Source organism: Camellia sinensis, chromosome 7 (genome assembly GCF_055761805.1).
Source record: "Camellia sinensis isolate YWXY chromosome 7, ASM5576180v1, whole genome shotgun sequence".
NCBI classification, from domain to species: domain Eukaryota; kingdom Viridiplantae; phylum Streptophyta; class Magnoliopsida; order Ericales; family Theaceae; genus Camellia; species Camellia sinensis.
Window position 1 is genome coordinate 193,429,722 of NC_138967.1, and position 72,089 is coordinate 193,501,810.

General features: G+C 37.8%; 2 protein-coding genes and 2 long non-coding RNA genes across 4 annotated transcripts in view; 2 read left to right on the plus strand and 2 right to left on the minus strand.

The window, feature by feature from the left end:
* Nucleotides 1–3,776: 3,776 nt before the first annotated feature.
* Nucleotides 3,777–5,337, minus strand: LOC114306439 (uncharacterized). The gene is made up of 2 exons (XR_014336648.1): nt 5,153–5,337; nt 3,777–4,137 (listed from the first exon to the last, which is right to left on the minus strand). It is a non-coding gene; the product is annotated as an uncharacterized LOC114306439 (long non-coding RNA).
* A 2,080-nt stretch (nt 5,338–7,417) lies between these two features.
* On the minus strand, nt 7,418–38,536 carry LOC145795548 (uncharacterized). Its single transcript, XR_014336649.1, has 2 exons — nt 38,203–38,536; nt 7,418–7,856 (listed from the first exon to the last, which is right to left on the minus strand). It is a non-coding gene; the product is annotated as an uncharacterized LOC145795548 (long non-coding RNA).
* Nucleotides 38,537–44,563: 6,027 nt separating this feature from the next.
* On the plus strand, nt 44,564–45,883 carry LOC145796421 (uncharacterized). The gene is made up of 3 exons (XM_082881528.1): nt 44,564–45,287; nt 45,450–45,634; nt 45,752–45,883. Exons 1-3 carry the CDS (start codon nt 44,564–44,566, stop codon nt 45,881–45,883), a joined length of 1,041 nt encoding a protein of 346 aa, XP_082737654.1.
* Nucleotides 45,884–71,864: 25,981 nt separating this feature from the next.
* The window catches only part of LOC145796422 (uncharacterized), a 543-nt gene continuing 318 nt past the window's right edge, over nt 71,865–72,089 (plus strand). Inside the window, exon 1 of the mRNA XM_082881529.1 lies at nt 71,865–72,089. This exon is cut by the window's right edge and continues 318 nt beyond it. Within this exon, the coding sequence (XP_082737655.1) occupies nt 71,865–72,089 (225 nt within the window).

Here is a 72,089-nt window from a genome sequence, read left to right on the forward strand (position 1 = left end):
AATCCTCATGCATTGTCTACAACAATCAACACTACCCTCCACTGGTAGCCCAAAGCAATTATTTCTAAGCAGGAAATAAATGCACAAATGGATAATATATCAACATTTAAACTTGATGAGCAATAAAAGATTCGACTACACTCTTTAGTCCCATACACTCCCAATTTCAACATTCTCAATTCAATCCCTCGTTTTCTTCAATTAATTATATGCGTTAATTAATTAAACCAATTAGGGAAAATTACCATAATTCACAAGACAACCCTAAGGTTCCATTTCCATCAATGTCCCAACATTAATCTCATTTGTCTATGCCTAACATGCATATAGGTTTATATATTTAAAACCCCAACTTTTGTAAAATTACACAAAGGCCCAAACTTTCTCAAAATAACCCAACAACCTCCAACATATCAATATGCTAAAATTCAAAGACAAAGCTCATAAGATGGAGTAGGTTATCCCTACCTCGAATGATGGGGCTCAACGAAGGAGATGAAGAAACGGAAATGCTCCAAATCCTGAAATTTTCAGATTAAAAGATAGCTCTCGACGATCAACACAACTTTTGTAAAGGCCCAAGGTGAGAAAACAACTCCTACTAGATCAATCCTAAGAGAGAAGTTAGGGTTTTAGTGAGAGGAACTCTCAAAATAGCTTTTTGGAAAAGTAAGAGAGAGAAAGGATGTTGAAAAGTGAACAAAAGGGTCGGATCTTGACTTTATATAAAAGTCGCCCCGCTCGAGCGTCGAACACCCCGCTCGAGCGTCACTCACAGATCCCCGCTCGAGCGTCCAATCCCCCGCTCGAGCGGCAGACGCACGCTCCCAGAACTTTTACAGACATGGTTCCCGCTCGAGCGTCAAACTCCCCGCTCGAGCGTCAGACACAAACTCCCGCTCGAGCGGCCAATCCCCCGCTCGAGCGTCTACCACTGCAGACGAAATACTGGATGGGTGATTTCCCTGCTCGAGCGCCAACACCCCCGCTCGAGCGGACAAGCAACGACAGAGTCCCGCTCGAGCGTCAAAAGCGCCGCTCGAGCGGAGGGACCAGAAACTGGGCAAGGAATTTACGTTTTAAAACACAACCAACTTATTCCCTACTTGCCCAACACAACCCAAAACTCGAACAATAAAGGGAAAGGGGTAGAAAGAGTATAAGACAACAACGAATCTACGGAACCGTGTTCGGACTACAGTTAAACAACAACAGGGAATACCAGGATCGCTATAAAAACATAAACAAATTTTTCCACATTGAACAGATATATACCATAATGCAATGCACACATGTAATCAATTTCAAGATTTCTTCTTTATTGCCAATTAAACATATTTAATCATAGCTTAACGTTAATCAGGGATCGGGGTTGTTACAAGTACTCAGCACTTCCATAATCCACTGAATCCAAATCGAGCTAAACCCTATTTTAATAAGAAGAGCCTCTAAAAAGTCCCATTGGATGCAATCATAAGCCTTATTGAAATCAAGCTTGATTGCAATCTCATGATCGGTGCCCCTCTTCTTCAGCTTTAGATGGTGGAAGGCTTCATGGGCTACTAAAATGTTGTCTTGGATCAAATGCCCTGGCACAAACGCAGATTGTTGCGGGGATATCACTTGTTTCAAGATTGATTGCAAACGATTGGCAAAAATTTTGGAAATGATTTTGAGGGTGAAGTTACACAAGCTAATGGCCCGAAAATGGGTAAGCTTTTCTGGATTAGGCACTTTGGGAATGAAAACCAAGTTAGTGTAGTTTAATTCCCTCAATATATGACCATTGGCAAAAAAACTATGAATCGCTGAGCAAACATCATCGCCCACCACCTCCCAATAAGTTTGGAAAAAAATACCAGAGTGACCATTAGGTCCAGGTGCTTTCAAAGGTCCCAATTGAAAGGCAGCAGTTTTGATTTCTGCATGGGAAACCAGTCGAGTCAGTGAATCAATCATCTCCACAGAAATAACCCTCTGAATGGACGATAGAACTGAGGTGAAAGATCGAGAAGGCAGACTGATGACTGTTCATGTTTCTGTTTGCTGTTGAATAAAGATTTCAAGTTATATCTTGATTTAACTGTTTTAAGTAAAAATTCTCCGTACCAAGATCTAAAAATATTGCCATAATCAAAATAGTCTAGAGGAGGCAAATGGGCGTGTTTGGGTAGGTTTAAATAGGTAACAGATCAAAAGAGTGTTAGCCCAAAATCATCAATTTAAATAGAGGGTTGGATATGGGTGGGTCGGATACGGTCTCTCTTTGGTTCAACTCAGGACGCAAGCAATGGAATTGAGGGGTTATTACCTTTTTTAGTTGTGTGTCCAATGAGTTAACTTAGGCCTTGTTGGGAAGATGGCTAAAGTTCAAAAGTCAGCTTTTTAATCTATTTTTGATCATATCATCTCTCAATTTTTTTATATATTTCTAAAAAAATAAATAAATAAAGTTAAAAAATTAATTTTTAACCAACTTTCCAAAACAACCCATACTCAACCCATTTAAGCCCAAATAAACAAGTATATTTGTAATAACCCAAATACATTCCATTTACATAAATAAAATTATCCAAACCCATTTATTATGGGCAGATTTGGGCTGATTAACAAGTTTAGGATTGAATTGCCAGCTCTAAAATAGTAAAAAAGAGTTAATATGGACCCAAACACTAGAAATTGTGAAATATATTCTCAAAAATATTTTTGTCCAACCAAACAAAGCCTTCGTTTGGCATGCTAGACTTTTTGACATTTTGCCTATTTTAACCATAAAAAGACAAAATAAGTTTTTTTAACCCAATAAGACAAAACATCACATTCAAACCATAACTATTTTATTTTTTCTCTCACAAAAATCAAAAAAGCCAAAAAAAACTTATCCCAAATGAATCTTTTTAACCCAAACTAAAATAATCAAAAAATCAACCCACATTCTAAACGAACCATTAGTATATGAAATTTTCCATGGGCTTCTCCACCAATGTTCTTAAATTGTTCATAAACTCTATTTTATTATATCAATATGCTAGTGTATGCCCGTGCCTAAAGGCACGGTGCAAATAATGATGAGATCAAATTGTAATTAAATATAAAATTATTGGGTTAAAAGGTAATTTATCCCATTTGTTGCTAAAAATTTGAAGTCAAAATATGAAAAAGGTCTGGTTAGTTTTGAAAAGATTTTTTATTAAAAAAACTTGAAAAATATTTTTAGTTGTATATTTTGAAAATAAACAATTCCCAATCAACTATTTAAAATACGGCAAGTAACGCAATCATAAACATTTCATTTTTATTAAAAAAATTTATGACTCTAAAGTATGAACTTTATATCAGTGCAAACATTAAAAATAAAAGCATCCTTGCTAAGCAAGTTAATAAAAAATTGTAAACACAAAACAAAACATACAAACCAAGGTCACATGAGATTTTAAAAAATGTATTCCTAGCACAATTTACACCACTTGGAAATAAGAAGAAACCAGGTACAACTTACTAATTGTGCAGAGAGACCATATATATTTTGTTCAAACCTTATGTAACACAACAGATATATAAAATCATTGAAACGCCTATGTAAGGACTAAATACTACTGTAAATGTTTTGTAAGATGCAACCCTTTTCTAATCACTGATAAATGTAAACGCATACAGGAAAAGATTTCAACTGTTGAAGCAGTTATGGATTTAACAATCATAATAGACCTCATCAGTCAGACAATAAGGTATAATAGACCCTAAAAATATATTTATATATCTGTATATAAATCAAATAATAATAAAATTCCTTCCACAAAATAAGGAGTTTATTCCCAAAACCAACCAACAATACAAAGTAAATGAAATAAAGAACATCTGTAGGTGTCCTGGTGGTGTGAAATCAATAATCTTCTGAACTTTTTAGTGTTTAGACAAACATCTAAAATTTTTTCATATACAAAATTGTAGAAAGCATACTGTTTTGAGCATTCCCTTTTAAGTGAATAAATCTTCCCTCTGTAGAGATGAGCCTTGAGAGCAGTCTCAAAATGCAAAGCTCAAAAAGTATTGTTTTTCCACTTCCAGTTGGTGCTAAAATGACCATATTTACATCGGATTGGAAACAAGCATTCCCTCTGTAACGAGTTAAAGTACCTATACAACAAATACAAATGCAGAATCAATACCAATTACACCATGTATAGCAACAGAACAATATTTTAGGTGTTGTAGGTCAATTCCCTAAAGAAAATTTAGCATCATACATTGTTTGGAAGGCACGGTGTAAAGAAAATTTAGTGTATGTCCGTGCCTAAAGGCATGTTGTAAAGAAAACAAATGGGAAAAAGGATACTACTCTTTAGATAAAGATTAAAAAAAAAAAAAAGTTTTAGAGGCATCCTTTGCCACTGGTGGCAACATCAATAGTAGGGAAAGAAGGGGATGCGGAGGAAGCACATGTGAGGCGGACAGAGTCGGTGATGGCTTAGGATGAACAACAGCGTTGTAGGTGTAGGGAAAGAAGAGTGAGAGTCGATAGAAGATAGAAGAGGTATGGTGAGAAAGAAGAGAGAAATGGAAACAGTGAGAGAGTGAAAAAAATCTCAACCCTTAACTTTTTAGTTGGGATTATCTAAACCATTCTAACCAAATATAAGAGAGAAATATTTTCAAAATTTGCTATAACAATAAACTGAACTAACTACACAAAAATCAACTAAATGAACATCTATAAATCTAGAAACAATGAATCAAATGTGAAAGTTAAAAAATGAACTCATCAATAATGAAAATTTAGTGTTTGATTTTTCCTTGGACTTGCAGTACCTTATTCACAAATCACAATAATATGTTTGAATATAGATATTAGACTTTTCTCAAGTGTACAAAGGTTCTAGAGTTCCAAATAGGAGACATGTTACACATGATAATACATCTGTCAGCAAATGATCCTTCTAACTGAATCTTTTTATCAAGCGTTTTATATGCAACCAGTTGTGGCTAATACAAAAGGCATGGAAGGCCAACTAAATAAATAAAAAAAACAAACACATTGAAGAAGAAATTATTTGAAAACCGACAATGAACAACAATGTGAGCTGTGCTGCCAAATAAACCTTGGAGTTTGAATCATATTTAAAATTTTTGAATGAAAAATGAAGAAACTTACACACTTTAAAATACCATTGCACTGATGGAACACATACTTGAGTCCCAGTGGCATAAGTCTGTCTGATAAACCATCATCAGGAGAAGTGTTTTGTGCCCAGGCTCAATTTCTCATTGTATTCCAGTTAGTCAACTTCCTATCAGCACTGTAATTTTGATTTTGAACAGAATTCTTCATTTAGTTATCTAAAAAATAAAAAGAGCTACAATTGGTCTACCTTCTCATCATTATGTGTAAATCAAAGAGCTAGGAAACAAAATTAATGTAATAGAGGTAGAAAGGGGGGGAAGGAAAAATAAAGATTAATCAGTATCTGGAGTTGTAGACATGTTTGAATTTCTACATATTTTTAATAGAATAGAGAACAAAAGGGCAACTTTAAAATATAAATTTCATGGAGGGGATGCTCTTAAAGCTCAAACATGAAATGAGATCAGTCCCATAAGCAGAGGAACTTACCCTCATAATCCACTTCCCGCTGGACTCATCACCCAGGAGAAGAGAGTCCCAAAAGAACAAAAACACACCAAACCATAACATTAAAAGCTGAAACAAAAGATGAGAGAGAAAGAATAAGAGGAGTGAAACAACAAAATCTGAGAGAAAAGAGAGAGTTTTAAATTTGAAATCAAGAAACCTATGCACTTTAAAATACCATTGCACTGATGAAATCAAGAAATTTGTTAATCACTTGAAGATACAAAGCAAGAAAGAGAGATGTGATATAGGATTTATGGATACAATCATGGAACTAATTATCTTAAATCAACCTAATGAAAAATGCAATAAAATAGAAGCACAAATGACAATTCAATTAAAGAAGAATGCATGGATAGTTTTCTTTTATTTAAGCTTTAAATTTTGGTTCCCCCATGACTAAAAGGATATTCTAAAAAATTACCGTAAGGATGCTCCATATATTATATTAGAATTCCTATTAAAATTAAGTTGCCAAACTATAAAACAATATGTGCGACATATGGGTTGTGTTGAGCCATGATACCACTATCTATCATCCCATAAAAACAAATTGAATTAATGATTAGGATCCATTCCACTAATGTAAAGATGATGATAAGATAAACAAATTTACTTATCACACTATTACTTGTTTGTAAATGGGCATTGGACGTTAAAAAAAAAAAAAATTGACTATATCATTGAATTTTTATTTTGTGGATAATGTAGCCATTTTATTGTTCTTGGTTACATTGTTTTATCAAGAGACAGTTGCGTCTCATTTGTGAATTCGAGCTCAAATTTGGAGGAATTGTTAAATACTCTATTATCCTCAAATGCTGTACAATTCTATGAACCGAACATCTATGAGGAAAACAAAAAAGAATAATGCAATTGTGAGTTAACATAGCTAAAAAAAACAAAAGGGAAACTTTAAAATAGGACAACTTTAAAATATAAATTTCACAGAGGGGATGCTCTCAAAGCTCAAACATGAAATGAGATCAGTCCCATAAGCAGAGGAACCCACCCTCGTAATCCACTTCCTGCTGGACTCATCATCCAGGAGAAGAGAGTCCCAAAAGAACAATAACACACCAAACCATAACATTAAAAGCTGAAACAAAAGCTGAGAGAGAAAGAAGGAGAGGAGTGAAACAACAAAATCTAAGAGAAATAACTTACTGGAGTGAGCTCTAATGGGGGAAAGAACGAAACAACAAAAGCTAAGGGAGAAAAGAGAGAGAGTTTTAAATTTGAAATAAAAAAACCTATGCACTTTAAAATACCATTACAATGATGAAATCATGAAACCTGTTAATCACTTGAAGATACAAAGCAAGCAAGAGAGATGTGATATAGGATTTATGGATACAATCACGGAACTAATTCTCTTAAATCAAAGTGCAATAAAATAGAAGCACAAATGACAATTCAATTAAAGAAGAATGCATGGATAGTTTTCTTTTATTTAAGCTTTAAATTTTGGTTCCCCCATGACTAAGAGAATATTCTAAAAAATTACCGTAAGGATGCTCCATATATTATATTAGAAGTCCTATTAAAATTAAGTTGCCAAACTATAAAACAATATGTGCTGAGCCATGATACCACTATCTATCATCCCATAAAAACAAATTGAATTAATGATTGGGATCCATTCCACTAATGTAAAGATGATGATAAGATAAACAAATTTACTTATCACACTATTACTCATTTGTAAATGGGTATTGGACGTTAAAAAAAAAAAAATTTAATATAACGGTGATATCATATTAAAAAAAATTTGATCATATCATTGAATTTTTATTTTGTGGATGATGTATAGCTATTTTATTGTTCTTGGTTACATTGTTTTATCAAGAGTTGTGTCTCATTTGTGAATTCGAACTCAAATTTGGAGGAATTGTTAAATACTCTATTATCCTCAAATGCTGTACAATTCTATTAACTGAACGTCTTTGAGGAGAACAAAAAAGAATAATGAAATTGTGAGTTAACATAGCTGAAAAAAACAATGGAATCAGTGACTTCTTTCCTTTCTCTTTGGTAAAACACAGATATTAACAATTTTTATACTGGAATGCAATATTTCAAATAAGATAAATTAGAAATCAAGAAATTTATTGAAATCAAAACATCAAATCCAAAAATTGAGAGTGAAGACTCACTGTCTTGCGGATAAGAACCGAACCGAAACTTCGTTGATACAATGATGCTTCCTCGACAATGTTAAAATTTCCTGTTCAAAAAAATATATATATTGTTGAAATTTCAGAGGGAGGTTAACACCATAATAATTAAATCTCATTCTCCAAGCCAAGTCAGGCAATGGCGAGGAAGATCGAAGGTGCTATGATTGTGTGAAACCACATTTATAAATTGAAGGTACTTTATGGGTACTTTTTTAGGGAAAAAATTTGTACACACAATAACGTGAATATAAACAACAACAATAACAACAACATCCAATTGAACATAATCGAATTTCACGATGAACTCCAAAAAACCCCTAAAATTAACCAAACAGCATCAGAAATCGCAATAATTCATATGTAGATACAATTAAAAAATAGACACAGCCGACAGAGAGAGGCAGGACACGATGAACTCAAAAAAAAAAAAACCTTAAATTAACCAAACAGTATCAGAAATCGCAACAATTAAAAAAACACACAGCCCGACAGAGAGAGAAGGGAAGGGATTAAAATGTAGTTATAATTTCTACGTATAATGTCAATTAATTAATTAATTTAATGCATCCTCAACATTTAATTAATCATGGGGAACATGAATATATTAGAAATAGTGTATGCTACCACCACACATAAGCCAATTTTGTTTGAATAATTGTCGGTATCATTACAATTTAGGAAAAATTAACCAAAAAAAAAAACTTAAAATTTAATACTTGTAACAAAATAAACTATTGAGTTTTTAATTTTATAAATTTAAATATTAAATTTTTGATTTATTTTCAATCTAAACTATTTGCATGTTTTCAATCTAAACAATCTGAGATATTTTATGTACTTTACTAAATAATAAATAATAAATAATAAATAAATACCATTAACAATCCAAGCAATCTGTCGGTAGAAAGAAGTAGCCATCAGTCCTTTGCAGGGTCTGTCTTTCACATATTTTTTTTGCATTCCCATTGAAAAAAATAATAATATATCAACACATTTTGCATTCCTATTGAAAAATAATAATAATATATCAACACAATTTGAATAGCACATAAAATAAATAAAGATGTGATAGTGGCCAAGAATTTGAATGCGCAACACAATTAAGAAAACCGACCACTATCTTTTTTCTTACTCTGTTTCTTTTCAATATCTTCACCATGTCTTCAACAGTGATGAAGAAATAGTCCATGAATTATGAGTGAAAACTTAAATTGAGTAATAGAAATAAAATAAAATGAACACTCTATATTAAATTACACCAAACAATGCACACCAGCCAGTATTCTGCAATTAAAAAAAATAAATTAAAAATAAATAACAACCAACGCACACCAGCTATTGCTCTGCAATCTAAGAAAATGAAAATTGAAATGCACACCAACCAGTGCTCTGCAATCTAAAAAAATTAATTTAAATACCAAGTAATGTACACATGCTGGTGCTACTGCTGCAAATCACATTATAATAGTTCTTTGCAAATTATAAACCTGAAACTACGTGAGAAAAATATCGAAAAAATAATAATAATTTAACTTGCCTACAAACAATATGACATGAGAAATATGTACTTCTAACACAATCTGACATCAACCAAAAATCTACAAATGTTATGCAAACTTTCAGATATAACTAATTAAGTTGAGAAACAACTAATATACATAGGCAGTTCAATATAAAGCTAGACATTGGGTCATTGAGCAATCAATAATATTTTTTGATTAATACTAAATCACTTGTACATTTTTTGAGCAATACTAAATCACTTGTACATCCATGAAATTACTAAATCACTTGTACATCCATGAAAAATACTCAATCACCTGTATGAAAAATAGCAACCTTACAAAAAGTAGCAACCATACATACATAGCAGTCAAATGTTTTTTTTCCAAATCACTTGTACATCTTTTGAGAATTTAAAACGAATAACAAAAAGTCAACTCGTCTCTCCACTTTTCAAAGTAAAACCATTGATAGAAAAATCGATAATAAAATCTAAAAATTAATAAGAAAATTGCAAATCAATAGTTATAGCGATCCCGGTTGTCCCTTTACTGTTCTGTTGCATTCCGGACTCGGTTCTGTGAAGTTGGTAGTTGTATCTATCTTGTTGTCATCCTTTAATTCCACTTGATTGAGTTTTAGGATGTGTTGGGCAGGGTTGTTACAGGTTGGTTAGGCCTTGGTTTCAAATTCTTGTTGCCCAGTTTTTAGGTGGTCCGCTCGAGCGGGCTGTAACAAGTCCGCGGGGGACCTCACGCTACAGTTCGGACTCGATTTGTGTCGCGGTTCTAAATCTGAACCAAAGAGTCCAAATCTGGCAAATCGTTTTGAGAAACAGATTTTTGAAAAAGTAGTGCCAAACATGGACTGCTTTGCCAGATACAGAGTCGCCACCTAAATATTTTAAAATGGGAGAATTTAGGAAACCCTGACTCGGTGCCGAAGGCCACATGTCCGTCATCACCGGAGTTGTCTCGGCTCGGGAGCTTGGGTACGATCGGGGAAGGTCAGCTATGAGCACTCCCTTTCGCCCGGTCCGAAGACCGGCCTCTACTAACCGTGATATCTGTTTTTGAAAAACGTTATGTGTTCTTATACCAATTATTAGCCTAGAATTACTATGTTATGCGCGCAGCAAACAAGTATAGACTAGATTGCCTAATTTGGAAATAAGCATTGCATATCCGTTTGTTTTAAAAAGTGCTTTGGAATTTGCTACTCGCAAGCAGGCTAAAACACGGATCTCAACGAGTTTTTCCAACTCAAACAATCCAACCTTCACTCGCAGGCATCCAAGCAGTTTATAACACATAAGCATCTAGCCACATGTTAAGCATGCTATCATGGCAACATTCACACTCATGCGATATGCTAAAGCGGAAATACTTACATCGTACTCCGTGCCAAAACAATAAACTGGTTAGCAAACATGCATGTCCTAGTTCATGTTAAATTGCCTAATGCAACGCATACAGGATGCAATCGAAGTAGGCTCGGCTAACCTAAGCATGGTATATGAGATGCGATCAATTGATGCACGTATTCAATTTAAAATTGAAGTACAAATGTAGTTAGCGTGATGTACCGAGCCTAATGCATGCAGTACAAATGCATGAATGCACGCATGCATAGCATAAGGTATGCTAAATTAAACATGTCCTATTACTAACCAACAAAGCAGGTAAGTAAAAGGGAAGAAAGAAGTGGGGATTGGAAGACATACACACCACTCACGCACACTTATTACAGATTTGCCCTCACTCGGAGGGACCGAATAAATATTGCAAATAATTAACTACGCAAGCTAATTAAATATTACAAATTGCCTAATCAACTAAGCAACTAACTAAAGCTAGAAAAACAGTAAACCGCCTTGGGAGGAGGGCTCGATGCAATGCATGCCCGGTCCCGCTCGGAAATGCGCCGCCATGCATAGGCTGCCTCTGTTTTCCTTCCTTTACTCCTCTGGAGGCTGCCAAAACCTCAGGACTACTTCCTTGGATGCTGGGAGACATCACCGGCTGAATGGAATTTCCACCGGTAGTATGGTTTAGCCACCGGCACAAAGTGAAGCCATCGGCAGATAAAATATTGCCGGTCGGCACTTGGCACTGCCGGTCGGCAAAGAAAGCCTGCAGAACCTGCAACTCACAGCAACAGAGGGCAAGGCAAAGCATGGCAGCACAATTCAAAGCATGTATGCACCACTCATGCCCCTTATCATGTTTGTGACTCAAAAGGACATGTGCCTCGATTTTCGGACCACCAATCACGCATTTCCATGCATGATGGCCCAAGGAATCAAGTGTGCAATTTTCATGTCAAATGAAATGCAAACCAATCAAACAAACAAGGCCCAATTCCTATCACCAAGTCAAGGAATAAGGCATGCATGCAAGATGCAATGCAACCTAGGCACACAAGCTAAGGATGCAACATGGCATGGCAACAAACTTATGCAAGCATACAAACAAACATGAGGCAATGCCAATCAATATCAAGGTGGACTTAAGCATGGTTTAGGCAGCTCTAATAAGGCCTAAAACAAGGGCCAAAGTGCTATAATGAGGGACCAAATACACATGCACACATACATATGTTGAAAGGCCAACACTTAGGCACAAATTGAACAACTCTCAAACACATTTGAAAGAAGGAATCATGGACTAATTAGCATGCATTATAAGCATTGAAAATCATGTTAGGATGGTTTCAAACCAAGCAAACAAAACAAGCAAAGCATGCATAAATGGCCCAAGTACTTGAAGCAAGTCAAGGTGACTTGAACCATGGCTAAGCCAACCAAGCCTCACAAGGCTAAGGGGACTTAAAATAGGTTCAAGGCAGCCCTAGAACATGCAAAGGGGATCCCCTAGATAGCATCTAAGGGGCTCAATTTCAAAGCATGCACTATGGCCAAAACATAGAACATGCCACACATGCTTTCAGAGCATTAAAGAAGCATTCAAGGCAAACACATGGGCATGAAAATGGGACTGAAATAACATGTAGGGTGGCCCCAAATCACCAAATCGATGCAAAGATGTCATGCTATACATGCACATACTCTAGGCCAACAAGCCGGAATGCAAAGGAGCTATACTAAGCATGCCAAATCCGACCCAAACACTTATGGACAGACCTAAAACATGGCGAAATAGGCACAAAACCTTCACAAATCTAAACCTAAAACATGCTCTAACAAGGGCTAACAACCTAAAGCACATTGAGGCAATATCATGGCATTACATGGTAGGTATGCTAAGCATGCATGGGTACCAAAACCAAATAAAAACAGAGGCATAATATGACATATTAAGCACAAAAAGCAGCCAAGACATGGTCAATACACACTTTAACATGGTGCTCCCTCAAGAGGCCAAAATGGTCCTTTTCAAGGACAACAAGGAGAGGGGGTGGCCCTCTCCTTTTGGAGACTTCAAGGCACCATCTCCACCACTGAAATCCCTCAAGATTTCAGTGGTGAAGAGGCCCAAACACCAAAGTCTCGAAACTAGCACAAAATAGCACAAAATGAGGCCTTTCAAGGCCTAAGGGTGTTCAAACTTACCCAAACCACAAAACACTCTTAACAAACAACCAAGAGGGCTTAAAAATAGAACTTTTTTATGTTATACAATAAGCACAAAAACAGCTCTAAGATAGGTAGAAAATCAATGCAAAAATGAGGAATATAAAGTCAAAATTGTTACCCTTGAAGACTTTCTTCACAAATGGTGGACCAGCTGGTTCTTCAAGCTCAAAACCACTCAAGAACACCAAGAACAACCTTTTAGAACCTCAGTAGCTAAAGGAAGGTGAAACACTATGTGTTTGTGTGCAATAGTAAGACACAAACACACTAAAACACACAAAAGAGGGAGATATAGAGATGGAAGGTGTATGGATTCTAACCCTAGAACTTAAAACCCTAAAAATGGCTGTCTAAATATCTCTCAAGTGTTTCAAGTCTCCAACCCCAGCAACAAGAGAGAGCTCTTCTCTTTATAGAAGCTTCTTGTCTTGTAAAGCTTACAAGACAAGCTTCATAAGAGGGAGATGTATGGAGGGGAGCAAAAGCAAGACAGTTGTCTTAAAATATCTGCAAAAGTAGATGCACAGTAGCCGGTCGGCCAAAAATGTCATTTTGGCCAAAAAGAGTGCCGACCGGCACTAAAAAGTGCCGACCAGCACTAAACAGTGCCGACCGGCAAACTACATTGCCGGTGGCATCAAAAACCAGCCGGTGACCTCTAGCCACTACCGGTGGTGGGTGGGGATGGTCCACAAGCCCTACCCTGCCTCTCAAAGGCAAAACACAAGTGTTTGGTGCAAAACCAGACACTAAACGGTCGAGTTCGGAGATCCTGAGGCAAGGCGCGTAGCCGAGACCTCCGGGAACTCCAAACGAACACAAACATGGATGATCACCGAGTGTTCAAACGGTGACGTCCAAGTCTTGAGGACGGTCAAAAATGGGGTGTCTACAGTTGCCCCTCTTTGACAGAACTCGAAAGTCATAACAATGACGGGAGTGAATGTCAAAGCCCAGAGACGACCCATTTTTGACAAGGCCGAAGACTTAGACAAACATGCAAGACAAACAAGGTATGCGCCCGGAGGCAGGGGCAAAATGCAAGACAATGCACGAAGCCGAGCATAACTTATGATCTTGCAAAGAAAGCTGTAATGAAGCATACATGCGACAATTTTAAGCTAGCATACACCAAACTACACTACAATGCAGAAAGGATGTAAGAGAATTATACAATTCTCGATACGTCTCACTCGGAGGATACAATACCTGTGTGGCTCGTCTGGTTCCACCAGCTGCAAATGAACCGTACATACGATATCGTGCCTGTAAAGAAAACAACTTAACAGGTACGATGTTGTTAGCAACATGCATGACAATGCAAAACGATATGCAATATATACAAAACAATGTATAAACAATGCAAATGAAGATGCAATGTAATTGAAACAATGCAAGCTACATGCAAAGCAATTGAATCACGATCCAATCACGAGCGGTTCGAAACCACACCTATGTCAAATAGATTGATGGAGGTAACAAGTCTGTCTACCATAGAACGGTCAACTGAACTATGAGCATTGTAGACAGACGCAAGAACAAGTATTGGGTGGAATTGACACAAGTGGGGAAACGACCCGCTGGAGAAAGGACTATGATCCTAATGCCGGATGCAAAAATTACACTACAATGTAATATATATGGATATGCTAGGATGATGGCAATGGATATGGCACGCGGGCCAAACCAAATCTTGCCTAGAAAAGGCATGTATGCATACAGGCCATGTTTAACATAGAACGGTCTACTGAACTATGTTTCGACACGAGAAGTATGGGCACATACCAGACCAAGCTCAACATGGAAAGGCGCAAGCCATAGATGGAAGTGATGCAATGAATGCATGCAATCTAGAATGCAATGGATATGGCACGCAGGCCAAACCAAATCTTGCCTAGGAAAAGCATGTACGCATACGAGCCATGTGTAACACAGAAAAGGTGCCGCAACCCTCAAACCAACATACCAGCGTGGAATCGGCGCGATACACATGCAGAACTGTGTTTTAACATGAAAAGTAAGGGCACATACCGGACCAAGCTCAACCTGGAAAGGCGCAAGCCATAGGCGGAAGGCGATGCAATGAATGCATGCAAACTACAATGCAATATCTACAAATATGCAATGGAATGGATATTTACAAAAATGCATGACAATGCAGTATGATGCGACCTACTGGGGAAAATGCAATGGATGCATGCAAGCTACAATGGAAATGCATGACAATGCACTATGATGCAATGATTATGATTGCAGTTTTCCCTATCTTACCAATAGGGCGATATACTAGGTTGGTTCAGTATCCAGAACTGAGGCGCAGACATGCTGCCTCAATCTATGGGGCTTCCATACAGATTTCAAGCCGAGGGTACACCCCTGGGTATTTAAACCAAACTCTAGTCTCGGAACTCCCGAACCTTTGCGTTCTAGGCATAAGCCATTCGAACTCTAGTTTTCACCGTCCCAGTTGGTCTTCCAGGAACTCACTGCAAACATAGGCGGGTGGCTTTACCAGACCACCGAAAGTCGTTCGGGCACGACAAACACCAAAGGAATTGCACCTTCAGAGGATTTAAGGTCTCCTAGACCGGGATGCAAAATGTATGCATGACAATGCATTTTTTTTGTTGTTTTTTGTTTTTGAAATGCAAATGATGCATGAAATGCATGTTGCATGGAATGCGCGACAACACGCGGCTTAAAAATGTATGATGCGAAGAAGTCGTTCGGGCACGACAAACACCGAAGGACTTGCACCTTCAGAGGATTTAGGGTCTCCTAGACCATGCGCATTTAAGGTCTCGCCAGACCATGCGCATTTAAGGTCTCGCCAGACCATGTGTTGCACAAGACAGTGCGATGCAAAGTGAATGCACAAAACAGTGCGATGCGCAAAACAGCGCGATTGATAAACTGCACAAAACAGTACGATGCGCAAAACAGCGCGATTGATTTTGAAATGCACAAAACAGTGCGATTGATTTGAAATGCACAAAACAGTGCGATGCGCTAAACAGCGCGATTGAAATGCAATGCACAAAACAGTGCGATGCGCAAAACAGCGCGAGATTTGAAATGCACAAAACAGTGCGAGTGAATGCATGTTCTATGCAAATGAGGTGCACGTGCCGATGCAAATGGGGCACATGCGCCAAAGGGAATGGGGCACACGTGCCGATGCAAATGAGGCAAATGAGACATGTATGCCTCATAAGATGCAAAGTGATACAAATGAGACACGCATGCCTCATAGGGTGCAAAAAGATGCCCAGTGTGACACGTATGCCGCACGGGATGTAGATGGACTCAAATGCGTAACAACGCACGTGTTTCGGAATGCATGACAATGCATGGAATATAAATGCAATGACAATGCATGAGAGATGTGCATGACAATGCAAGGGGTGCGTGTTACAACACATGTAGTATGCAAGACAATGCAACTGTGAGGCGCATGACAGCGCGATGTGATGCACCGAGAAAGTGCGATGAACGCGTGCAACGCACACGGGGCAACTTTTTGGATCTCTTAAGAGGCAAAAGGGATACTAAAGGATACAACCTTGCACGAGTTGGAGTGCTACGCACGGCAGACGCGGTCCGAAGTCAAAACGGAGGCCGGTTGAGCATCGGAGATGCACTTTCTTGCACTTTCTTGAGCTATGAAGACCAAAAACTCCTCATATGGCCTAAACAAGGTTGTGGGAACATCACCGGCCAAGAGGGGAGGTCACCGGCTGTCCACCGGCTGCAAAACAAGTCCATCGGCACAAAATACTGCCGGCCGGCACAAAATATTGCCGACCGGCAAAAAGTTGCTGATTCGGGGCAGTTTCGACTTTTCACTTCGGGTGTTTTAAAATAGGGTTCCAAACCCTAATTATTCACTTTCCCACCGCCGAAAACTCTCACCCTCTCTCTCTAGGGTGTTTTTCTCTCCCCGTTTCTCCGTTTCTTCGCGTTCTACGCCCGTTTCGTCGTCGGATTCGCGATTTTCTTCGCGTTTTGGACATTTTCAACCAAACAAAACTTCGTTTCGGTGCCTCATTTGGCTTTCCTGCCTTTTTGGGGTTTGTTCCCCTTGCTTTCCTCTTCATTTTCGTGCCTTTTCACATTCCGGCCTTCCCGACCATTTCCGACCCTCTCGGGAGTTGACTTTTCGGTTGACTCTTCGTATTCCGGCCCGGTTTTCCTTCCTCCGGCCATTTTCTCATCATTTTCGATATGGCGGACGACATTTCACGTGGCGGGACTCCCCCGGACCTCGAGATGGATCCCGGGGTCGAGCTTCTACCATTGAGCGAGCGCCCGTTCGACCCGGCGACCTACCGGCCAGCGATCCATGTTCTACCACCCGACAGACTCCGCCAGTTTCGGAGCTTCGAGAGGCACGTGCCACCTGAGCTACTACTGCACGAGCCTACCTCCCACCTTTCCTTCGGCGCTTCCGAGGTAACTCTCTTTCTTCTGCTTTACTTTCCGTAATGTAGGATACAAAAACTGTCATAGCTAGTTGTACTCTTTAACTGCTTTAGTCTGGCATGCTATACACCGTAGTTGACTGTAATCATACATGCAACTGATATCTGCTTGAGACTGGCACATGCACACACACTGCACTAACCCTGAATCACTCAAACACACAGCGCACACTGCATTTCACTGCAAACACACTGGTACCCAGCATTTGCTTAAATCTGTCAAACTACACACACATGCTATACTGTACTGAACCACCCGAACACGTTGACACATCACACGTTGTAGTTCACTGTAAGCCCACCGGCACCCGGCACTTGTTCAAACTTGTTAAACCTGCACGCATGCTATACCTACTCTGAACCACCCAACCATGCTGACACATCACACGTTGTAGTTCACTGTAAGCACACCGGCACCCGGTATTTGTCTAAATCTGTTAAACTTGCACACACGTCATATCTGTATGCTTCTCAAAACTGCATTTTGAATGTTGTCTTGCAATTTGTTATTTTCTGTTTACAGGATGATTCCCATACCATCCGCGGGTATGGGAACACTGGTGCTCGGGAGTGGTACGACGAGCTCCCTGATGCAGTCCGACGTATAGTAGATCGAGCGGGCTTCGGCGCCTTCTGCCGAGGACTCTCCAGGCTTTCTACCTGCAGACCTCTCCTTGCCGCTCTGGCGGAGAGGTGGTGGGACACCACCGATTCGTTTCACTTCTCTGCAGCAGGGGACATGACGATGACCCCTTATGATTTCTCGATGCTCACAGGCATCGGGGTAGGGGGTGATCCGATCCCTTTTGATATCGACATGGATGAGTGGACCGCCACTCAGGTCCATCTACTCGGGGAGGCGCCGCCCCTAGCTCGTCCAGGTTTTGTGCGGTACTCCTGGTTCGAGGTCCAGTTTAGGGTCCAGCCCGTGTTGGAGGAGGAGGTGCAAATGACTCAGGAGGACGTGGAGAGGTATGCTCGCGGCTTCCTCATGTTCCTGTTTGGGACGACTATCTTCGCCGACCGGGCGAACACCGTGCCTCTCTGCCTTCTCAGCGCACTGGTGGACGTCCGGGACATCCTGCACTATGACTGGGGTGGCGCCGCTCTGGCCACCCTCTATGGATACATGAGCTCGGCTTCCCGCGGCAGCGGCCAGCTGCTCGGAGGCTATTAGCGGGCTTGGGAGGTACATTTCTTCTCCACTTTTACATTTCTGCTTTCTGCTTTCCATACTCTGTACACTGCACACACTGTAGTCTGCTTTATACCTGCTGTATACTGCACACACGGCACACACATACGTTCTACTTCCCACTGACTGTACACTGCTCACACTGTACACTGTACACAATACACTACACAACACACGGCTCTGCCTTTTCTGCTTTATTCTGTATTCTGCTTCATCTGATAAATGCACTGATATTTATCTTGCAGTTGTGGGTTTACGCCTACTTCCCTAGGCTTGCTCCCGTGCCTGTTACAGAGACGCCTCTGGTCGTCCCCTTTTCACGCCGCTTTGACGGGAGATGCACCCGGCGGCCACGAGAGACATTCGGCTTCTTCCGCCGATACTTCGACACCATTACCCCTGCCGAGGTATGTTTTACTTACAGTTCATTTAAGCTTCGCTTTTCCACTGCATATTTCAAAAAAATAGTAGATAACAAACTGTCTGTTACTTTCAGATCACCTGGCGACCGTGGGCTCCGTTGCCGGCGGCGACGCGGGATCGGTTTGCCGGTGCAGAGGAGACCTCGCGTTTCCGGATCTTGCTGGAGGGCCCGGTCTGTCGGGCTTGGTACCTGGGGGAGCGTTTCCTACGCCAGACCCTAGGATTACCTGAGCAGATAGTCCCGGTTCACCCTCCTGAGGACATGAGGGAGACCGAGAGGCTCACGACCGAGCAGATGGACGATTACACCGTTGGCTGGGAGGAGGCCGGCTTCAGAGGCATTGGCGACTACCGAGAGTACGTGCAGACGTACCTGATGCGACCTCTGAGTGGCGGCCGTCGAGCAGAGGGATCCAGGCCGGTGGCGCCAGCGGCTGGGGCGAGAGCTGGAGCTGGAGCAGGGGCTGCGAGGAGGGCCCGAGTCCGTGGCAGGAGCGGAGTTCAGGGAGGACGGGGAGCTGGCTGGCCCCCCCTGCCTACTGCACTGACTTTCCGGGGGCAGGGTGGGGCGACCTATCAGATCCCCTTCGCCCCTCCACCAGCTGGTCATGAGTTCATCGATGTCCCCGACTTACCTCCAGTATGTACTACTGCATTTTGTACAGTCATTTCATTTCAGTTTATTTAATATTCCACAGAATATTGATGCATCTGATACTCTTGCAGGCCTCTTCTGAGTACACCCGTCAGTCATTGGCGATGAATGCCTCCATGATGGGGATGTTTCAGCGGACTTTTGATCTCCTGGCCCTTTACAGCATCCCGGTATGTTCTTCTGACACTGGCCTCAAACCATTCACACCCTGCTTCACATAATCTGATGCATGGCACAACACCTGATACACTGATCTCACAGCATCTGATACACTGCATACACTGCATTCTGCACTGTACTCTGTACTGACAAACTGCTCACGGCATTTACACACTGTACTCACACACTGCATTCTGCACTGATAAACTGCTCACGACATTCTCTCACTGTACTCATACACTGCATTCTGCATTGATAAACTGCCCACGGCATTCTCATACTGTACTCATATACTGCATTCTGCACTGATAAACTGCTCACGGCATTCTCATACTGTACTCATACACTGCATTCTGCATTGATAAGCTGCTCACGGTATTCTCATACTGTACTCATACACTGCATTCTGCATTGATAAACTGTCCACAGTATACTGATGCATTTCCCTTTTGTGTACTTTTCCAGCCCCCTTTCCAGATTCCCATGGCAGGAGGTGCCCCAGCTGGACCTTCCGTCCCGGCTCGAGGGAGAGACGAGGAGGGCAGAGCATTCCCCCGCGCGAAGGCGGGGCGCACTCATGTCGGGAGTAGCTCGCGAGCTCCAGTCCCGGATGATGATGACGAGGATTCAGAGGCGGAGGTAGAGGCGGAGTCAGAGTCATCAGAGAAGGAGACCGAAGGCGACACTAGCTCGGGCTCTGACGACGATGCTGATGATGCTCCTGGACCCTCGTCCAGGAAGAGGACTAGGACCGACTGATGGCCCCCCGGAGTGCTCGACATGGATGCGGATTTTGTTATTTTTCTTCTTGTACTTTTCCTTTCTGGTTGGTAGGTAGGATACTCTGTACTGCCGCAGGCAGGTTTTTGCTTTCCTCAAAACTTTGTACTTAAAAAGATTATGAAATGAACAACTTTTTTTGGCTTAAAAAGTGTTACATTTACATATCTCATGTACTGCATCGCATCACACCATATTACACCTCAATGTAAATGAAATTGATTGGTCGTCTGAAAATTGAACACTTGCACTGTAATAATCAGATAACTAAACGGCCAACATCAAAATAACCCAAGCAACCCACTGCCTGATTCTGGACACACAGCCCTTACTCTGTTGAGGATTAATCTGCATACAGTCCGTAACACAGCATTCGTTTCATTCTGCACACGGCAAACTTCAAACAAAACAGCCCAATCTGACAAGACGGACTACGGAGGTGAAACCAGCTGGAGTTGAAGCACAATCGAATATAGAGAATGGCACAACATTCTGAGCATAAACGATTAACTTTCGGGAAAGGGGTTTTCTTAACCGGGGTATCGAGCCTACAACTGAACACAGCAGGGAGGATTCAAACAAAAGGGTACACGACCTAAACACGACGAGACACGCTCGGAAGAAACCTAAGGCAAAGGTCGAAGTAAACAAAACAAAAGGCACGACATACAGACGCGTCAACGACGATGGGGGACCTCAGATCACGAGGAGCCAGTTTCTCTGGGTATTGTTTCCCACCCTTTTCTCATTTGTGATTCTCACATCACTCGGCCCTCGGGCTCGGTTTTTCTCTCAAAACCCTTTGGCTCACTTTTTCTCTCAACTTACACCTCTCTATTCTTTATTCTCTCATTTTTCGTCCCTCCCCGAGGTGATTAATGAATGAATAGGAAGGTTGCGGGCTCACGCCCGATGCCGCTAGCTCACAGCTATTTCTTCTGGTGGGTGGAGTGCCCTCATGGCAAGTACGTCGATGACGGGGAAAAGACAGAACATCTGACTCAACTGTGCCCCTAGCTCATCATTTTGACCATTTTTTGTTTTGGTTTTCTACTAAAACAGTTTTGACCAAAATGAGAGTCAGATTAACGTACTTGTTCGATTTTTGACTTAAAAACCAGGCAAGTCAGGCTGTAAGCACTGAAAATTTTCCTTTTGGGGTCCAAGAAAATGGTACAGTTTTGGAAAATGGAATAGTTTTTGAGAAAATAGTCAACTTCAGTAAAAATTTTCAAAAACCATTTTTGCAAACGGCTGATGCTCAACGAGCATGGAACTTACTCTTTGAGATGTGCAACCTCGGATCGGAGGCAATGGAAAATTGCCCCTAGTTTGAAGAACGCCGCACGGCAACGGAAAGTTGCCCCTAGTTTGAATGGCGGCTCGCGACGACTGGTGGCAACGGAAAGTTGCCCCTTGTTTGGATGGTGCCGCAGCAGTCCGCAGACAGTCTTCATTGGTGGTGGCCGAACTCTTTGGACACAGAGATGACAAAGACGGTCACAACAAATATATGGACACAATCACCTTGGAAGGTGTTGGCGACCAGACTTTGGGATGAAGTCGAAACCATTGCATGGACTGAGACACTATGAAAGCGTTGGGGGCTGGACTTCATGATGAAGTTGCCTACGTATCCCAAACATGGGAATCAAGCCTTACGTAGTTCCGGTTAAGGTACACTCGGGTATTTTAACCTTCACTTTTCAGGCTCTAACTTTTGCCAAGGTGCCCGATGCGAGTTTTTGACCTTGCGAGCTTCTTTTCGTTTTTTTCTTTTTCATTTCTTTTTCTTTTTTTTTTCATTTTTTCTTTCTTTTCTTTTTCTTTTCCTTTTTTGTCTTTTTTGCTTTTTTTTTTTGTATTTTTTCTTGCTCTAACTTTTGCCTGGGTCGCCCTTCCGGGTTTTCGACCCAGCGAGCCTCTCAAAGGGTAAAAGTGTAGCAAGTCCATGCCAAATGGTTTTTGGAGTTGAAGCCTCTATGTGTCTAGGAGAATGGCTGCTGCAATGATTTGCAGAAGAATCCATCCTGGTCGCTCCACGAACTTCTTCCGGCGAGATCTACTCCTTCGATTCGATTTCGGTGCCTCTTGCTCGAGGGCTGCTGCAGAACTGGCCATATAGACCTTGCATGACGTTTGACCATTAAACTTGCTGAATGGGTTCAAGGTTCGAAACGGACGGGTTGAATCTTGAGGCTGAGAGCGATCCTAGGCTACACAATCTCAAGAGCGGTTCCACACAGGTCTTCACAAGGCCGTGTAAAACATTTATTTTTGAAAGTTTTTAAGAAAGCGACGAATCGCTCGTGCCGAAGATAGTGTGGGACCAATCTGGATCAAGCCAGGATCCTTCCCAGTACTCATGCCGACAAGCATGATTTCATTCATTAAAAGGCTTAGCATGCTTCTCTTTCTCTCAAAATGATCAAAGTTTTGCAAAACCCGAGGAATTCCTTCCTCTTTGTTTTCATCACCTCAGTGTTCAAAAGTGGTTTTTTGAAAAACTTAGGTTAATGCAATGAGTTTGGCGCGCAGGAGAGCAGGCGAGATGTACTGTTAGTCCATTCGAATCCTCTGGCACTTGTACTGAAAGTAAGCACGAAAGTGAGATAGCAACAGTTGTTTCATTCAGATTTGCTAGTATAACTGGCCCCTCGGCAAAAACAGACTAAAAACAAAAACAGATAATTACAAGACAAAACGGTGTTCGGGATAACAACCCCAGAATCACCTAGTATTCTATACAAAGGGGACTGACTCGATACAACAAGACAGACCTTTAAGCAAAAAGACTGACTCAAAACAAAGAGACAGACTCAAAACAAAAGACTGACTCGACACCCAAGCCAGGATTTACAAAACTCGGTTTCACCGATGCTCAAAAATGCGTGCCAGACGCCACATCCGAAACATACCGAATGCCGTCCGCAGGTGGTTCACTCTCTGACTACATACTCGCAGCATCTGAGCCCTCAAAATCCAACAACTGGGTGGTAACGGACTTGGCTGAGGTGGGCGGGAGGATAACCTTGTTATCAATCAAATCTTGTACCTCATGACGGAGGCGGGAGCAATTGTCGGTTGGATGGCCTGTCTGCTGGTGGTACGCACAGTACTGAGCAGCATCATGCGTGGCAGGGAGATTCTTTGGGAGTGGCCGAGGCTCCAAGGGTTTAAGGTGCCCCTTCTCGGCGAGGATTTGGAGTGCCTTGGACAGAGGCATGTACAGAGCATGAAAGGCCCTGCGCCCTCGGGGCAGGTACTTCGGAGTCTGAGCACTTTTACTAGCCGCACAAGCAAAAGGGTCGGCAGGCGCCACTTTAGCTTTTTGATCTTTCCCAGGTGCAGGGCCGGGAATAGGAGGAACTGTTTTGGCATGACGGGGCCTATCCCGATTTTCTGACTGACTTGAACTACTCTCAGGTAGAGTGGGGAAAGCATCCTCCACAGTTTTTGCCACGACTGCGGTTATCTGTTGCTTGTTCATCCCCCCGGCTTTCAAAGCCTCGACTGCCCACAACAGTTGTTCAATAGGATCGGCATCTACCTTTGCTTTGCCTTTTTCTCCGGCCTCAGCCTGATCGAGGGTTCGGGTTGATGCGGGCATGTCATTGCCGTAGTTGGAGGCCATCTCCGGTTGACTGAGTTCGATCACAATTCGCCCCAACAGCGGGGGCTCCTGGGGTACAAAACTTCCGGCATATGGTGCAGCTGGAGGTGAAGCTGACATTCCGTAGGCGAGATCTGCCACAGACCTCTGGAGATCACCTATCATCCCCATTAGTTCAAAGGTGGTGGGCTCACGAGCCTGATACAACTGGGGGGCCCAGACCGGGTGCACAACAGGCGTCCTGGGTGAATGTGGTATACCCATGTTGGTCTCACTTTGCAGAGTGATCCCCTAATCCAATGCAGTCGTCATAACTACGAACTCTTCTGAATTCTGCGTCGTCATAGGTCCTGCCTCAGCAAGGGGGAGCACTGGTTATTCTGTATCAACTCTTCGACTTTCTGAATTGAAAGGAAAAACAGACAGCATTTCAGCCCAAACTGATCAAACACGGGTGTAGCCGAACAACTGTATTCCACTACTGATCACTGTTCTCCAGAATCACTGTTCCCAAAACTGAATCCGGATACCCGCAGATAACTGATTCTCAACAACACTGATTCTGGTGCCCTCGGACCCGATACTCAAACTTGCAAACTGGTATGTACTTTCCTGTAGAAATACATTCTAAAAGCACATAGCAAGTAAAAGAGCCAAAACACCCCTATGTTGGGGTAGGGTTTCCCTGTCCTATTTTGTCAGGAGCTAGGGTTTCACTACGCACGCAGCGGTTTTCAAACAACCTAACATCGGGTGAGCAACTTGTCCTAGCTTGGAATGGTCACTATGGATCCGAATATGTACTAGGTCGAATGGTCCAAAAGGGTGCCCCGGTAAAACCGGGGTTTGTGTTCCCATACTGTCAGAGCCCATAGCCGGTCAGCCTTATGGTCATGTCTTGACAAGACAAGCCTCCGGCAAACCGTTCAGGAATGGCAGATAGCAAACACTGTGTTCCTAGGCGCACCAATGCACATGCAATGCAAAGAAACACATAAGCGAAATCAAAACAGGATATCACGAGTTCGAGTCAAGCTCTCTAAATTCCCCAGCAGAGTCGCCAGAAACTGTAACAAGTCCGCGGGGGACCTCACGCTACAGTTCGGACTCGATTTGTGTCGCGGTTCTAAATCTGAACCAAAGAGTCCAAATCTGGCAAATCGTTTTGAGAAACAGATTTTTTAAAAAGTAGTGCCAAACATGGACTGCTTTGCCAGATACAGAGTCGCCACCTAAATATTTTAAAATGGGAGAATTTAGGAAATCCTGACTCGGTGCCGAAGGCCACATGTCCGTCATCACTGGAGTTGTCTCGGCTCGGGAGCTTGGGTACGATCGGGGAAGGTCAGCTATGAGCACCCCCTTTCGCCCGGTCCGAAGACCGGCCTCTACTAACCGTGATATCCGTTTTTGAAAAACGTTATGTGTTCTTATACCAATTATTAGCCTAGAATTACTATGTTATGTGCACAACAAAAAAGTATAGACTAGATTGTCTAATTCGGAAATAAGCATTGCATATCCGTTTGTTTTAAAAAGTGCTTTGGAATTTGCTACTCGCAAGCAGGCTAAAACATGGATCTCAACGAGTTTTTCCAACTCAAACAATCCAACCTTCACCCGTAGGCATCCAAGCAGTTTATAACACATAAGCATCCAGCCACATGTTAAGCATGCTATCATGGCAACATTCACACTCATGCGATATGCTAAAGCGGAAATACTTACATTGTACTCCGTGCCAAAACAATAAACTGGTTAGCAAACATGCATGTCCTAGTTCATGTTAAATTGCCTAATGCAACGCATACAGGATGCAATCAAAGTAGGCTCGGCTAACCTAAGCATGGTATATGAGATGCGATCAATTGATGCACGTATTCAATTTAGAATTGAAGTACAAATGTAGTTAGCGTGATGTACCAAGCCTAATGCATGCAGTACAAATGCATGAATGCACGCATGCATAGCATAAGGTATGCTAAATTAAACATGTCCTATTACTAACCAACAAAGCAGGTAAGTAAAAGGGAAGAAAGAAGTGGGGATTGGAAGACATACACACCACTCACGCACACTTATTACAGATTTGCCCTCACTCGGAGGGACCAAATAAATATTACAAATAATTAACTACGCAAGCTAATTAAATATTACAAATTGCCTAATCAACTAAGCAACTAACTAAAGCTAGAAAAACAGTAAACCGCCTCGGGAGGAGGGCTCGATGCAATGCATGCCTGGTCCCGCTCGGAAATGCGCCGCCATGCATAGGCTGCCTCTGTTTTCCTTCCTTTACTCCTCTGGAGGCTGCCAAAACCTCAGGACTACTTCCTTGGATGCTGGGAGACATCACCGGCTGAATGGAATTTCCACCGGTAGTATGGTTTAGCCACCGGCACAAAGTGAAGCCATCGGCAGATAAAATATTGCCGGTCGGCACTTGGCACTGCCGGTCGGCAAAGAAAGCCTGCAGAACCTGCAACTCACAGCAACAGAGGGCAAGGCAAAGCATGGCAGCACAATTCAAAGCATGTATGCACCACTCATGCCCCTTATCATGTTTGTGACTCAAAAGGACATGTGCCTCGATTTTCAGACCACCAATCACGCATTTCCATGCATGATGGCCCAAGGAATCAAGTGTGCAATTTTCATGTCAAATGAAATGCAAACCAATCAAACAAACAAGGCCCAATTCCTATCACCAAGTCAAGGAATAAGGCATGCATGCAAGATGCAATGCAACCTAGGCATACAAGCTAAGGATGCAACATGGCATGGCAACAAACTTATGCAAGCATACAAGCAAACATGAGGCAATGCCAATCAATATCAAGGTGGACTTAAGCATGGTTTAGGCAGCTCTAATAAGGCCTAAAACAAGGGCCAAAGTGCTATAATGAGGGACCAAATACACATGCACACATACATATGTTGAAAGGCCAACACTTAGGCACAAATTGAACAACTCTCAAACACATTTGAAAGAAGGAATCATGGACTAATTAGCATGCATTATAAGCATTGAAAATCATGTTAGGATGGTTTCAAACCAAGCAAACAAAACAAGCAAAGCATGCATAAATGTCCCAAGTACTTGAAGCAAGTCAAGGTGACTTGAACCATGGCTAAGCCAACCAAGCCTCACAAGGCTAAGGGGACTTAAAATAGGTTCAAGGCAGACCTAGAACGTGCAAAGGGGATCCCCTAGATAGCATCTAAGGGGCTCAATTTCAAAGCATGCACTATGGCCAAAACATAGAACATGCCACACATGCTTTCAGAGCATTAAAGAAGCATTCAAGGCAAACACATGGGCATGAAAATGGGACTGAAATAACATGTAGGGTGGCCCCAAATCACCAAATCGATGCAAAGATGTCATGCTATACATGCACATACTCTAGGCCAACAAGCCGAAATGCAAAGGAGCTATACTAAGCATGCCAAATCCGACCCAAACACTTATGGACAGACCTAAAACATGGTGAAATAGGCACAAAACCTTCACAAATCTAAACCTAAAACATGCTCTAACAAGGGCTAACAACCTAAAGCACATTGAGGCAATATCATGGCATTACATGGTAGGTATGCTAAGCATGCATGGGTACCAAAACCAAATAAAAACAGAGGCATAATATGACATATTAAGCACAAAAAGCAGCCAAGACATTGTCAATACACACTTTAACATGGTGCTCCCTCAAGAGGCCAAAATCGTCCTTTTCAAGGACAACAAGGAGAGGGGGTGGCCCTCTCCTTTTGGAGACTTCAAGGCACCATCTCCACCACTGAAATCCCTCAAGATTTCAGTGGTGAAGAGGCCCAAACACCAAAGTCTCGAAACTAGCACAAAATAGCACAAAATGAGGACTTTCAAGGCCTAAGGGTGTTCAAACTTACCCAAACCACAAAACACTATTAACAAACAACCAAGAGGGCTTAAAAGCAGAACTTTTTTATGTTATACAATAAGCACAAAAACAGCTCTAAGATAGGTAGAAAATCAATGCAAAAATGGGGAATATAAAGTCAAAATTGTTACCCTTGAAGACTTTCTTCACAAATGGTGGACCAGCTAGTTCTTCAAGCTCAAAACCACTCAAGAACACCAAGAACAACCTTTTAGAACCTCAGTAGCTAAAGGAAGGTGAAACACTATGTGTTTGTGTGCAATAGTAAGACACAAACACACTAAAACACACACAAGAGAGAGATATAGAGATGGAAGGTGTATGGATTCTAACCCTAGAACTTAAAACCCTAAAAATGGCTGTCTAAATATCTCTCAAGTGTTTCAAGTCTCCAACCCCAGCAACAAGAGAGAGCTCTTCTCTTTATAGAAGCTTCTTGTCTTGTAAAGCTTACAAGACAAGCTTCATAAGAGGGAGATCCCTCCATACACGTGTATGGAGGGGAGCAAAAGCAAGACAGCTGTCTTAAAATATCTGCAAAAGCAGATGCACAGTAGCCGGCCCGCCAAAAATGCCATTTTGGCCAAAAAGAGTGCCGACCGGCACTAAACAGTGCCGACCGGCAAACTACATTGCCGGTGGCATCAAAAACCAGCCGGTGACCTCTAGCCACTGCCGGTGGTGGGTGGGGATGGTCCACAAGCCCTACCCTGCCTCTCAAAGGCAAAACACAAGTGTTTGGTGCAAAACCAGACACTAAACGGTCGAGTTCGGAGATCCTGAGGTAAGGCACGTAGCCGAGACCTCCGGGAACTCCAAACGAACACAAACATGGATGATCACCGAGTGTTCAAACGGTGATGTCCAAGTCTTAAGGACGGTCAAAAATTGGGTGTCTACACGGGCCTTCTTGCGCTCGAGCGGGGTTTACACACTTCTAGTATTTCGTGGCCCTGCAAAACTTCTGCAGGTGTGTTTTCTACGCTCGAGCGGGTTTCTTGCGCTCGAGCGGGTCGCGCTCGAGCGGGATTGTTGGCGCTCGAGCGGGTAGTCCTTTTTCTATGAAGTTCTGGGAGATGAAAATCTACGCTCGAGCGGACTGGTTTTCACGCTCGAGCGGATGTGTTTTTCTTTTGTTTCTTGGCGCTCGAGCGGTCATCTATGCGCTCAAGCGGGATCAGGTGTTTGTGCTTTACGCTCGAGAGCTCTATTCTACGCTCTAGCGGGTTATACGTTTATGAGTTATCCGCTGGGTGATTTTAAATCACTTTTTTCTTTCCTTTCTCTCTCCTACTTTTTCTAAAACCCATTTTTGAGAGCCTCTCTCTCTAGAACTTTACCTTCTCTCTAGGTATTGATCTAGTGGGAGTGATTTCCTCACCTTTAGCCTTTACAAAAAAGTTGTTGATCGTCGAGGGCTATCTTTTGATCCGAGAAATTCATGATTTGGAGCATTTTCGTTTTCTTCACCTTCTTGGTTGGGAGACATCTTTTGAGGTAGGGATATCCTACTCCTCTTTATGAGCTTTGTCTTTAAATTTTAGCATTTTGATATGTTGGGAGTTGTTGGGTAATTTTGAGAAGAGTTTGGGCCTTTGTGTAATTTTACAAAAGTTGGGGTTTTAATCATTTAAAACCAAAATGCATGTTTGGCATAAAGGAATGAAAATTAATGTTGAACCATTGATGAAAATGAAACCGTAGGGGTTGAAATGTTAATTATGGAAAATGCCCTAATTACATTGATTGGTTAATTTGTATAATTAATTGTTGGAAATGAGGGATTGAATTGAGAATGTGGAAATTGAAAAGGGAAGGGATTAAAGGGTGTAGTTGGATCATTTATCGCTCACCTAATTGAAATGTTGATTTAAATATCCATTTTTGTGCATTTATTTTCTGTTTAGAAATAACTGTTTTGGGCTATCAGTGGAGGATGGTCTTGATTGTTGTAGACAATGCATGATGATTAGGCAAACTAAAACTAATCGATTGATTAAGTCATAGAGTATGACGGTGGATAGAATACATTAATCCTATGTATTGATTGATTGTGTATAGAACCTTTGTGTTTATATGCATTGTGTATAGAGGAAGAGATGGGGGATGTACTCCGCGGTTTAGGGAAAGATAGGGGATGAACCTCTAAACCGGATAGTGTTGGGAGGAGATGGGGGATGAACTCCGTAGATACAGCTCATATGCTTGTCTAGAGAAGTGAAGATACAGCTCATAGGCTTATCTTTGAGAAGTATAGATACAGCTCATATGCTTGTCTAGTGAAGTGTGGATACAGCTAATAGGCTTATCTGTTGATGTGTAATATGCTTATCTGTTGATGTGTTGATAGAGCTAACATGCTTATCTATTAAATAAAGGTAGAGAATGAAAAGTGGCATAGACTTGTATGTCATGAAACTGTGATGTGATATATGTGGATGTATCGGTATTGGCCATCTATCAATTGCTAATCTTTTAGTCATTGTTCATAGTTGGTTTAGTATATCTCTACTGGGCTGTGGCTCACCCTATATGGGAACATCATTTTCAGGTACAGGTAGCATGCCACCTCCAAGGACATAGCTTGGGAGGCTGGAGGCGGGCAGACTTTTGTTGTCATATCTCCTTTTGTTGTATTACATGTAAATTCAAGCCAAGGGCTTAATATGTAATCCAGTTAGTACTCTCTTTTGTAACCAAGTGTTAACTTGGAAAGCTGTAAGCCCGTAGGGCATTTGCTTTTGTTGTTAACATGTAATACTTTTGTAATGAAGTACTCTGATGAGTTGAAGAATTTGGATCTTTTGTATATAAATGTATGTTTATATTGATGGGCTTAATGTTGTTATTTTGAGGGCGTTACAACTTGGTATCAGAGCGTACCGGGTTCGAATACTTAGGGTACGTGGGAAGTGATTAGTATCACAATGGGTTTGTCTCGCTTGATAGAGACTTAGATGTAGTATCATATGCCATGTGTTTAATTGATAACATGCTTATGTGACTATGTGGGTATGGGATTTAGTTTCTAGGATGTTGATTGGATCCTTGGGTTCCTGTGAGTCTTGTTGGAAAGGCACTTGATCAATGCTGTTTCTAACCGGAACTCTAGTAACGCCTCGGGACTATCATTATCCGGAAATGAAATTCGTAAGTGCTTATGTGTTTATGTGCTTACGTGGAATGAATTACAGTTGTCCATGCATTAGGACGCGAGTGTTATAGCTTCGGCACATTTGTGAATGTGCTAATAGTCTTGGTTACCTTTATTAGGCTATCAAGACGAGGACGTGGTAGGCGTGGCAGGCGTGGTAGGCAGGAGATGCCTTTACCGGAGGAGGTTCCGGCAGTGCAGGAGGGAGTTGGTCAGGCCAATGTGGCCGAGCCAGCGGGTCAACAGGCTATGAGTGCCTTGGCACGAGAGATAGCAGGAGCTTTAGGTATTCTTAGAGCTGGGAATCAGGCAGCTGAGGCAGGGCCTTCCTTCTTGAAGAGGGAGTTCTTCCAGTCTAACCCGGATGAGTTTGTTGGGGATCCAAAGGAGCCACTGAAGGCTGACGAGTGGTTGGAACAAATGAGTAAGACGTTCGAGATGCTTGGCATTGAGGACGGAGCATTGAAAGTGACCTTGGCATCCTTCCAGCTGAAGGGAGACGCGGGTCAATGGTGGAAGTACGAGAAGGCTTGTGTTGGTGGTACATGGGAGGCGTTTATAAATGCTTTCCAGGAGAGGTTCTTATCTGCAGTGGCTAAGGAGAAGCTGAGGGATCAGTTTAGCCGGCTTAATCAGCAGGGTATGTCGGTGGCAGAGTTTGAGGCCACTTTTACTAGTTTATCCAGATTTGCACCTGAGTTGGTGGCGTCCGAAAAACGCCGTTGCTATGAGTTTGAGCGGAAGTTGAGGCAGGGCCTCAAGTTGAGGGTTGGTGGGTCTTTCATCCGAGAGTATAGACATTTAGTGGATGCTGCAGCTCATATGGAGCTCTTGATGCAGGAGGAGGATGAGGGGCAGAGAGGCTCCAAGAGGAGCCAAGATGGTCAGGGTGACGGCAGGAGACAGAGGGGTCCTAACCAAAAAGTCAACTCGTCTCTCCACTTTTCGAAGTAAAACCATTGATAGTAAAATCGATAATAAAATCTAAAAATTAATAGGAAAATTGCAAATTAATAGTAAACCTTATCCACTTTAATAATTTAAGTGATAAAGTTTCCCATGATTTTGCAATTTTTTTTGGTCTTACCACTGATTTGCAATTTTTCCAAAATTAATTCTAGTAATTAAGTGTCACGGATAGAAAATACTTAATGGGTTACAATCAAGATGTGAAAAAATAAAAATATAAAAAAAAATGACTTACCCTGCAATTTTCGTAAGCAATCTTGGTGAAAATTCTACAAAGATACTAAGATCTTTTTATCCCCATTCAGGCACGGGTCATTCGCTATTTTAATTCATTTTCATATAAGACAATTAGCGAATGCCTTGTGCCTAAAAATATTCCAAAAGGAAAGAAGAAAAAAATATATCTAAGCATGCTTTCTATCAATTCTTGCATACCGTATCTCATGAATTGTTTGTATGATTTCAAATAAATATATCAAATGGGTTATGAGTTCGAAAACAGTTATGATTAAAAATTAATACTGTAATTGCTAAAAAAAAGCAATCAATAGACTATGCTCAATTAAGCGGTCCTAAACAAAAACAATAATTTTCATTAGATTACTCAAACACAAAATAGATGAAAATTTGATCAATAAATAAAAGCCGATAGAAAATGAGATTAGAAGAAAACTAAAAAGTTAATTTGAAAGTAATTTGAAAATTCAATATTACTCATTTTTCCTTTCAAAATGACACCAAAATTAAAATTAGGCAATTCTATCAGCCAGACTCCTCTTGGTTAAAGTAGATAGCATAATAATAAGAAAACAAACAAAAAATCAATAACTACAGACCTCTAAAAAAATAAATAAATAACTATGAATTAAATGTAGCAACCATACATACATAACAGTCAAATGTTTTTTTTCTAAATCACTTGTACATCTTTTAAGAATTTAAAACGAATAACAAAAAGTCAACTCGTCTCTCCACTTTTCGAAGTAAAACCATTGATAGCAAAATCGATAATAAAATCTAAAAATTAATAGGAGAATTGCAAATCAATAGTAAAGCTTATCAACTTTAATAATTTAAGTGATAAAGTTTCCCATGATTTTGCAATTTTTTTTGGTCTTACCACTGATTTACAATTTTTCCAAAATTAATTCTAGTAATTACATGTCACGGATAGAAAATACTTAATGAGTTACAATCAAGATGTGATGTAACAACCCTCACCTTACTCTTGCCATATTTGCGTACATTCTTGCATGGTCTAGCTTGTTATGTTAATTTAAAGGTTTTATCTTGCCTTGATTTGCTTAAGTTGCTTGCATGATTTTGTTCCTTGCTTAGTGTGTGTGTAGCCGAGGTCATCTTGAGCTTAGTCCGTCTTTGACCCTTGTACTTAGAACTATCTTGAGATCTTGTTCAACCCCATCTTCACCTCGGGCATTCTTTGCCGAGATGTTTTGCACTTGAGCCTTGTCCGCAGGCAGGTATGGCCTAGGCCGAGATGTGGCGCACCCCGGCCAAGGTGTGGCACAGCTTAGTCAAGTGTCGTCCTCCCTAGCCGATGTTTTTCTATCCCGTTGCTGGATCCTTGTTTTGAGCCGATGTCGTCTCTTTGCCGATGTGTCTTACCCGAGCTTGCTGCATACGATTTGTCAGAGGCTGTCTTGTCTATCAATCACCTTTTTGGAGCTGAACCAACCCGATAATGCCACGTGTCCGAGCTGTTTGTTAAGGCAGCCGACAGACCTTGAAACAAATCATTTCTTGTCTCAAATCTTTGTTTTAGAGAGAGAAGCTCTAGAAAGGGGGAAGAAGAGTTCTTGAGTGAGAGTAGTCTTCCAAGCTTGATCTTTGTGGTTTGAACGGTTGAATCCGAGTTTTGAGGTTAGAATCTTGATCTCCTTTGGTTGTTCTTGCTGATCATCTAGTTGCATTGCATAATCGGATTTGTTTTGCATGTCATGCATCGTTTTGAAGTTGGTTTTAGAAAGAGAAAATGGTTTTTCATGTGTTCTTGAACAAAGTCTCATTTTGATCGAAGAGTTTGGAACGAAAACCATGTTTTTGTGTTTGTTCTTGCATGACTTTCTTGAATGGGTACTTAGGTCCATATTTTGAACTCTTGGCATGAAAACTCAGATTTTGTAACAAGTTGTGAACTTGCATCCATCTTTCAAATGATCATGTTCTTCATATTCTCCAAAGGAAAACCCAGGTTTCTCCTGACTTTGTTTAGCGGGACCACGGCCTAGCCCTGGACAGTACCCGGTGTGTTTTTATGAAACGGGAGCAGTGATTAAGCTCCCAGCTTGTTTTGCTTTGTCTTTGACTTGGATCTGGCAAGAATGCCGAGATCATTTGCATGTATATATAGAGATTGCTTTGAGAATGTGACTTGCCATGTGATTGTAGGTCCTTGATATTGCTTTGAGTCTGCACCTGAAGAACTAGGTGAGTGGTATTATTGATAAAGCTATGTTATACTTGTTTTGATAAATCTTGTTTGCCTTGTTTGACAAAAGTATTTTGTTAGCATAAATAAATAGCTCTTGTTTTGATGTGCCAAGTATACTCCTTGTTGATGCCACTTTTGAAAAGGATACGGTCCTTGTTAAATCGGGCTACGGGCCTAAGTAACACAAGTCCCTTGTGCTGGAGGACTCTAAACTTTCGCAGTACTAAGTATAAAAGGATACGGTCCTTGTTAAATCGGGCTACGGGCCTAAGTAACACAAGTCCCTTGTGCTGGAGGACTCTAAACTTTCGCGGTACTAAGTGCACAAGTCCCTTGTATTGGAGGACTCTAAACTTTCGCAATACTTTTGACCAAACGATTACGGATCGTACAGCCTTATGATATTTGAATGATGAATACGGTTCATCCCTTGTCTCGCCGATGTTATGACACTTGAATGATGAATACGGTTCATCCCTTGCTTTGCCGATGTTACGATACTTGATTGATGAATACGGTTCATCCCTTGCCTTGCTAAGTTTGATGTGTTTCGTTTTGAAGGACTCCGGCCTTATTCATGCAAACCTTTATTTTTAGTACCATTCACTGAGTTTTGTACTCACCCCTCTATATATATGTAGGTGATGAGCAGGACGGCGGCGACGCCTAGATCGTTTTGGATGCTTGTTTTGGATTCATGCTTATGTCGGCTTCACTTTGTATTTACGTCAGCAATGCCTGCTTTGCATGTCGGCAAATCTTGAAAATCATGCTTCTTGACTTGTATTAGCTGTATTTGTATATGTCGGCTCGAGAAGCCTTTTGATCAAGATGTAACATGTATTTTTACCTTGTTGTATTTAAGTTGTGAAGTTAATTGGAATGTTTGGCACTGCTTTAATCTACGCACAGCTCTTATGGACCACTTGTATTTGATTTATTGCTTCCGCATTTGTGAGCCCCCTATATCCATACTCTGATTGTGTTAAGTTTTGAAAAGTTGGCCTTCGGTAATTACGGATTACTGGCCATCACGGCACCAAACTACTAGGGGCGGTTTGGGGTCGTGACATGTGAAGAAATAAAAATATAAAAAAAATGACTTACCCAGCAATTTTCGTAAGCAATCTTGGTGAAAATTCTACAAAGATACTAAGATCTTTTTATCCCCAATCAGGCACGGGTCATTCGCTATTTTAATTCATTTTCATATAAGACAATTAGCGAATGCCTTGTGCCTAAAAATATTCCAACAGGAAAGAAGAAAAATATATATCTAAGTAGGCTTTCTATCAATTCTTGCATACTGTATCTCATGAATTATTTGTATGATTTCAAATAAATATATCAAATGGGTTATGAGTTCGAAAATAGTTATGATTAAAAATTAATACTGTAATTGCTAAAAAAAAGGCAATCAATAGACTATGCTCAATTAAGCGGTCCTAAACAAAAACAATAATTTTCATTAGATCACTCAAACACAAAATAGATGAAAATCTGATCAACAAATAAAAGCCAATAGAAAATGAGATTAGAAGAAAACTAAAAAGTTAATTGGAAAGTAATTTGAAAATTCAATATTACTCATTTTTCCTTGCAAAATGACAACAAAATTAAAATTGGACAATTCCATCAGCTAGACTCCTCTTGGTTAAAGTAGATAGCATAATAATAAGAAAACAAACAAAAAATCAATAACTACGGACCTCTAAAAAAAATAAAATAAATAACTATGAATTAAATGTAGCAACCATACATACATAGCAGTCAAATGTTATTTTTCCAAATCACTTGTACATCTTTTGAGAATTTAAAACGAATAACAAAAAGTCAACTCGTCTCTCCACTTTTCGAAGTAAAACCATTGATAGTAAAATCGATAATAAAATCTAAAAATTAATAGGAAAATTGCAAATCAATAGTAAAGCTTATCAACTTTAATAATTTAAGTGATAAAGTTTCCCATGATTTTGCAATTTTTTTTGGTCTTACCACTGATTTGCAATTTTTCCAAAATTAATTCTAGTAATTAAGTGTCTCGGATGGAAAAATACTTAATGGGTTACAATCAAGATGTGAAGAAATAAAAATATAAAAAAATGACTTACCTGCAATTTTCGTAAGCAATCTTGGTGAAAATTCTACAAAGATACTAAGATCTTTTTATCCCCAATCAGGCACGGGTCATTCGCTATTTTAATTCATTTTCATATAAGACAATTAGCGATTGCCTTGTGCCTAAAAATATTCCAAAAGGAAAGAAGAAAAAAATATATCTAAGCATGCTTTCTATCAATTCTTGCATACCGTATCTCATGAATTGTTTGTATGATTTCAAATAAATATATCAAATGGGTTATGAGTTCGAAAACAGTTATGATTAAAAATTAATACTGTAATTGCTAAAAAAAAGGCAATCAATAGACTATGCTCAATTAAGCGGTCCTAAACAAAAACAATAATTTTCATTAGATCACTCAAACACAAAATAGATGAAAATCTGATCAACAAATAAAAGCCGATAGAAAATGAGATTAGAAGAAAACTAAAAAGTTAATTGGAAAGTAATTTGAAAATTCAATATTACTCATTTTTCCTTTCAAAATGACACCAAAATTAAAATTGGGCAATTCCATCAGCCAGACTCCTCTTGGTTAAAGTAGATAGCATAATAATAAGAAAACAAACAAAAAATCAATAACTACGAACCTCTAAAAAAAATAAAATAAATAACTATAAATTAAAACATGTATAAGATATCGTGCCAACAATGACTTGCAATTTGCTATTGCTCCACCTGTTCCATAAAACATGTATAAGAGTCTCCAAAAAGCCAAATATGCCTTGATTAACATAATGACAAATAACTCAGCCTTCTACAATCATAACGGTTGCCAACTATGAATTATCAAAAAATAGCAAACCAGCTTTGTAAATTCAAACAACTTTATAAAATGATTGATCACTATCAGTGGGAAAAGAACGGAGTGGTACAACACCTAGCCTGGAATGTGGTTAAAATTTAAGTTTACATAGCCTACACGAAAAGTGATAAATAAGTCATAAAGAAGTCAAAAATCCTAATTTTCTTTACATGACATTCTAAATTCATGTTGACACAACTTATGGTTTCAGTATATTGCATTGGGTTTTATTGTGTTTTAATGGAAACAATAGAATTTTGGTATTCCATTGGTGTTTCATTTCAGTTTCTTAAAAAATTAAAACATTTTGGTTGTTTCAGTGGAATCAAATAGAAATATTAATCCTTACCAAAGCATAAAAAGGGGTATATATCAGTCATAGCAGGGCATCCATAGGATAGACTAAACAGGTACACAAAAGACCATATCCTTATTCAAGCCATAACCAAGAGTTGAATAGGTCAATAAAGCTCAAACCCATCTCCCATAATCCAAAAAATCACAAACTTTAATACACCAAAAAAATAATAATCATACAATTACATAAAATCATATCCATGCCCTTACCTTCTGTTTGAGTCTCAGATTTATCTTTGCAAGAACTGAATGCTCCAAAACAACTCATCTCTTTCACTCACAAACACTTCTGATAGGGACTGAAATCTCTTCAATCCTATACCTACCCAATTTTCCAACCACACAAACACTTATCTAATTAGTCACCAAAAGACACATCATTGACAATAGCACCAAAACCCACATCGATCAAATCAAATCAAGACCAAACCTGTGTTTTTCGGAGCGATTTCAATCGAACCGCGTTACGCAAGTAACAAAACCCAGATAGGTTTGGTCGATTAAGAATTCGAGAGCGATTGCACGAATAGAAGAATTGGGAAAGACCCATTGGGTGGCTCATCACCATCTTCAGAACATCCTCCCTCTTGATTGGGTTTCTAACCCACAACAGGGAGGATAGCTGCGAAAAGAGAGAGGAGGCAGAGATCGAGGCAAATGGTAGAAATCACCACCGAGGCTATATTCCGAAAATCACCATAGGAGATCAAACTTGTAGAGAGAGAAAGCTTGGTGGAAAAAGAAAGATGTGTGGTGGGAAGAGGAAGGAGAAGAGTCAGAGATATGAGAGAGAATGGAGTTTCAAATTTTGAAATCAAAATCAGAGAGAGAAACAGTGAAGACGTCTGTGTGATTTAATTCTGAGGGTGAGAAAAAAGGAGAGAGATAGAGAGGGAGAGACATTAAGCATTAATATTTATCCAAAGTGATCTCAAGCATTGATATTTACCCAAACTGATCTCAACCATTGAAATATCCAAAGGAGAGTGAGACATTTTCAACCGTTGGATTGAATCAATCTAATGGTGTATAATTTGACAAATAGACAAAAGTCTTATCAAGATTCAAAAACATTCCTCCCTTATTATATAGATATATATATATATATATATATATATATATATATATATTGATTACTACTACTAGCAACACAATACTTGAATTAAGCCACAATTGGTATTTTCTCCTTTGTTTTTTCCAAAGCCATAAATCACAAGGAAGCTACAAACTACCTTATGGATAATTCTGGTTCAATTCGAAGAATTTTATCAAAACCCTAACATTGTTCTCCCTCAATCTACATGTAGAAATTGGAAATGTAGACGCTAAGATCAAATGATCAAATTGAGATGCATATACAATCATATATACAGTTTATACAAATAAATTTCATTCATGCAACAGAGAAGAGAGAGAAAAGAGAAAAGTTTGAGAAGAAAGAGAAACCTCGAAGAAAAGGACCGGAACTTTCCAACCCTGTTATATCAATATATAAATAGTCCGGTTCACCATTACAATGTGCCAGGTTGCACGGTTCTCCAGTTCACCATTGTAGATGTATGTGATCGTGTGGTCACGTGGTATTTAAGGGAGTCTAAACGGTAGAAATGTATTTTAAGATAATTTAACAATTTAGATTTGGCTATTTTAAAAAATAAAAATATTAAACAAGCCAAATCATAACCATTAAATCATCTTAGAGTGCATCTCCACTGTTGTAAATAGGGAGATAAGGACAGAGAGTAAGGAGAGGATCCTAATTCACTTTAAGGTGTTGTGATTGGTGGAAAAAATAAGATCCAAGATTTTGTATCGAGTAATTGAAGAATATAAGGAGGTTTGATATATGATGATTAATGAAAGAGTATGAACACGTGACGCTTTAGTAGTATTGAATAATTTTTCTTAATTGAAGATGCATCAAAAAAATAAAATAAATTGATTAAAAATATTTAAAGAATACTAAAAATAAACAAATATTCGAACAAAAATTTGTTTGTATTTTTGTTCAGAGATGTATCTAATCTTGATATATCTAAAAAAAAAAAATTAAAAAAAAAACTAAAATTAAAAAATTAAAAAAAAATCAAGACAAACAAAAACCAGTCTAAAAATAATTTATGAAACCTATAACTAAACAAATTATCCTATCTCCAATCATTTATCAATTTTTTCATCTAATTTCATTTTAAATTTGAGTTAAAAACTTAATTTGATATGAATTAATCTAATTATTTAATCAAATATTTTTAAAAAAATTCTTATCCCAAATTTTTCTTTTTTGAAATTTGATGAAAAAAATCATCTTTAATGATTCATTTTATAAATTTCATCAATTTCAGATTGAATGAAAGATTTGATAAGTTTTGATGAAAAAATTAATTCTTCCTTAATTTGATGACCATTTAATGAAATAATTAGAAATGATTTTTTAGCACCTTTTTATTAAATTTAAATTTGATGAAAAAAATGTGAAGAGCATCCCTAGCCTTTCATCAATTATTTTTATTTAATTTGATTCTAAATTTCAGTAAAAAAAAAAATTGATTTTATATGAATTATTCAAACCCTATCATTGAATTTTTATCATAATCTGTTTTAAAAATTCTCTTTTATCCTAAATATCTCTTTTTCTCAAATTTGATGGAAAAAATCATCTCCAATACTTAATTTTTTTAAAAAAAATCATTTTGATGAAGAATTTAATAAATTATTTTGATAAAAAAAATAGTTCTACCTTGATTTAATGAACATTTAATGAATAAATTTGAGATAATTTTTGAATATTTTTTATCAAACTTAAATTTGATAACAAAAAGGTTAAAAATTGGAGATGTTCTTATCCGATTGAAAATCAACTAAATAAAATAAAATAAAATAAAATAAAATAAAAAATCAGACCAATGTTCATAGTGGGGTGGTGATGGGTTTCTTTTGTTTTATTGTGGTTGTATTGACAGGAATGCTATATTAAAAAGAAAAAGAAAGGGGAATAAATTAGGTAGTGCCAAGTTCACATTTTTATTTAATTTTTCATCTCAAAGTGTGGTGTGGATCAATTGGGTCAGAATTATATCTTGGTGTCCTCTTTGTAAACTAGAAATAGAGAGGCACAAGTGAAAGATACCAACTCAGAAGTTAAAATTAATCATGGTTTTTTCTTTCTTCTCCTTCTTGTACTTTCCCTTATTTTCTTGAGAGAGAAAATACCACCATGATTCCAAATTTTTAAATAATTTTCCATGGTTACAGTGAGTTTATTCCTTGTAGTCCATCACATCACACTATTATGGAGTGGATATTAAGCTTTTAGGTTCTTTTATTTATTTATTTTATTTATTTTGTTTTTAGTAAACTTTTTCTAATTCTGATGGTTTTTCTAAAAATTTGGGAAAAAAAATTAGTTAAAAACAAAAATAGGCCAACTTTTTAGGTTTTTTCAACAAAATTTGATTTACTTTCATCTCCGGATGAATTTTTTAATTAAATTTTACAATTGTCTAATATATATGAACTTAAAAATAAAAATTTTAACTCAATTTTTTATTGAAAACAAAATTAAACTAAAAAATAAACCGACTTATAAGCTGTTCCAAAAGATGCAAGAGTAAGATGGCACAATTTAGATTAGTGAGAAACAAACTTGTCTACCTAATCTATTTGTATTTGTCTGTTGACCCAAAATACTATGTAAAATGAAATTACCATTACATTTAATATATATTTCATAATAAATCTTGAATTTTTATCTTTATTTTTATTTTTTTATTTTTTTTGCTCATGCCTGCATGATCTATGGTTGACAAAAATGTTAGGAGATTTTCTTAGGTTACTTTAGTTTCTAGCATTCCTTTGTTGAAACACAAACCATTTTCTTACACTTATAATAATAATAATAATAATAATAATAATAAATAAATAAATAGCTCAGTCAAGTCCTGTGATGCCGAACTGTCTTCTAGCATGGCGAGCTGAGGAGTGGTGTCGGTGAGCTGGACAAAGGGCACTTCAACCGCACTAGTTGTGTTGGCGGCTTCTATCATCTTTTGTTGCACGACAGCAACGTAAGCTTGCATGTAAAGCGGGATGAAGTGGAGAAATTTATACATGCATGCGTTCATTTTAGCATGATTTTGACAATTGGTCTCATTTCACTTTATTTGATTAATTGATCAAGTCTTCAAAGTGTAAGACATGAATTAACACATGCATGTTATGTATACATATTCTTCAAGTTTGGTTCTGAAGAATTGACATGTTCTTGGGCCTTGATTTTGTGAAATGATCTCAAATGCACAAAGTTTTCCAAGTTTACATAAGTTTCCTTAAGTTTTGGCCCAAAAGAACATGAATTGCAACCTTGAATTTGAGTTTTGGACTTAGAACATCAATCTGGAAATTCCAAAATTCAGTCTCTCTGCTCGAACGACAGATCCTGCGCTCAAGTGACCACCTTTGATTTTACACTTCCGCTCGAGCAACTAAAAGTTGGCTCAAGCATAAAATGCATGTTCCTAGAAGTTTACACATTTTACAGACCACTCGAGCGACAAGAGCTACGTTTGAGCGAGTACTTTAGTCTCACGCTCAAACGACTGTCGAGTGAAAAAATCTAGCAACCAGTACTTTTGCAGAGTTTATAGACCGCTCGAGCGATCGAAGTTGTGCTCGAGTGACCACGCTTTATGTTTAACCTCCGCTCGAGCGAAGGAAGCTGCACTCGAGCGAGGACCTTATTTTTAGCAAACCTCACTAAGTGTTTCCAAGTGCATGTTGGCATCCTCATTGCATCTTAAGCATTCCTTGGCCATAATTAAAACATAAAGATAAGGATAAGACTTAGAAACACACTAAGAACGCAATGAAACAAGTTAAGTACTATCCGAGTGTGCGTTTCAATATGTGTATATGTTATGTTTGTGTAGGTCAGATGCAGTAAGCCGTCTGATTTGTCTTTTCTGTCTATTTGCTTTTGGAGCCATCTGTGAGTAATAACTTCGTAAAGCTATGTTCAACTTTATTATTTTCTGTATGATGAAATAAGATCTGTTTTCTAAAATGTTAAGTTCAGTACAATGAATGATTGTCCAATTTCTGACATGTATTCATGACATCCTTAATACCATGTGATATCTGTTAGCTGTTATCCGATATCAGAGGTTCCATTATGGAACTTAGTATATCTGTTATCTGTTACTTGTACCGGAGGCTCAATTATAGAGCTCAGCATATCTGTTATTGTTACTCGGATCTAGAGGTTCCTTTATGGAACTGGTTATACATAACCACCATCTGTTCTGTATCTATTTGTATCTATTTTGTTAATGCTAATAGATGTACCATGTATGAATAAGCATGAACTCTGATTTTTGTATAAGAATATGAATCTGTTTCTGATATGAACTCTGATTTCTGAATCTGATATGGGACATAATTCATTCAATTAAAACCCCTTTACTCTGTTATTATTCACTGGACTTCCGTTCACTCTATTATTTATGTATGTAGGCGATCAGGCGCGTGACCAGGCTTAATGATGATCGCCTGGAGCTTATTTTGTCGGCCAACCCTTGTGCCTCCCGAGGAGGTTCCGAAAGTCATGTGGTCATGTTTTGTGAATGTATAAGACTTTGTTTTCTTTTTGGATTATGAACAAGTTTTCTATTTATCTGTATATTTGGGCTAAGTCCCCTTTGGTTATATGTGTAATGAATGTGACATAAGACTACTGTAATTATGACGTCAGACTACTGTAATTATGACGTCACGTGTAGGTATATAAACTTTTAAATTTCTGTTCCATTTACATCAGCACAGCTCAATGGACCATGTATGTTGTATATAATTGCTTCCACAGCCCTTTATTATGCTAATCTGTTCAGAGGCCTTCGGTAATCCAAGGATTACTGGTCGGTTACAAAGCTAAACCTTTAGGGGCGGGTTTGGGTCGTGACAGAGTGATATTAAAGCACGAGTTATACTGCACACACAAGTCCATATGAGCTATAGGATGTCCTAGAAAAGAATTAGGGACATTTCATCTGGATGTGTGAGTGTGTGTTAATTTTTATAAATGTGAAAACTGAATCTGAACATGAACATATGAAATTGAAAGAAATGAACGTACTCTGAACACTGTTAGCAAGATTATTCCTATGTTTATTATTACTTTGTTTCCCTATAGCATCATGGAAAATGCAGGGAGTAATGATACAAGTGAATCTTTCGAAGCCTGAATGAGCTTAATAGAACAAATGCTCGAAGCCCTAACTGAATCTATGAGACAGCAAAAAAGACAATAACCACTGCCTCCTCTGCCCCCTTCGGTCCAAGTTGAGCAGGATAACAATGATATCATAAATCTAACTCATGAAAGAAGTTCATGAAGAAGAAACCGCTAACTTTCTTAGGTGGTATTGAACCATTGAAGGCAGAGACATGGTTACTTGAGATGGAAAAATTATTTGAAGTTTTTCCCTGTTCTGAGACACAAAAGGTTCTATTGGCCACCTATACTTTAAAAGATGAAGCTTGAAGATGGTGGTTACTAACCCGCACTAACAATGGAAACATGACATGGGCACAATTCAACAAGATCTTTTATGAAAAGTACTTTCCTCAATGCTTTCAGGACCGAAAATTTTTTGAATTCCAAGAACTCAAGCAAGGCAACATGTCTGTAGTCGAGTATGAGGCTAAATTCACTAAATTAGCTCGATTTGCTCCTCATATGGTAGATACGGACTACAAGAAAGCTCAAAAATTTGAAGGTGGATTGGACTTAGATGTATTTGATTGGGTAGGTGTATTAAAGCTACCTACATATGTGGATGTACTTGACAGAGCATTAATGGCAGAGGCCAATCTGGCAGCAAAGAAACAAGTTAAAGTGCCAACAATAGAATGGAAGGGTAAAAGGTCTTGGTACGGTTTCAGAAAGGGTCGTTCTTTTGGAAACAAAAAGCAAAACACGAGGTCTACAAGTAGCTTAAGTCAGAGCATTAGGTCTATACTAGCTTGTTCTGATTGTGGAAGGAAATGTAGAGATGTATGTTACCGTATATCCGGTGCTTGTTTCCAATGCAACAAGACAGGCCATATAGTGAGAGATTGCCCACTTGGATCTGATAATGCCAACCGTCCTACAGCAAGTTCAGCCAGGTCTGCTTCTACAGCTAGAACAAACACAAGAGCTAACACTGGAAAAGAAACCTTGAGACAAGGTCGAGTTTTCGCACTAGTACCTAGTGATGTACAAAACACCGAAGCTGTGGTGTCAGGAATACACCCTATTTGTGCTCAAAATGCATATGTTCTGATAGATTCTGGTTTTACACATTCCTTTGTATCGTATGCTTTCTCCCGAAAATTGAGTAGACCACTAAAACCTATGAATTATTTGTTATATGTATCTACACCATCTGGAGGTTCTTTGGTATGTGCATATGTTTATTCAGCATATGACATTATTATTGGTGGTATGACATTATATGTTGATTTGTTGCTGTTGGGTATTGATCATTTTGACTGTATACTTGGTATGGATTGGTTGATGAAGTATTGTGCAACTATTAATTGTGTGAATAAAATTGTTGTGTTTCGACCGCCTAGTATGCCTGAGTTTGTATTCATTGGGAATAGGGTAATTCCTCCACCGTATTTGATTTCTTTTGTGAAAGCCAGAAATTTGTTAAGATGAGGGTGCCGGGATTACTTATGTTGCATGTTGACTGCGCCTTCTGATAGTCTTATTGTATAGAACATCCTTGTAGTAAATGAATTTCTTGACGTATTTCCAAATGATTTTCCTGGAGACTTAACTGATAGGGAAATTGAATTTACTATTGATGTTGTACTCGGAACACAACCAATTTCTAAAACCCCATACTGAATGTCAACTTCTGAATTAAAAGAATTGAAAATCCAACTTCAAGAATTGTTGGAAAAGAAGTTTATCTAACCAAGCACTTCACTTTGGAGTGCTCCAGTTTTGTTTGTCAAAAAGAAAAATGGGCCTTTGAGACTGTGTATAGATTACAGAGAACTAAACAAAGTAACCGTGAAGAAAAAATATCCACTGCCCCGAATAGATGACATGTTTTATCAACTTCAGGGAGCACAAGTGTTCTCTAAAATAGACTTCAGATCCGAGTATCACCAGTTAAAAGTTAAGGCAGAAGATGTAGAGAAAACTGCATTCAGAATTAAACACGGGCACTATGAATTTTTAGTGATGCTATTTGGGGTAACTAACGCACCTGCAGTTTTTATAGACTTGATGACTAGGGTTTCTAAACGATTTCTGGATGAATTTGTTGTTTTATTCATTTATGATATCTTGATTTACTCTAGAAGCAGGGAGGATCACAAAAACCATTTGCGAATTGTGTTACAAATTCTGAGGGAAAAGAGATTGTATGCAAAATTCTCCAAATGTGAATTCTGACTGGACAATGTGACATTTTTGGGGCATGTAATCAACAAAGACAGCATAGCAATGCACCCATAGAAAATTGAGGCCATTATAGACTAGCCAAGACCAACTAATGTGTCAGAAATCAAAAGCTTTCTGGGCCTTGTAGGTTACTATTGCAGATTTGTAAGAGACTTTTCAAAACGCACCAAGCCATTAACACAGTTGACATAGAAAAACATGCCATTTGATTGGACTGATTAGAAGGAATCAGCCTTCCAAAAATTGAAGACTAGATTGATAACTACACCTATTTTGACATTGCCCAACGGAATCGATGGGTTTCAGATTTACAATGATGCTTCCTATAAAGGTTTGGGGTGTGTGTTAATGTAGATTGAGAAGGTGATTGCGTATGCTTCTTGGCAACTTTGACCACATGAAAAGAACTATCCGACCTATGACCTCAAACTAGTAGTTGTGGTGTTTGTCTTGAAAATTTGGCACCATTATCTATATAGAGTGACTTGTGAGGTATATACTGATCATAAAAGCTTGAAATATTTTGTTACCCAAAAAAAACCGAACATGAGACAGAGAAGATGGCTAAAATTGATCAAAGACTATGACTTGCAAATTATGTATCATCCAGGAAGGGCAGATACCGTTGCAGATGCATTGAGCCAAAAATCTATTGGGAATTTGTCATGTCTGCTCATTAGTCAAAGAGAGTTGTTATGTGCCTTGGAGAAGAATGAGATTGAAATTGTGTTGCGTGAACAGGGCGGGATCTTAGCCGCCATTTCTGCTTAGCCTGCAATCATTGAAAAAATTAGAGAGAAACAACTTGAAGATGAATTCTTGAAGAAAATTGTGGATGAAATTGACTCAAAACCGAAGTCGGGATTTATGATTGAAAATGGTGTGCTGAAATTCCATAATAGACTTTGTGTACCGGATTATTCTGACTTGAGGAAACGTGTTATGATTGAAGCTCACAATTCAAAGTTTATTATGCATCCAGGAAACACAAAGATGTACCATGACTTGAAGTAGAATTTCTGGTGGCCTAAAATGAAGAAAAGCATTGCTGATTTTGTGGCTCGATGCTTGCATTGCCAATAAGTTAAAGTTGAATATCAACGACCCGCTAGATTACTTTAGCCGCTTCTAATACCGAAATGGAAATGAAAGCATATCATGATGAACTTCATTGTTGGACTGCCTCGCTCTTCCTGAGGTATGGATTCTATTTGGGTCATTGTTGATCGTTTAACTAAATCTGCCCACTTTTTGTCTGTCAAATCTTTGTATAATGCGGATAAGTTGGCTAACTTGTATGTCAATGAAATTGTGAAATTGCATGGAGTTCTAGTTTCTATAGTATCTGACAAAGATCCCAAGTTTACTTCAAGATTCTGGCAGAGTTTACAACAGGCTTTAGGGCTTCAACTGAGACTAAGCATTGCTTATCACCCACAGACAGACAGCCAATCTGAACGGACCATTCAAATATTGGAAGACATCTTACGAATGTGTGTATTAGACTTTCATGGCAATTGGGAGACCTACTTACCACTGGCCGAGCTTGTGTATAACAACAGCTACCATTTGAGTATCAGTATGGCTCATTATGAGCTTTGTATGGTAGAAAATATCGTTCTCCAATCTGTTGGGCGGAGCTAGGTGACAGACCCTTGTTGGGACTGAAACTAGTGCAAGAAACGACAGAAAACGTGAGATTGATTTAACAAATATTGAAAACTGCACAAAGTCGCCAAAAGAGTTATGCGAATGTCTGAAGAAGAGATCTGGAATATAAGGTTAGAGGCCATGTGTTCATAAAAGTGACTCCAATGAAAGGCCGGACGCGGTTTGGTGTAAAAAGCAAGCTAGCACCGAGATATGTTGGGCCATATGAAATTCTTGAGAAGATCAATTCGGTGACATATCGGGTAGCCTTATCGCTGGTCATGGAACATATGCACAATGTTTTTCATGTCTCAATGCTTTGGAAATATTTACAGGATCCGCACCATGTTATTGAGCCGACACATGTGCTTTTGAAAGATGATTACATGTATGAAAAACAACCAATTCAAATCGTCAATCGAAGAATCAAGAGATTGAGGAACAAAGAAATACCGTTAGTAAAAGTTGATTGGCAAAACCACAGAGAGACCTGTGCAACTTGGGAAACAGAAGAAGATATGATGAAGAGATACCCTAACTTGTTTCCTTTGGATCTGATGTTCTACCAAAACGAAGGTAAATCAAGTTTGGAGGACCAAACTCTTTAAGAGGGGAAGACTGTAACAACCCTGACCTATGATTAACTGTTAAACCATGATTATGAGTACCTAATCAGTAATTAAGATGCAATTCTAAATTAATTGCACGAGTATTGCATTATTTGTGTTTATATTTGTCTACTGTAGGAATATCTGTTTGTGTTTCTATTTTATTCTGCGAATTGAAGGCCTTATCGGCGTCCGATCATGAAATTGACTTGATTAATGTGTTATTTGGAATTTTTAGAATTTTATAGTAGGTTGAATTGAAATTTGATTTGGAACCGAAATAATTGGAATTAATGATGTCATTTGGTTAGGCTTAAACCAATTTTATTTTAAATAAGCCTAACTAGTGTCCTATACAACCCAAGGACTCTCTTATACAACTCTACCTTCAATCCTTGAGTGAGAAAATGTGAGAGAGAAAGAGAGACCAAGAAGGAGATTAAATTCAAAGAGGATAAGAGAGATTTGCTAAGAGTGATCAAGAATTTGAAGGAATTGGTGATAGTTTGTTGAGCCTAGTTAGAATCTAAGGGAATTGTGGACTTTAGGTAAGAAATTAACTCACGCTCTATGAGTTCAAGTTACTTTATGCATTATTCAAAGAGAATTGAGGTTAGATGGTAGAATTAAACATGATTCATGCATGCATGCTCATTTTCTCATACTTTGAGGTTGATTCCGAGAAATTTATATATGCATGTGTTCATTCTAGCATGATTTTGACAATTGGTCTCATTTCACATCATTTGACCTTAATTGATCAAGTCTTCAAAGTGTAGGACATGAATTAACACGTGCATGTTATGTATACATATTGTTCAAGTTTGGTTTTGAAGAATTGACATGCTCTTGGGCCTTGATTTTGCAAAATGATCTTAAATGCACAAAATTTTCCAAGTTTACATAAGTTTCCTTAAGTTTTGCCCCAAAAGAATATGAATTGCAACCTTGAATTTGAGTTTTGCACTTAGAACATCAATCTGGAAATTCTAGAATTCTGTCTCTCTGCTCGAGTGACAGATCCTGCGCTCAAGCGACCACCTTTGATTTTACACTTCCGCTCGAGCGACCAAAAGTTGGCTCAAGCATAAAATGCATGTTCCCAGAAGTTTATACCGTTCGAGTGACAAGAGCTGAGCTCGAGCGAGTACCTCAATCTCACACTCGAGCAACTGTTGAGCGAAAAAATCTAGCAACCAGTACTTTTACAGAGTTTACAGATTGCTCGAGCTACCAAAGTTGCGCTCGAGCGACCACGCTTTACGTTGAACCTCTGCTTGAGTGAAGGAAGCTGTACTCGAGCGAGGACCTTGTTTTTAGCAAATCTGACTAAGTGTTTCCAAGTGTATTTTGGCATTCTAATTGCACCCTAGGCATTCCTAGGCCATAATTAAGACATAAGGATGAGGATAAAACTTAGAAACACACTAAGAACGAAATGAAACAATTTAAGTACTATCTGAGTGTGTGTTTCAATATGTGTATCTGTTATGTTTGTGTAGATCACGTGTCGTAAGTCGTCTGATTTGTCTATTCTGTCTGTCTGCTTTCGGAGCCATCTGTGAGTAATAACTTCGTAAAGCTATGTTCAACTTTATTATTTTCTGTATAATGAAATAAGATCTGTTTTTTGAAATGCTATGCTCAGTACAATGAATGATTGTCCAATTTCTGACATGTATTCGTGACATCCTTAGCAACATGTGATATTTGTTAGCTGTTATCCGATATCGGAGGTTCCATTATGGAACTTAGTATATCTGTTATCTATTACCCGTACCGAAGGCTCAATTATGGAGCTCAGCATATCTGTTATCTTTTACCAGTTACCCAAATTCGGAGGTGCCTATATGGAACTGCTTATACATAACCACCATATGTTCTATATTTATCTGTATCTGTTCTGTTAACGCTAATGGATGTACCATGTATGAATAAGCATGAACTCTGATTTCTGTATAAGAATATGAATCGGTTTCTGATATGAACTCTGATTTCTTAATCTGATATGGGACATCATTCATTCAATTAAAATCCCTTTACTCTGCTATTATTTACTGGGCTTCCGTTCACTTTATTACTTATGTATGTAGGTGATCAGGCGTGTGGCCAGGCTCAATGATGATTTCCTGGAGCTTTTTTTTTCGGCCAACCCTTGTGCCTAATAAGGAGGTTTTGAAAGTCATGTGGTCATGTTTTGTGAACGTATAAAACTTTGTTTTTTTTCTAGATTATGAACAAGTTTTTTGTTTTTCTATATGTTTGGGCTAAGTCCTCTTTGGTTATATCTGTAATGAATGTGACATAAGACTACTGTAATTATTACCTCACTTATAAGTATATAAAGTTTTAAATTTATGTTCCATTTACATCAGCATAGCTCAACGGACTATGTATGTTGTATATAATTGCTTCCGCAGTCCCTTATTATGTTAATCTGTTCGTAGGCCTTTGGTAATCTAAGGATTACTGGCCAATTACGACGCTAAACCTTTAGGGACGGTTTGGGTCGTGATAGAGCTCGGTCCTGTGGTTATCACGGTGTTTTTTCAGCTCAGCAAGGTACCTCATTTTCTTTCCCTCTACCACTTTCTTTTTGTCTTCTTCAGGCCGACCTAACAGCTCAGCCAGCTGATCCCTTTCAGCTGCGGTCGTCACAAGGGAGGCCTTTAATTTCTCCAGCTTGGACACCTTCTCCTTGTTGTCGCTGATGGCCTCACGAAGATTTCTCTTTAGGTAATCATATGTTCATGGGTAACAAAGTTCTTTTGTGTGGCCAGTAAGCAAGAAAATTCAATATATGGAGCCCGAACAGTGACTTAAGATTAAAAATAATGATCCTTACTAGCATAATGGACTTGCAGGCTGACCTGATAGGCTTTAGGTTGGACAACTCCTCGTTCCTCTCTATGTAGACTGAGAAGAGCAATCCCTTGGTTAAGTTAAACCCCAGCAAGTTGTCTTTGTTCACATAAATCGAGTCAGTAGTGGTCACAGCTCGGCTCTTATACTTGAGTTGGGTGACCACACTGGGGGGGATAGGGGCAGTGGTGCGGATGGATTGCTCGGCCACAACTTGCTTGACCTGCTTGTCATGTTGAGGAGCAGGTAGCTCGTTCGAATCCTCATCAACCAATTATGGCTCAGTGAAGGATCACCTCGTCCTTTTTCTTCATTGAGAAGGAGCATGTTCGCTGGGCAGAGCCAGCACCAGTTTAGTCTCCTGTACAACTGGCTAGGAAGACTGGCCTTCAGCTGTCTCGGTCGGTTGAGATAAAGAGTCGGGCCCAGCTGTGATCACGAACTTGATTGCTCTTATCTTTGCCATTGCTTTCTCGGTTATTAAAGATACCAAGTTGATCTCTGGAAGATTTGGATCAGGTTCTAGAGAAAGACTGCGCAAGAAGTCAGTGACCTTGCTTTTGCGTGGTAGGTCATAGCAGTAGGTCGGTTTGTAACCTAATAATGTGTGGCAATCTCGGTGGGGATATCTTAGCGCAGTTCTGATTGAGTCTTGGTTGGTGCGTGAATAATTCTCTACCAAATGGTTGTAATCTGCGCACAAAAAAAAAGGGGCAAAGCTTAGCTCAGCGTAGGGTATTAGCTCAAAAGAAAGTAAATCGCGCTATACTGCTCACCTGCGTAATTACCAGAAACCCATAAAAAGTTTTCATCATTCAACTCTTTGTTCAGTGTGCTCTCTACCAACTTGGCTCGGCCCTTTCTCACCTTAAGGTACCAGCAGAAGCAGCCTTTGTTCTTGCTAAATGTATACTGATGGAATATCTTGGCTAGCCTTAGATTCAAACCCGGTATGTGATTTAGCGTGGCTACACCGTTAATTATCTTATAGGTGTTAGTTGATACCAAGGTGGAACACAGCCTGGTTTGCCTTAAAAACTTGTAAACCAAGGGCTGGATTGGGAAACGGATCCCCCCGCTGTTATTGATACTACTGTGAAGGGGTAAAAATCTAGTTCACCCCAAGGTGTCTCTCATTCTTTGGCCAGTTTAAACTAAACATCATCAGGAATGCCAAACTACTAGCGGAATTCAACAATGGACCCTGGTGAACTGACCATGAAATAGTACTTCCCCATATGTAGCCCGGTTTATTCTATTCGCTAACTTATGCGTGGAACTATTGCTCAGCTGATATGTACATCGTGAAGTGATGGTTGTTTAATTCTTGAGCATCACCAATCTGTAGTACTGATGTGTGCCTGGTTAGTCATAGTTCAGTTTGCAGTAGAAAAAATGAGTACATTAAGTTTTAGCAAGGTCAAAAGGGGCACAACAGTAGGATAAACTCAACTGGGCTATCGAACTAAAGCTTAAATTTTGGCTCGGTTGTTGAGCTTCGACCTCATGATTTCAGTCCAGTTAAATCAAGGAGTAATGACATTATCTAGTTTCGGGAGAAGGCAGTTTTAGCTCAGCACCAGAACCGTGCAGCGTATTAGCCCTAAACGTTAGCTTGGTTAACTACCCTCAGAAACACAACTAACATGAGACTAGCTCAGTTTATCATCGATTTGGGATCAATACCTTAGTTTTAACTTGGTTTTGTCTAAATTTTATGGAGTTCACTTAAATTAGCAGGTTATGTGTTAAGGTAAGGAAAAGTGAGGGCCACTAAAGCCCTCAAATGTGTTTCTAAGTTCATTTTTCCCAGGTTTAGACAAATCCCAACATGAAAAACATGAAGAAAAAATGAATCTGAATGCAAGAAAGTAAAGAACACGAAGAACAAACTGAGGGAAAAATATGAAAATTGTGGAGAACTTACTAGTTTGAACTCGAAAGGCTGATTCGAGTGGCAAGAATGCTTGAACGTTGCTGACAGGGTCCTTAAATACAAGAAAAATGGCTCAATTGCGAAGCAAAGGTTACAAAAGTCGTGAAGGATGCTATGGTTCTTAGGGTTTGAACAATAGAGAAGATGAACAATGTGATGCGCGTGACGCTTGGATGGCGTATATGTAAGTAGAGAAGAAAATGTGCCAACTTTTCTAATTTCGGAGATCGTGTTGACGACTGGAGGGTCGTACAGAGCCAATGAGAAGGTGCCACATGGCGTGATATGACGGATTATCAACACGGCTGACTGATGGGATGGACAAGCGGTGGTACAAATTCTGAGAGCCAGCCAAAGAGATAGCTCGGCAATGAAAGGTAGTCCCATTCAAGCCAAGGCAGACAGAATTAAGGGACAATTGAGAAGGGGATTTATGTAGAACAATGGGCCTAGCTGGGATCTCAGGCCAATTCGAATCGATAAGAGGCGTTATGTTGGCAGCGCTAACCTAACGGGGGATGTTGCGTTGGGCCGAGAGGAATAGTAATGGGCTACAATATTTGATAGAGCAGAAGATTGATCAGTTGATCGATCAATGAGTATTGTAACCTCGCGGTGCTGACCGAAAACGCAGCCAGTTGGGTGATTGGCTTGACATAGTTCAACACAAGGCATATCTGAGCTAGCATGTTGGAGGGGCCATAAGTGATTGCTCGATTGAGATTCTCCATGTGATCTAATGGCATGAGAAGAGGAATCCGTCCTAAGTACGCGTCAATACCGTTTGGCGGTTAAGCCAATGTTGTTTGGCAGTATTGACGCGTACACGTGTGGAGAAAGGAGAAGGCAGTTGTTGGCTTTTTTGGCTTTCGAATGGTGATTATGTAATTTTAAGCGTGCTGGAAATGATCAATAAGTCCTTATAGAATTTTAATTGCTAACCAATTATCAGGCAATTATATTGAAGTTCTTTTAGCCTCAATAAAGGAACTTGAAGAGACTCCCAGGGATAGAACTTAGAATAAATTTGATAATTGATCTGATCTTGAAGAGACTCCCAGGGATAGAACTTATAAACTAACAATCATTAAGATGTATGGACAGCTTACATGTTTATGAGCACAAGGGGCATCCAAATAATAAAAATTGACTAGCATACAGTTGTTCTATTGTTCCAGATGAATGCCCTGTTAAGGACAAGGGAAAAGTCAAAATGGACATAGAATGAATTCACAAAATATCCAAAAGAAGTTGAAATAGCTAATTAAAGTTTCACAAACTTCAGAATTAAAATTTAAATAGCAAATTTTAGAAATAAAATGTTATTGTGTTCAACATAAGCAAAGATATCCACATCAAAACGACACATGTAATGACGTTTTTAAATTAGTATCATAACGGGGTAAGCCTTTCACTTTAGCAGATTTCAATCCCTTCGAGAAATGGTAACTGAATATTTTGGTAAAAAAGAACAATCATCCTAGCTTATTAAAAAGAAGAAGAAGAAGAAAAAGACTAATCATCCAATTTGGAATGAAACAACCAACCACCATTAACACACACAAAGAAAAGCAACACAACCCCAATGTTTCTAATGTGGATCAATCACCTACAACAAAATCACTCCAACGCTTGAATTCATTTTAAAAACTCAACTAAAAGAAATCATAACAGGAAAAATAACATCAAAATACTTATGTGAAACAAGAAAACCAATAACTATGAATTAACATAATAAAATTCCAATATAACTCTTATTGATAAAAAGCATCTCAAATTACCTGCAATTATCAACGAAACAGGAATGTTAAAGGTGTAGATATTGACTGGAATGCCTAGAAAATGCAATTTACCAATAAGAGGAAAAGAGAGGTCGTAATGACCCATTTTCAAAATAGGGTGTAAAGCTTTGTTGAATTGAGGAGGGGGGGGGGGGGAGGTCGCATTTGGATCAGCAATATGCATTTGCAGTCTTGAATCATACTAATAGTTTAATTGTTAAAAATAATACTAATATTTTAATTGTTAAAAGATTGAAACAAATAAAAATAATTCAAAAACCATACCAGTTGATAAGAATTTTATTCAACAACCATCTTGGGACTAAAAAAAGTTGCGATGTAAACATTTTGAAGGTTGAACCTCTTTTAAAAAAGGGGCAATTGCACTCCAGTGTAATTTAAAAACAAAATAATGACGCAGGTGAAACAATTTATTATTTTTCATATTAAAAAATATATATATGATTTTAATTTTTAATATTTATAAAGTTTATCACTAATTTGTAATTATTTTTTGTTCACAGAATAACAAGATATGAACTTGATAAAATGAATCAAACCAATAAAGTGAACCAAACCAATACAATCCAAAACAACAAATAAAAAACAAAGAACATTCTTGAATCAACCTCGGAATAGGATAAAAAATTACAAGTTATAAGGCATGAAAGTAAAAGCAAGGGAATTCCAAAAGCAAAATAGTTTTTGAAGAAAAATTATTAACGGAATCCAAATTACAAAAAAAAAAAAAAAAAAAAAAAAAAAAAAAACCTAGAATTGAGGCTAGCTTTGGTACTACACTGCAACATGAATAAAAGACACGGTGCTTTCATTGACACACAGAGCTAATCATCCTAATACAAATGACCTTAACATACTCACAATTCATCATCATCATCATCAATGTAGATGTTTATATTCTGCGGATTGAAGCATCTTCAAAATAAGCGAATCACACCCTGAAATATAAAGGCAAAAATAAGAATCTAAAATCCAATTTTTTTTTTTTTCAAATTTCAAACTAAAAGTTATGAAAAATATAATTAATACAACCAGATTCACTAAAAAAATATGAAAGGAAAGCCTTCGTAGTAAATCAACCAACACACTTGCCACTCCAGCAAAATGGAAAGGCAAGATAACTTACAATGTTCTACCTAAAACAAATTAATCATCAAACAAACAATAGCAACCAATGAAAAAAACCCTTCGGAAGTCTTACCACTCTTTTCCTTTCAAAGTACTTTTTCATCTTAATCAACCACCAATCTTTTAAACAATCATTTTCAAAAAAATTAATAATAGTAACTTGAAGGGAAATTCTATAAAGTGTACTACTAAAGAAGGTACATTGTAAGAAAGTTAATTATTTTATTTTATTTTATTTTATTTTTTTAAGTTATGCTATGTTAATTTGTGGTAAAAGTTACGCACTGTGAATTTATAGTATGCACCCTAAAGTGAAAGTTATACTTTTGTGGTGAGAAAAGTAGTGTCATTTTATGATTTATGTTACAAAATTTTGTAGTAATGTTATGAAAGACATACCATATGCACCTTTTTACATAGCATCTTGCTAATTTGAAACTAATGCAATACTATAGAAAGAATTATAATTTGAGAGTACTTTGGTAAGCTTCTTACTGTTTTCATAAATTATGACCTATTCCATTGAGTGCTGTTGATCATTACGACCTTTTTCCATCATGATTGAACCCATTGAGTTAAATCCTAGCTATTGAATGGTAATGGTTCCTATAGTAAGCTTTAGTAAAGCATCAAATTGAAGCATTGTTTCCACAGCAGTTTACCAAAAATTAAGGAATCCCTATTAGTATACAAAAAATTACAAATAATTGGTTTTCTTTAAAGAACTACTAAAAATTATAAACCTTAAACCTTTATGGCACATATAAATATAGACAAAAGAAAAATTAAATGCATAAACGTACAGGCATAATCATACTAAAAACAAAGAGATCTCTACAACGTTCATAACAATGAAAAGAAAAAAAATCTTATTCACAAAGTATTTATCCGACTTCAACCCCAAAAAAAAATTGCCCCTATAGCAATCTAATAGAAAAAGCAAGAAGATAATTTGCAGACACAAAACTTGCAATCTAATAGCATCATGGCAAACCACAAAAAACACACTGAAACAAGATTTATGTTGATCAAACATGGAGAGATACTTTGCAATCTGATAGTATACACAAAATTCTCAATTTAATAGAATTAACCCAAAACTCAAAAAATATATATATAATTAAAACTGAAAGCACTTATAATACCTAAAAAGCAATCAATATCATCAATGGACACAATAGCTTTAGAAAAAACTTCAAGTACCATCAACACCATCTAGTTGTAGACCTCAAGTACCATGAACAATAACCTTGAAGGGAGAGAGAGAGAGAGGAAAGAGTAAAATCCCTTAACTGAACAATAACCAAATAACAAAGAATTAGTAACCAAAATAATAACCCTACATATGTTATTATCCACTATCTAACAAAAATCTACCAAAGATATTCTCATGGACCCAGTAAACATAGCTAGGTGAATGGAAGCAAAAACAGGGGAGAATGAGCAACAAAATCAATAAAATAGCATAAAAAATAGGTGTGCTTACTCTTTGGATGTTGCTCCTTTATGACCTAAGCTAAAATAATCAAACAATGATGGGTTTTTATACCAATGACCTGTCTTGACCCGGTTTCACCATTATATGAACCGAAAAACCAAGGGATTCTACAAAATTGTAAGGAACCTATGGTGGTGTGTTTTGGCTTGTGGTGGTGGAGGAAGGTGGTGTAACGGCAAGAAAAATGATGGGTTTGGGGTGTGATGAGATTGGTGGTGGTTGAGTAGCAGTGATAGATTGAAAATTTGGGTCTTCGAATCAGTGGATTTTAGTGGTTGTTGACATGTGGTTTGTTGTTGAAAGCAATCAAAGAGAGTGAAATAGGTAAGAGATTGAAAACGACGAACCAACTGGGTCTAATCCAAAACCTTCTGATTATTGAACCATAAAAGAGAATGAAGGAAGAAGTGTGTTAGAGAAACAGAGAGTAAGACTGAGAGAATTGTGTTTGAAATTTGAAATTCAAATGAGAGAGAGAGCTAAACAAAAAGGGATGAGCTGGAAGAACAAACAAAAGGAGAAAATGTATCCTCCACCGTAGGATGTATGCCAAACAAACAATCTTAACCATTAAAAGACAATTTGTTTTTTGGACATTTTTAGACCATTAGATTGTGTCAATCCTAACCATTCAAAGTGACATCTAGGACAAAATTGTAGTACATTTTCAAAAAGCTAGGTGCTTTATTATATAGATAATTGTGGACTTAAGAGCCAAAAGATATGAACTACGTCAAATGAAACCAAGTCTACATGATCATTCTCTATCCATTTTTAACCAATGTTTTCAAAAGTCAAATACTTCCACATGTTCAACCTAGTGTAAGAGAAGAGCCATACTTAATCCCAACAGTGAAATCATAGATAAACCAAATGGTGCATGTTTTCTTAAAAACATAAGAAATATTTCAATAGTTGATCAAGTTACCCATACATGACCTTCAATTGGAGCAAACCATGGATGAACTTTTGATAGGCATTTTAGTCAACACAAGAATATATAGTGTACTAATAAATAACAAAAGAATAATATAAAAAAAAATATAATTTTTGAATATCTTAGAATAAAATGAACAATTGTCAATTCAACAAGTATTTGTTCTTGCCAATGAATTATGTCAACGCCACTTATTGTGAATGGGGTTGCTTGGTACTGTGTTGATGTGGACATTCAAAGGAGTGGAATCAAAAATTTTGTAAAAGAGAGAGAGAGAGAGAGAGAGAGAGAGAGAATAAGGAGGCATTATACACAAGATACACATAAATAGAAATTATGAAAACATGTTGCAAAGTCACATAGCAACAAGTACAAAATAGTTGATAGAGATGCATAAACCCATGTAAATCCATAACAAAAAAAGAAAAAAAAAAAGAGCTTCACTTAATAATATATAATTTAAGATGTGTGTAGCATTACCTTCATAGCTTAAGAAATTTACTCAATATCATGCATTCCATGACTATCTTTTGGCATGAACTTCTTTATCACTTCTCGGAGAGCAGGATCTTGTCCTTTAGTTAAGAGTATATCTACGATCAAGGGAAAATTGAATGCGTCTACCGAAAAACCCCTTTGAACCATTTCCTCAATGAGTATTAATGGCTCATAGCACTTATGTTGCCCAATAAATCCTCAGATAATAGTGTTGTAAGTGACATCATATGGAAAACAACAACTCTGTTCCATTTTAACAAACAACTCTTTAGCTTCATGCAGTGGGCCTTCTTTACAATGACCTCGGATCATCATAGTGTATGTCTTAACATTTGGTTGTAATCTCTTGGAAGAAAGGTTACTAAAAATGGCCCTTGCAATGTCAAGCTTTTTATCCTTGCAGAATGCATGAATGAGAATATTATACTTAACAGTATCAAGATGTAAACCGTTGCTTTCCATCATGTGGAATAATGACAATGATTCAGAAATATGCCCATTTTTGCACAACCCATCCAATAAGATACCATAAGTTTGAGAATCTGGATTTATGCATGCGGCTTGCATATTATTGAAAAGTTTTTGAGTAGCTTCACATCTACCTGTTTGAAACAAACCCTATAACATACCGTTGAAAGGTCCATTGTTGGGTTTCAACCCCCTTCGAGGCAATGCTAGAAAGAGAAGCATGGCCTCATCTATTTTCATTTTCTTGTAATATTCACTGATTAGAATGGTATAGCTAAAAACATCAGGGTGAAGGCCCCTCTCCACCATGGTATTGAACACTCTAATTGTTTTATCCATGTGGCCTTGCAAACAATATCCATCCATTAGAGTATTGTATGTGACTACATTAGGATCCACACCTCTTTGTATTATGACTTCAAGTACCCCCTCTACCTCATTCATCTTCCCTTCCTTGGTACATGCATCTAGCAACACACTATACGATGAACATCCGGAGCAATACCACTATCCAACATTTCTATAAACATTCTGGTAGCCTCCTTCCACCGGCCAAAATTACATAGGCCATGAATCAAAGAGGTATAAGTGGCAACATCTTGACAAATACCTTGTTCATTTATCTTAGAAAAGAGTTTCATAGCATCATCCACCATTTTATCCTTGCAAAGACTATCAATGACCGTGTTATACACTACGGTGTTAGGTTTACAACTTCCCTCTTCCATTATCCTAAGCAAACTAACAGCCTTAATAGTGTTCCCTGTTCTTCAGAGCCCATTAACAATGGTTCCATACATAACCACGTTGGGTTCAATTTCTCTCATTCTCATTAATTTCATAAATAACTCTACAGCTTCAGGGGTTTTATCATCCAAAATAAGTCCATTTAACAAAGTTATGAAGGTAACTACATTGGGTGTATGACTGCGTTTGAAGAGGGTACCCAAAAGAGAGAACCCAAAATGGACTTGATTTACGCAGCAATAACAATTAATAGCAATGTTAAAAGTGAAGATATCGACCTGAATGAATTTACAGCATTGCATCGAAAGGAGGAAGACTAGGGCTTCGGGAAGTAGAAAGAGAACAAAACAGAACAAATAAGAATGAAGAGGGATGATCAATTAGAGAGGGAAATATTGTACCTTTTTGACAATTATGATCAGGAATTCTTCTTCTTCTTCTTCCAATAATGAAAGAAATAGAAACTCTTCTTGACATCTTTGTCAAGCTGTATGTGAATGAAAGAGAAAGAGAGAGAGAGAGAGAGAGAGTGTGTGTGTGTGTGTGTGTGTGTGTGTGTATGAGAGAGAGAGAGAGAGAGAGGACTGGATTTAGGATTCACTGAAGAAGACTTATTTGGAAATAGATTGGGTATCCATTGATGATCAACTTTAAAATAGCTTTTCGATTAGTAGTAATTATTTTGTCATCTTACGCCTCTCCAATCCTTCTATCAAACATTTTTATTAAATTTGAATAAAAATTTGATAAAAAATTTAATTTAATATGATGCACGTTAGTAGTAAATTTAATTTTTTTATCAAATCTTGTAAAATTTTTATCAAATTTTGTTACAAGCTTAGTTGTTTGAAAGGACGTCCAAGCAGACGTTTCGCCATGAGTAAAATTTAACGTTCAGATAAAAAAAGCCCAATTGTCCAAAATATGTTTAGGAAGACGTTCGGCTTAACAACCATTTAAAAAATTTGTCGAAAGGTCAAAAGTTCCCTCAATTTGATGAAAAATTTAACTCCTCCATCATTTTATATCGATTTAATGAAACAGTTGAAGTACCGTTTTAATCAATTTTTTATCAAATTTAAATTTGATAAAACATTTGATGAAGATTGGAGATGACTTTATATCTTAAAATTGTGTTAGTTTAATTATAGTGGTTTTGGTAAGGGGATTTTTTTTTAAGGTCCCTGGTATTAAGATTTTATAGCATAAAGGGCATCCAATGGTTTCATAATGTCTAAGGTCCCTCAAATCAAACCAGAGAAAATTCAATCCAGAGAGATTCTCTAGTCCAAGCTAGAGAAAATTCAATCTAAAGAACTTCTCTGGTCCAAGCCAGAGAAAATTCAATCCAGAGTCCAGAGAATAACACCACTACATGACTATGAGAACAAATTAGCAATTCTTTTTCTCAACAACCACCAAAAAAAAAAAATGAAACAACTGAGAGGGAGAGAGAGAGAGAGAGATGCCAGAGAAAATTCAATCCAGAGAAATTCTTTGGTCCAAGCCAGAGAAAATTCAATGCAGAGTCCAGAGAAATTCTGGAGAATTTCTTCCCAGAGAAAATCACCTCTTTACAGAGAATAACACCACTACTTGACTGTGAGAACAAATTAGCAATTCTTTTTCTCAGCAACCAAACAGTTAACATCAATCAAATAACCCCAAAAAAAAAAAAAAAAACAAAACAAAACAACTGAGAGGGAGAGAGTGAGAGACCGCTTGAGATCAAGTCGAGGCAAATTGGACATGCCAAAGAACTTGATCGCGTCGTTTCCAGTAATGCGTCCATCGCCATATGAGTTTATCAATAAGAATCAATTTGGGGGAAAAAATCACTTCAAAGAGAGAGAGAGAGATTGATTCACACAAACCAACCTAAATTGGAGTAAATGAACCATTCGCTTTAGAGAAATTTAGAAATTCTCTCAAATTTCTCTAGACTTCTCTCCAAATTTCTCTGGACTTCCTACTCTCCACAGAAATTCTCTCCAAATTTCTCTGGACTTCTCTTCAAGTTTCTCTGGACTTCCCACTGTCTAGAGAAATTCTCTCCAAATGAGTGTATTTGCAGGAGACCTACGTCAAAACAAAATTCAATATTTAAGTAAAATATAAAAATGCAAACTTGTAGCTATTGAGAAGAAGAAATACATTGCACAATTCTATAGGATATATTAAAATGTCAGGACACCAAATAGATGAAACACCAAAAACCTCAAAGCAAATATGCCCAATAAAACCTAACATGAAACTTGGAATTTACCTTGCAGATATTACCCACATCAGAACTAATAAAGTGTCTGCAAACATTTCTGCAGCCTCTGTGAAAGGGGATACAATAGCCAAAATAGTTCGGTCAGTCGTAGTGAAACAATGAAACACTTTGTTTTGTCTGTGTTGTCGTATGCAGATTACAGAAAGCAATTAATGGCAAAATAAGGCAGTAACTAATAAACACTAAATGCTAAGCATCACGTGTTATCAAATGATTTAGTGACTATGGCAGAAAATTATACTACAAGCCAAACTGTGTTCTTCAGATCAAATATAAACTTAATAAACCGAACTTCAAATGCTTTTAGTGGCAATTAAAATAGACTGACAAATTGGAGTACCTATCATCCAAATTTCTCTGGACTTCCCACTCTCCAGAGAAATTCTCTGCAAATTTCTCTGGACTTCTCATTGTCTAGAGAAATTTCGTAAAGAAAAGATACTCACTGATAATAAATATTAGTGGGAGAGTGTACATCTAAGTTGTTTCATATCCTTCAAAACAAAGTAGATATACTTTTTAATTTAATAGACATCAAATAACATAGGTTAAATCACTATCAAAATAAAAAGGTAGAGATTCCATCTGAATGAATCCAAGAAAATGCTACCAAACCAGGCAAAACAAAAGTTTGGTGGAGTCAATTGTTGTTGCAAAATGAGAACAAACAAACATTAGTGAAAATAATGTTGAGGTGAGAATTATTAATGAAAATGATGATGGTGAGAATTATTAATCAAATAGTTGTACAATTCTAACATGTAGTACTATCTGATAACATGGTTAGAATGTTGTATTTCTTTCTTGACTCATCAAAAAGAAAAGAAAAATTAAAAAATTGTTGCTTCGGGTAATATTGACACAAAAGACCAAACTCTTGGGCATTATTTCCCTTGGAATATGATTTCCTCAACTTTAATCTCAGCATATTATAAATCTCTCATTAAAATTGAACTTGATTGCTGCATACACCATATAAGAGATAATGAAGTATATCCCCAAACTACAGGTTCGTCTACACGTCGTGAAATAGTCTTCTAATCTGATTCACCATTGCAGGCATTAATGTAACTGGGCATCGTTTGTACTGTGACCATGTAAACCAAGGGAATGAAGTACATGTGAGACAATTATATAGTTGCAAAACTAAGTAAAAGAGCATGATACAGGAAAATAGTAGAACATGGACTGAAAATTAAAAGGAGTTAAACATAGCTCGTAGCTTACCACTTCGACATTGGCTTTGCTAGGACTTAAATATGCGAGAAAAGCTTCAGTGACACCAAGAATGGGGTCTTTAGGAGCAGGCTCAATGGTTCGCCACGATGTAGAGAACATAGATCGAGCTCTGAACGATGCGATCGATGAATTCTTCAGAATTTGAATCGACATCGCAGTTCGAATCGCCATTATCGAAGAGAGAGAGAGAGAGAAAGAGAATCTAATAAATAGATAGTGAGCGAAGAGAGAGAGAGAGAGAAAGAGAGAGAGATGAGGTTTGATTTGAGAGAGTCAAACTTCTCTATGATATATGGGTATAGAGTTGAGGGACCTTAGACATCATAAAATAATATTGTGGATCTCTTTCATTACTAAAATTATGAGAGGGACCTTACACTAATTTTCTCTTTTGGTAATAGTGCTTATTTTTGGGGGGTAAATTACATTCAATGTCTGGAGATTTTTGATAATTACACTGTTTTTTTTTTAAATTATTCAGGTCTCCTTATGACTAATGACGTTAATAAAAGGTTTAGTTTAGTATTTTTAATATTAAAGATATTTTTGTTGTTAACCATTAAATATGTGATTATTATTTTAATTATAGCTTATGTGGTGTTTAATAATGACTATTTTTTTTTTTAGTTGTGACTAAAAAAAATTTAGTTATAACATTTGTTTCGCTATGACATTTGTGATAATTAAGACTACAAATGTTATAACTTATATATGATGCACATAAAATGGTGTATATTCTTAGAATAACCTATTCGTGTGAAAAAAATGATGATAAAACAAATTAAAAAATTAATTACATAATAAAAGAAGTTATTTGGCAACTTTTAATCTATACTTGACATCAGTTCAGTTATCCTAAAAAAAATAAGGAAAAATAATTATGAGTCTCACTATCTAAATTAATAAAAATCAAATTGGGATACTACATATATTTGTTAGAGTAGTATTAAATAATATTTCTAAATAGTCACATAGTTTGGCTATATATATAATTTATTGCATTAAATATATACAAGTTCTTGTATTTCTCATTTGGTTTCAATAATTGATACTAACTTGTTTACTAAAAAACGATTAATTAATTCTTTTTATTCTTAATTTACAACTAATCACTTCAAATGTTATGCAAATCAAATTAAAATTCCCTATGTGCTAATTTAACAACTAATCATTAACTTTTGCCCCCCAAAAAACAAATGTTAGTCAAACTAATGGTCAACCAACAGAAATGGACAAAAAGTGCAAATCAAAAGTAAACCTTAGAGTTAGAAGTCAGTGTAATTGTCAGAAACTTTAAGGGAGGTTAGTGTAATTTATCCTTTTTTTTAATAATTTAAAAAAAAAAATTGATACGTTTAATGATTGTTTTTCTTTTGTATACAATTTATATATTTCCATTCGTATAATTGATACCATATATATCTAATTTTCCAAACCAAACCCTAACCAAACCATTCTCTCTCTAGCGTCTCTTTCTCTAGCATATGTCTCTCTCTCTCTCTCTCTCTCTCTCTCTCTTCTTCTTCTTCTTCTCTTTCTCCCTCTCTGTAGGTCCTCTCATCCTCGCTCTCTCACCACCATTTCCTCTCACCCTTCGCCGCTTCACCACCACCACCATTGCCGCCTCTGTTACCTCCTTCCACAGCCTTTGATATGTTGTTAGCGACAACCAAACTGTCCAAACCCTGTCACGTCAATGATTTACAAAGTCCGGCCCATGTGATAGTATCCCAAAGTCGATAAGCAAAAGATGACAAATAGATTAAAATAAATAATAACTCTCATGCGATGGATACCATAGTGTCACACAATACATATATTATTCCAATTTCATACACCCTAAATTCACATCTACGTGAAATGAATGATCTTTAATTCAAACAGACAACAGATGTTATATATCAAATTGAAATGCCCAAAGGCTTACATCATATACAAAGAGTATAACCCTTACAAGAATGGCACACGGCCTAATGAATAAAACAAATGGCCCAAGGCCTACAAGTAATGGAACCCCTTACTCGGCTCCAAACACAACTTCAGCAGCTAATATCCACATCCACGTCCATAAACAACATCATATACCTGAAAAACTTTTTCGGCCACTTAGGGTGAGGTTAAAGCCCAATAGAGAATATTTCAAAAACTAAATATGCTCCACCAGCATAAATGATTATGATGCAATACATATATACAATATGCTTAAATGCATTTTCAAGCCACTTGATTTCTCAACAAAATCCTTTCTTTCCAATTGCCAAAACCTTTCGTTAATTCAAAACGTTTTCTGAGTTCAAAACATCAGTTTGAAATAAAATCCCTTTCCAAAACTAATCCAGGTATCTCAATACCAACCAAAAAATACATTGCTAACTCATATGCGAATACTTCGATAAACAATAGCAAATACGTTGCTAAAACCATTTTTAAAACTAAAGCGATAATAAATAAAATGGGTAAATCTTCAGGGCTTGTTCTTACTAGTAACTATACAAGTCACTAGGCCATTTCTCTGGGATTATCCGGATGGAATCGGCACCTACCACGCAGGTTTTAGGTCTTGCACCATGGACACATAGGCCAACTTAATTCTGCTCTAACACTCCTTACAGCTTTACCACTTTATTTACCCATTTTCAATAGTACAATACATGTGATCAAAATATTGTTTTCCCAAAATAATGCAAACGTTCTAAAACACAATACAGGAATTTCCAAACCTCTTTCCAAAACATATGGTTTTAAATTCCAAAATACATTACATGCTCCATGATATGAATAATTTCAGTTTGCCTAATCCATATGCAATTTCTACCACACGGCAATGTTATCCTCCCCAATAGCCAAAACAATTATCTCTAATGAAACAATTAAAACATAAAAAAAATACGGAAATACAATTCAATATTCCAAAAATCATTTATAAACATCTCCCAATAACCCAATATTTTCCAAAAGGGTAACAATACCGCAATTTCCAAAATCCCATAACGTTTTTTTTCCAACTAAACTCTTTTTCGAAATCTGTCCAATTCCCAAAACAATGTCATTTAGGATTTTTCACAAATTAGGGCTTTTCCACTTTTAGAAATCCATATGCGATTTTATATACCGAAAATAGATTTAATAGCTAAATCATAACCAAACAACCCCCAATTTGGAACAAACCCCCAACCCCCAAATCATAATTTCACAATCAATCCAACAACAACAAAATCTACATAACAAAATACGCCACAAATATACTACCAAACTCACATCGAGTTTAGGAAATAGACCCTACCTCTTGAAGTGAAGAGGAGACAAGCCGAAAAAATTACCGGTGACGAAAAGACGAGCCGCTCAGATTAAATGGAAACCCTCACCGAGCTCTACATTTTGGTATATGGAACTAGGGATAGAAAGTGGGTAAAAATAGATGAAAACCAAGTTTGAAAGCTTAAAAAGGTTGAAAATGGCGAAGAGGAGAGAGAAAAGATAGAATTAAGAAAAATAGATATTTTAGCTTTTGGCACCTTATATAGACAAATAGACCACGGCCGCGAAGGCCATATTGCGGCCACGAACAAGCCAACTAACCTGGTCGGGAGTGCGACTAGGAAGATCGCGAGCGTGACCACCGAGAAAACATGGTCGTGGGTGTGACCACCTCATTTGCGGGCGCGATTAGCTTAATCGCAGCCTCACACCATGGCCTCTTGTGGCCCACACACCCAAGCCCCAGACCAAATGACCTGAGAGCCACTTTTGGTCGCGTCCTGGTCGCGACCCACTCGTAGGGGCGACCACTAGCAAAGCCCATCGCGAACACGAGCTTACTGGTCGCAAGCACGACCAATCTTGACCAGCAGCCCAAACTGCTCAAAACGATCCTTGTCACTCAAGACAACCCTATGTCCTAACCAAAGAAAAAAATGGATTGGGTTAAACTAACCCCGGGCAACTACAAACCCTAACCTAAATTGCCTCTCTCTTCTCTCTCCTCTCTACCTCCAACACTACCAACACCATCACCTTGGTCGCCGTCGCTAATCTCGATCTCACTGTTAACCTGTTTCTCTCAAAACCAAACCCTTTATCTCTTCAAACCCTCTCTCTTTGTTGTAGTTGTCAGAGTCACCATCATCCTTATGCTGCCGCTTCATACCTCGATGATATAGATCAACAGATCTACAAATCTGATCTTCTTTGCCTCAGACGTTGTAAATTTGTATAATTCCCATTACGATCTAGACATGAAAGAAGCTTTGAATCGTCTTCCTTAAGAGATCGTGGAGGCGAGGAACCAATATCTCAAGTGAGCCATAGACTTCTCCATGAAGCATGACTACCTCTCAATGGTTTATAAGCATCTCTCTTTGATTCCCTTTGTTTGGATGTTCGAAAAATGTAGGAATTTATTGTGAGAAAATTTTTGATCTTATGTTTTATGATACTTTGGTCTCTATGTTGTTTTTTATTTTATTATTTTTTTCATTGATGATAACATTTATTATAATCCCTTCCCCAACCAAGATCAACGACGGAGAACCAAGATTGGCGACAGATCAGTGATAAAGAGCCAAGATCATCTTCAATTTGAAGATCTATTTCCCAAGGGTTTCTATCCATTGATCTTCCCACACCAATCCAGATCTCGAATCTCATGATCATCCTCGATGCCTCTCCGTCCAAGCCTAGAATAAATAGGGAATTGATTGTTGGATAGAGAGAGAAGAGAAAATGTATCTTGCTCATACAGAGCAAGAATTCTCTTCTTTTTTTTTCATTTTTTTTTTTTTTGAAAATTTTATGTTATTGTTGTTGTTGTTGTTGTTGTTGTTGTTGTTGTTGTTGATGGAATAGATAATTTTGTTTTGTTTTGTATTGAACAAATAAGGATGAGAGAGAGTAGATAGAAAAAAATTTATGACAGATAGGGTTTGGTTTGGCTTGCTATTGCAATAGATATGGATTAGTCTAGTTTTATATTTCAACGGATAGGATTTGAGTTGGCAGTATTTCAACAGATAGAAAAAAAAATTGAACAGATAGAATTTTGACATATAGAATTTAGTGAAAAAATTGAATAGATAATAAAATTTAGACAAATATCTGAACAGGTAAGGGAAAAAATTAAACAAATAGTTAAAAAATTAAACAAATAAAAAAGAAATAATTACCTAAAAGTCATATCTACATGTTTGGTAGTAGCTTAGGTCCTATTAAAAACTTTTTGAACCAATAAGTCCCATTTACAGGTAAAATGACGTGTTTGCCCTTTTAACATAACCAAGTGTATATAAAATAGCATTGACATTATTTACTAGAAAGAAAAAACAAATCAGTTAACAGATCAGTTATGGAAGTAGCTGAAGATTCGAATCATGAAAGATCTTGAAGGATTTATTGGTTTGGTTCGCTATTATACATAATTGATTTCTCGGTTTTGATTCGAATAGCAAAGGATCTTGAAGGATTTCTTGGTTTGGTTCACTTTTTGAGTTGAAATCTGTTGGAGTTTGTTATGTGCGATTTCGATTTATAAATTGAAGAATTGATTTGCTGGATATTTGATCTTCGATCTGGTTTATAGGTATGTATTGTTTCGATTTTGTATATTATGTGTTTTTAGAATTTTCTTTAGTTTTGATTGAATTTATTTATGAGAATATGTTGAATAATTTCATTTTTACGAATTGAAAACGTGATTTGCTGGATGATTTCTCAATTTGGTTAGGTATTTTATGAATTGAAAACGTGATTTGTGAAAATTGAGAAAGTTCTTAATATTGTTATGAAGTATTTGTTCTAGTTTTTATTGATGCGATTTTTTTTCTTGTTTAGATTGAAAGATGAGTGAAGGTTGTATGAGTGTGCCTATTTTTTTTTTGTGCAAGTATAATGGTTGCACATTTGCAATTAAGATTGATCAAAATGTTATATATGATCAGTTGGTTGATAAGCTATGTTTGAAATGTGATAGCTTTGCAATCTAATAACATTTGTCTATCATACTCATTACCTAGACATCCTAGTTGTACGTTGGACAACAATGAGGAGTTAGATTTACTGTTGGCATTAGTTGTGCATTTTGATTCAAAGTGTATTGATGTTATTGTGAGATTAAAAAACTCAACCATTAACTGTGGTTATCTCAACAAAAGATTGGATTATGGAGAAAGAGAGTCAACGTTGGAGCTTGAAGTTTGTGATATTGCATTGTCTCATGACAACAGTAAGTCTGCGAACTTGTCAAACAGAGCATCTCTATCCTCCAAAAGGAATTCGAGATTGGAGGTTGAAAAAGAGGTTGATATGTTATCATCATTTTGTCGACACAAGGAAAAAATACTGTTGTCTGCTGGTTGGGCAGTTAGTATTACACATGTAGGACAGAAATTTGAATGTGGAATTGTTGAATTTCGTAATGCATTGTCGAAGTTTTCTATTGAGTGTGGATTCGAGTTCATATTTGTTAAGAATGATAAAGTTTGTGTTACAGCACAATGTTTGTTTAAAGAGACAAAAGGTTGTATGTGGAATGTTCATGGTAGAGTGGAGAATGCTAATGGGTTCTTTTATATAAGGAAGCTGAATAATGTCCACACATGTGGTGCTGAAGTACGTAGGATGAATCATTCTCGTATGAGTTCTTATTTAGTTGCTGATTTGATTGTTGAAGGTGTTCATGATAATCCATTGACACGTCCAGTTCATGTTGTTCGAGATTTTAAGTTGGGGTATAGGCTGAGAGTTAGTTATCGTCAAGCTTGATTGGGGGTAAAGAAAGCAAAAGGTGATATTTTTGGAGACTACTTAATGTCATTTGACCAGTTAAGATGGTGTGTGGATGTTACAAAGAGTTGCAATCCAGAGAGTTACATTGAGTTTGAGTGTGAGGATGATACTAAACGGTTTAAGAGATTATTTGTTGCTTTTCATGATTTCATTAGTGGATTTGATTATTGTCGACCTCTCTTATTTCTTGATGACACATTTTTTAAGGGAAGATTTAGAGAAAATTTGCTTGCTGCTACAGGAAAAGATGGAAATCAAGGTACACAAGAAATCTGTTTTCTCTGTTCTGAAATTGAGAAAGTTCTCAGTTTAGAAATATGATTGAATGTTTTAAATTTTATATAATATTGTTGTTGTATATGCATTTTTTATTTTTTCAGTTATTCATTTTAGTGTTTGATATTTTGAATGTTAAAGTGTTACCATTTTCTAAGAATAATAGAATATTCTCATTTTTTCTGTTTGTACATACAGGGTTCTTTCCTATTTGTTTTGCAGTTGTTGGCTCAGAGAATCAAGACAACTGGCATTGGTCTTTAGAGCATTTGAGTACAATTGTTTCACCAAAATGAAATATTACATTCGTGTCAAATCGTAACCTTGGATTAGTTGAAGTTTTGCCAAAGGTTTTCCCAATGACTTTCCATGCTTATTGTTTATATCATTTGAAGATGAACTTGAGGCATCATTTGCATGGTATGTTTCATGGATTGAAAGAAAAGTTGATCACTCTGTTTGGGAAATGTGCATATGCTCCAACTGAAGAAACATTTCATCAATGTTTGGTTGAGTTAAAGGCTGAAGGTGGGTCAAGAGTTGAAAAGTTTTTAGATGACATACCATATGATCATTGGAGTAATACATATTTTCGAGGGCAACGTTTTGGAGAGATGTGGTCAAATGTAGCTTAATCTTTCAATTCGTGGATACGAGAGGAATGCCACTTGCCTATCACAAAGTTGATTGATAGTGTAAGAATTAAGTTGATGAGGAAAATTGCTAAGAGGAAGGAACTTGTTAATAAATGGAATGGTATGATATGCCCTAAAATGGAGTCCAAGTTGCATGATGCTTTTAATACTTTGAGGCCATGGATTGTTAGTTCATCTGGGAATGATGTCTATGAGGTGCATTCACATCCATCTATTTCAGTTGACATTAGTAGACGAATATGTTCTTGTGGTGAGTGGCAGTTGAAAGGGTTTCCATGT

Excerpts from the sequence above, each read along its gene's own strand:
- LOC145796421 (XM_082881528.1), top strand. The coding sequence starts at position 44,564 with ATGACATGGGCACAATTCAACAAGATCTTTTATGAAAAGTACTTTCCT. Across the intron at positions 45,288-45,449 it reads GTCAGGAATACACCCTATTT|CATATGACATTATTATTGGT; the intron begins GTGCTCAAAATG and ends ATGTTTATTCAG. Across the intron at positions 45,635-45,751 it reads TTGTATTCATTGGGAATAGG|AACATCCTTGTAGTAAATGA; the intron begins GTAATTCCTCCA and ends CTTATTGTATAG.